Here is a 69,363-nt window from a genome sequence, read left to right as displayed (position 1 = left end):
GTCACGCTTACCTTTGCATACTTCGCATCTGGGTGAAGACTCTCGGTTACAGCTTTAAACCATTCCTCTTCCCGTGGTGTGTCATTGAAAAAGAAGGCTTCTTTACTCAGATCAAGCTCCTGGAAACTGTGTTAAAGGAAGGAACCCATGGATGCATGCACTTGTTTATAACTCTTCAGCCCTTTCCTCTAGGAAAAAACTAGATCCATTTATACTCACTAAATTTATAACTGAAAACTCCAATTCAGTTATGCTGATGTTAAATGTAAAGCTAAATTACAGTCAGTACTAAACTGAATGGCTTTAAAGATTTTGTAACACCGCACTGCCAGAGAGTCCAAACCCCACCAGAGGAACAGCCCAGCCAGGCTCTGGAGATGTGCCACAGAGGACAGCAGTGCAAACATTCCTCAGCTGCAGCATCCTGGCTGGACACCCCTATGCAGCAGAGCCACCAGCCACCCACAGCCAGGCTGGGACACTCACCCCACACAGTAAACATCCGGAGGTTCAGCCTCACACCTCAGCCAAGGCTGAAGGCTTTCTCTGGGGGACTGGCCGTTCACATTGTATGTCCCAACAAAAAACCTGCAAAGAAATTCACTAAATCCCAGAGCTGCAAATTGTAGAGTTGATGGGAACACCACTATTATTCATCCATGTACTTCACACTACATCTAACTATTTAGGAGTAATGTGTTTCCAGCGGGGAATTAGAAAAATGTGGCAAAGTTTAAATCCCTAAAATTATTTAGTTATAGCAGCATCTTTACAGACATGTTTTACATAAGGATTCACATTTTTACTTATAGTAGATATAAAAAAAATACTAGAGCTGTGCATTAGCAGTTTGAAATTCATAGAATAACACACATAAAAGGATTTAAAGCACAGTAAAGTCTTGGTCCTAATTATATATTTCACCCAAGCTCTTATGAGCTTATTGGAACAACTGCATGGATAAGTAGTGAACAGAAGAAGTGAGAGAAAGGCATTAATTAAATTCTTCTCTGCTAATGTCCAAACAAGGAAAGAAAGCTGTTCTGAAAAGCATGGATCATACTTTTATATAACATTTCCTATTTGCAGGGATACCAGATGAAATGATGGACATGAGTTATATTTGACAGCTTATGCTAACTTACTCCCTGCAAAAAGAAGTTCTTCTCAGGATTGATCATTACCTGAAGTTCTGGATGTATGTGTAGGAATCCTCCCTTTGTACAAGCTGAGATTTAATAATAGTATCTCTCAGTCCAAACATTGGCTCCGAGAAGGTGGGAGCCTTGTTTGAAGCCATGACGCTGGAGGACCACACCATCGCAGCTGCCACTTCAGGTCTTAGTTTGCTTTGCCTGCAAACGAAAGCAAAACTCTATGATGAAACTCAGGATATTCACACACCCTAAGCAGTTTATTTCTGCCACTGAAGACTTGATTCACATGTATCTGTCCGTTTCACTAAAGATAACCAACTTCTGGGGTAAGCAAACAAGACTGAAATGAGCATTTCTCAGAGTGGTTCAGATCTCAAGATAAAACCAGTTTAACTAACTGAAATAACAAAGGGTTTTCACTACCCCAGCACAGCCTGTTGATTCACAGCAGGCCTTACACCTGGATGTTGGTAGAAAACCTGTACATACTTCCTGCTTACCAGAGCAAGGAGATTCAAATCTCCCACTGCCTCTGCCCAGCCCTTCTGACCTCAGCAGAAGAATGAAAAACTGTTTGTTTAAAAACAAAAAAAACTCTGTCTGAAAACCTCCTCACTCTGCCTAGAAAAAGGGGAAACACAGCATGGATGGTTTTATTTAGTATCTCATGGCTCTGCAAACTGCTTTTATAACAGTAATAATGCCACAGCTTGGGAGTTCCCACAAGCAAGTAGATGGTATAAATTTAAGATCAGCAACCTGCACACCAGTGCCAAGGACAGCAGAGAGAGACTTATGTAGCAGAGTCCAAAAAGTCCTGGGAACTGGAAAATGAAACTGTAGCATTTTAAGAGTGTATCTATGAGGCAGGATGGCCCTAAGCCAAAGCTCTCTGAAATCAAAATAAACAATGCTAGCGGGTCCTGTCTCACTGAACTGAAAAAATATGCCCAAATAGGGGACTGGCAGGATTGTCTCCTAGAGACTGTGCTGAAATTCCCACTAAAGTTTTGACAGTATGCTGATGCTGACCTTTGCTCTCTCCTAACTAGAACAAGCAGATTGTCTTCTCAAGAAGTCATCAACTTCTGCTCTAGTTCCCATCATGTCCGGGGACTGCAACTGACACAGCCACCAGCAGATGGAAAGAGATAACACAGCCACAGGGTTGCTCCAGCACTGGTGGTGCACAGACCTCAGACGGCACCAAAGACCAACTTCCCCACTCTGTTTCCAGCCAAAAACAAAGCCCTTTTTCTTCCTCTAGACAGCAAAGCATCAACAATCCGCACACCTCGGTTCATTCCATCCATACACAATCACCCAGAAGTACCCAGAACTTTAGTAGTATGTATATTTACTGTCAATAATCATAGATCCTCTGCGGGGAGGCACAGCTAAACCAGGAAGGAAACATCGCCACCATCTCTCCTCCTCACTAGACCTTCCACAAAGAGCCCATGTGCACAACTCTCCCCTCAACTGCTTCACCAAACCCAGACAAGAAGCGAGGGATACACCCTACCTATGAGCACTCGTCTGGCTGCAGTCGTGCCTCTGACCAACACCCAGCTTCTTTCCGTTCTGTTTGATGCCTTCAGAGCCAACCAATTCTGGAAAAAAACATAAAGTTTCATAATAAACACAAAGTGTTCTTTAATTCCTCAACACACTTATGCAAACACTGGCATAAATCTGTGAGCAGAATATAATTTAGGTTTGTGTAAAGAAGTGCCCTGCAGTCTCTCTTTCAGTTATCTGATAGATGTAGGTTCTTTTGACAGAACCATTCTGTGATGATGCAGCTTCCCCTCTAGAGATGTGTGACCACAGAGAGCAACAGAACTGCTGGGTGCTGCCTGCAGGTTCCTGGCTCATCTTTCAGCTAAGCCAAACCAGACTAAGCAGCACAAAATCCAGGGCTTTATCCTGGGAATACAAAAATTGTATCCTAATAACACATTTTTCCTTTCTGAAGCAAGATAGAAGGTCCAAATAAAAGAAAAAAAAAAAAAAAAAAAAAGCCCAAACCACAGCCTAAACCCCACACACACTATTAAAAGGTTTTCTATCTATCTGCAAACACAAAGCAGAACTGTCTTCCCTCTCAAGAGTAGTACAGAGTCACCATACGAATCCACTGTGTCTCAGCAGAAACAAATGCCTTGATGCAAACTTCACATTACTAAAAAAATAACACAGCAGCTGCCATGCAAATATAACTAAACACTAGTGTGACACTACACACTTCAAATTACATTAACAAAATTTGCCCAGTCTTTCATGATTTTGTATCAGTTACAACATCCTACTCCTACAGCTGCCAAAATAACGGTTAAAAAAAAAAAAAAAAAAAAAGAAAGAGGATTCTGAGTGGAAGTCTGTGTTTAAGATGTACAAAACCAGCAATCTCAAGATTGTGCTACTTAGCACATAAATCTAACAATGATACAGAAATTGTTGTTAAGATGATACGGTTCTAGTCATTCAGCTGAGCTTCTCCTTCAGTGAGCACAATCCAGAAACACTGAAGTGTTACTGCTGTCATAGTACATTCTCCAGGACAAGAGCACAAACCAGAAACAGAACTTGAAGTACTTCACCCAAGCACTGGGAACATAAACAAGCTGACCAGAAACGGCCTTATTCTCAGCTTGGAAAACCTCTTCTGCCCAAGAGCCTTCTGAGAATAAATACTGTAAGAGGATTTGTCAGAGGTTGCCTGCAGCAGCACACATACCTCAGCCCTCGCTACGGACCACACAGCTGAGGTCAGGCAGGGTGGACGGGGAGCACACAGGGCTCGGACACACTGCAACGCATGGTTCCACCGAGCTGGGCAGAGCCCCCAGTTCCTTCCACGGGCATTAAGCACATAATCGGTGCTGCTGGAGCCTCTGCATGTTCTGATAACAACCATGCGATCCTAACAGTGACAAGAACCAACTTGACCTTTCACTTTAACAGACAACTGCTACTTTCTATTGGGAAGGGAGCAGAGGCTCAGACTTTATCACCTGCACAGGACAATGACACTGGCCAGCATGCAGGAGGTGTCACTGCCAGAATGGCAAGACCTTTGTGCCTACTTGGTGCTGCTGACCTGGCTGCTGTGGGATGCAAAGATCACAGTCATTCACACTTTTGCTTTCTAACCTCACTAGTGGAAATCAGTTTTAGGTAGGGCTCTCCTAAGAAAGAGATTACCCCTGGAAAATGACCGTTTCCATCAGACAGATTTGTACTTTGATACAGACTGCTCCAGTCGGAGGGAACTCTATGTTAGCAATCTGAAGTGGAATATTTTAGCAAGATGGTGACCTTATTCAATAATTGAACTGGGCACAGAAATGCAGAGCTGTGTGCACAGATTATAGACCAGCAAAGCCTGAATTAGACAGGATTTACAGTTAAAAGAGGTTTAAGCAGTTATAAAGATGTTCTTGTTAGAAACGTGCAGTGACGCTGTAGTACTGTTCTATGCTAGGAAAATGCATTGTATCTTCTGGAGAACGTAAGACCCATGTTTAGTACTTAAAAGGGAGAATTAAATCAGCTTTGCCATTAGTTACATCAGCCTCAGCCAATTCACTCTTTCCTTAATGAAAGTATAAGCAACATTCCATGTGGGACCCCACTACTCAGGGCCAGAGGAAACGAAATTTGTTCTTTTCAGGGTTCCACATGAAGTAACACTGCAGTTGTGACTGTGACTGCCCAGATAGGGTTTTAGATAACAGTTCGAACTAAAATTGTGAACATCAAAGTAAAGCACATTTAAATCCCTTTATAGATGCTCTCACTCGTTAACCAGGCTTAACTCACAGAAAATCTAATGAACTTACATCACTCCATAGCAAACGGTAGCATTTACACAGTATTTCAATATGCTTTGATTTGCATGAGAAGGTTGCTAACTCCACATGTGTGTTCATTTAAGGACAGAATGACTTACAGCTAGTCCTGGAAAACTGCAGGCAAAACCCCATTCTATATCAATTTATGTTTCAAAATACTCTAAGTGATGGCAGGGGGCATTTTCTTCTGCTAACACAAAAGGGAGGAGAGAAAGGAGAAAAAAAAAAAAAAAAAGAAATTGTCTGACCCAAAACCAACACAACGAAGCCATGAAAAGGTGACTGCCAAGACTCAAAGGCACAATTCGATACGACAACCTCCCAAGAAGCTTACCATTCAGTAAGTGCTACTGTGCTCCAGATACAGCAGAAACACACCAACAAAGGAGCCAGGCTGTGTTTCATTCAGCATGTTTTTCCTCCTAAACACGTGCATATACCCAAGTCTCTCCCAGTCAGTTCTAAGCAACAAGATAAAGCCTCATGTTGGAGGGATATTCCCAGATCCACTCCTCAGCCCAACCCGTGCTGCTGCTGCCTAAGTTACAAAGTTCATCCCTTCTCCTCTCTGTTTTGTGTTGGGTTTTTTTCTAATATGCTACTGATAAACACAGAACTCCAAGGAAGGCAGGAATGCCAGCAATACCACACTGCACCCTCACGGATTAACAGAAGCCCAGGCGGTATGAGGGTGGATGAACAAGAAACGATCCAATTCAGGGTTTGAACCCTATACTGACTTCCAAGAATGGCTCTACCTCTCTGCATCTTCTCATTCGTGCACTGGCACGGAGGGAAACGGCGACGAGCACCAGGAGCAGCGAGGATGAGGCACATGCAGCGGGAGATGGGGCTGACACCGCGCCCGGAGCCCGCAGCCTGCCCCGCAGAGCCCGGTACCGGCCGAGGGCTGGCAGCGGAGCCAGTGCCACGGCACCGGCCAGCGCGGTCGCGGGAGCCAGGGAGGCCCCGCAGGAAGCGCCCGGGACACGGGGCTCGGGACAGGGCGATGCTGGCAGCTCCGCTCCCGCAGTTCCCGCACGGCTCGGCTCACTCCCGCCGCCCGCGGAGGGGACTCCGAAGGGAGCCGCGCCCGGCGCTGCCCCGACGGCCCGCGCTGTTTGCCTGAACCCGCTCCCGCCCCCGAAGCTGCTCCGGACATGGTGCAAGGCGCCGGGAGCCACAGGCGGGCGGGCAGCCCGGCCCCTCTGCCCCAGCAGCCAAGCGCCGGGGTCAGCTCTGGGCTTCAGCTGCCTCTGGGCAGGCGCCGGGCTCCTACACCCGCCCTGCTGCCGCTGCCCCCGCCCGTTCCCGGTCCGGTTTCATCCCGCAGCGGCCCACGCACTCACCTCGGCGGAGCCACCCGCCCTCGGACATCGCCACAGCCCCGCGCTGCTGAACAGCCCCGCCCACACCGGGACACGCCCCGTGCGTGACACGCCCCCCGCCCCCCCCCCCCCCCCCCCGGGACACGCCCCGTGCGTGACCCCGCCCGCGCCGCCATCCCGCACCTGGGCCGGGGCCGCCGCGGAGCTCCCGCAGGAACGTTCGTGTGTGGGAGCCGAAGGGCAGCTGCACCGTGAGGCGATCGTCCGCGGAGCTGATCCGGACCGTCACGTCGGCGCCTGCGGACAGCGGGAGCAAAGAGCCCTCGTCTGGTGCGGAGGGGCTGGCCGGGCCCAGCCGTGCCCCTGCACCGCGGCACACCCACAGAGTTCTGCTGTAAGCTCCCCACGCCTTCTTACCGTGGTCCTTTTCCGCGTTTTGCTTAAGAATGCAGTTTAAAAATACAAAAGTCAGCACTTAGAATAATTCTTATTCTGCCCATTTGGTTGCAGTAATTAATCTTCCAGTAGCAGTTTAAAAACATTTGGAAAAACCGTTCCTTTGGTTGAACTGGTCTGAGGATACTTGTTAGCAAACAGCACGGCAAGCTCCCGAGCAGCAGCAAGACAAGATCCCCCGGTTCCCAGCCCTACCCAGAATGCCCCCATGCCTGCCCCACTGGGTGCAGGACCCAATGCCTGTGAAAGGCACCAAGGCACAGGTGGAACTCACCAAGGACCTGAAGGTCACTGTCCAGTACGACTGCAAAAGCAAAACAAAGCTCAGTTACAAGGCTGGGCAGCAGGTTTACAGACGGTGATGGTGGTCTGAGGTCAGCCAGCTCCAGCAGTTCCTCAAACCCCAAATACTTCTTGGATGAAGGGAGCCAGGCCAGGGGAAAAGGCCATGGCTGGTGCCTAGAAAGACACTGGGTGCTCTGGGCTGCAGAGCAATTATCTACTGGGGCCCTTCCAGGTACATCATGTGACACACAAGTGCAACCAGGGATTACAAGTAGAATAAAAAATGCAGAGGACAAATAGAATCCCAAATTTCAACACGCAGAACAACAAAATGTAGACACCAAAGCCCTTCGTCTCACTCTTAGGAGATGGCCTCTAAGCTACCAAAACATGTCAGCACCTTCTTCCACTGCAAACTCTTCTGTGATGGGGATAATCTTCTCCAGCCACACATCCTCAGCTGTTATGGCCATCCGCCGGTGAGTGTACACGTGGATCCTGCAAACATGGAGAAGGCAGAGCCAATGACTCCTGGATTGGGACAGCTCTGCAGGCAGAGAGACCCCAACCGTGCCAGCAGCAAAGCCTCACGCAGACCCAAAAGTCATTTATTGATAATGTGACTACCCATCTGCTTACCCACCATTCAAATGAAAACAGATTTATGTTACTGCCAAAATGCACCAGACCAGAACCTCCTGCAGGGCCTGGGCTTTTCTCACTAACATCCATAATGTACAGTAGGAAAAATGCCCAGGCACTGCACCTTCAAACCACTGCCCTACGAGTTTCCATGCAGTTTCCAAGGCCTGCAGGAGACCTGCAGAGCTCTTGGCTCTTCTGCAGGTATTACAGAATCATGGAACAGTTCTGGTTGGAAAAGACCTTTAAGATGATCAACTCTCACCGTTAACCCAGCACTGCCAAGGCCACTGCTAACCCATGTCCCTCAGCACCACATCGACACGTCTTTTAAATCCCTCCAGGGACAGTGACCCCATCACTTCCCTGGCAGCCCGTTCCCTCCTCCCAGCCACCCCCGGTGGCCCCCCGGATCCCAGCACCTACGCGCGCTGCCCGCGGCTCTCCACCAGCCCCAGCAGCCGGGTCTCCCGGCTCTCCCCGCCGGCTAGGACACCCTGCACCGCCTGGGCCGAGGGTCAAGGAAGGGCGGGGACAGACGGGACCCCCAGGGCCGCCCCCCCGCAGGCGACTGCACCATCACGGCCGAGACAAAGGATACGATCCGGCAGGTCGCCCCCGCCGCCAGGCTCTCCTGGATGGCGACCGACTGGTCCATCCTCCGCACCGGCACCGAGGCCACCCCGGCCCGGCCGCTCAGCGCGGCTGTCGCGACGCGTCGTGCCGGGCCTGCGGCTGCCCCCGCCCGGGGTCGTTCCCGTTCCCGCTGCCGGCCCCGCCCGCTCCCCCCAGCCCGGCCCGCCGCGGCTCTCCCGGGTCCAGCCCCGCGGCACGGCTGCCTCAGCCCTTCGCCCCGTGCGGCGCCGGACGCGGAATGACGCGGCGGGGCTGGGCCGGGAGAGCCGCCGCTGCGTGCACTGGGAATAACGGGAACGGTCTCCGCGGGCGGGATCGGGCCCGCGGCGATGGGCAGCGGCGGGGACAGCCCGGACAGCGGGTCCGGAGGGGATTCCCCAACGACCGGATCCGGCGCATCTGGGGGGGCACGATCTCGGGGGGGCAGCTCTGGGCCGCGGCCGGTCCTGCCGCCCGCTCCCGGAGGGAAGGGAAAGGGGCAGGCTCTGGGATTAGCAGGTTAATTTCCTGGTGAAACCAGGAGATGGTCTTGTGCTCAGCAGCAACTCGAATTAAATTTTTGTTGAATTTCCAGAAGCCCCAGCCAGCACCAGACAACTTTTAAGCTGCCAGTTTATTATGCAAATTAATCACTACCGCGTGTGTAAGCAGGGCTGGAAAATGTCACCAGACATTGTCTTTTGCATAGTAGAGCAAGGAGTCTGACCTAAATCAGCTCTTCGCACAGATGTAGGTGCAATAGCCAAGATCTAGAGACTGGGAAAACCCAGCAGCCTCTGTTACCATAACCATTCTGCTCTCGACCCTTCCGCTCCCTTCCCTGCGCTCCAGGAGCTGCACGGGACAAATGGGAGACTGCAAAGAGGAACCAAAAGTCTGATAAAGCCACTGTAAACCCTAAACCTCTATTACAAGAAATGTGGTGCTGGATGGTATTTTTGAGATACAAAAGCCCTGGGTTTTCTCTTGGTTTTGCTCACTGGAGATACACTGACATTGTGGCCTAAAACAAATTAAAAATATGGCCTAAACCTGTGCTGTGGTTTCCATGCAGCAGAGCAGCAGGCTGGCCGAGGCTGCCCTGTACTGGGGAAGGGGCAGCCAGGCTTCTTCATCCAGTCCCACACCCACTGCCCAGGGCTGGGAAGCAAAGCCCTTCTGCCACTGCTGCCCTCCAGCAGCACCTGGGCTCTCTCCCCTCCCCACCAGCTGCGTTCAGAACACCCCACCACTGACACACCGACTTCTAAAGAAAATAATGCAAAATTATAAAGAGACAACAGTGCCAGAGGCAGCAGAGATTGTGTTTGCAGGACAGGCAGCATGTTGACACGTGAATTTTGCTCAACAAGTTACACACCAGCTCCCTGTGACACAGTGACGTGCTGAGAGAGCATGAGGGGTGGTTCACATTACAGATTCATGCTCACATCTCTGCTCTACCTTTAGCAGTAGAGAATCACAGATGTGATACAGGATCATTGAAATCATGAGACACTCTTGGATTAATCCCATTTTGCTGCCTAAGAATTGGAGATGAAACATTAGTGTTACTCATCTTACCTACCAAGGCGAGATAGTTCAATACCAGAGCAGTTTTAAACTAACAAGTAAGAGGGTGCTCACAAAGGCTGTGCTGCAAGCAGATTATTAACTAGAGCAGACCCTGTGCCTTCAGTCAAGGCAGAATTTTCTGGTTTTTAAACAGGCAACACTCTCGTTTCTACTTCCAAGATCACTCATTCCAGCACCTGCGGTCCCAGGAGCAAAGAGGCAGACAGTGCAGCAGCTCTCCAAAACCGTAATTAGCTCAGGAGTCTGACAGGCTTACAGGTTTTTGGGAAGGCAGGGAAGAATACATGTTTGTAACTTTCTCAGTGCATAGATGAAGTGCTTCTCCTTTGGATACATTGTGGGAGTCTTGATTACAAGTATTTAAAATTCTCTGAAATTTAAAACACCGAACAGGAGCCAGGACTTGCCAGCCCTGGGATGGTGCAGGGTTTAGAGTGGAGCTCAAGGATGGCAGGTTGGGGTCATCAGCAGCTCAAAGAAAGGAGCAGGACCCCTGGGCAGGGTGCCCCAGCAGGCACCTGCAGCCTCTTCCTGAAGCAGAGTGTGCAGGAACATTGTGCTGCAGGACAAGACTGGATGGGGCCCGGAGCAATGGAGGCTGCAGCCTGTCAGGAACTCGCAGCAGCTGCCTACTGTGCTCCATTCAGAGTTCTGGGGTCACCTGATTGGCAGGGGGCACCTGCATAGGGGGGACAGCAGCCACCTGCCACTGGGCCACCTTGTTCCCGGGACAGGGAGGTATCAGAGGGTGTGCAATAGCAGCCTGGGCTGAAGTCAGAGAGTGACAGGGATCCTAACAAGTGCTGCCAGGCACCCAGGTGGCTGATTACTCCCAGAAGGAAGCTGAGACCCTGTAGGTCAGCAGCAGGACCACCCCATAAGCCATGAGCTTCAAGAGTGGGGCCAGAGTCACCTGCCCAGCACTATTGATGTGGACTTTGCCATCCAGCTTCAGACAGCTGGCTTTGGGGGAAGCTGGGCAGCACTCCTGGTAACAGGCAGCCTTCACCCCACTGGCACAGACAGGTTTGGCAGACTTGCAGGCTCTGCTACACCCCGCCACGTAATTCAAGCCAGTCTTCTTCATCTGGAAGGAGGAAAGAGACATTAGCTGGGGGGGTGCTGCCAAGCCTTTAGTATTGACGTTGCAGGGAAGCACCAAGGCACATCCCAGCTCATGAGCTGTCCTACTTTTTAGCCTCAAGGCTGTACCTCGCAGAAGTCTTGCCCAACAATGCATCTAGCAACAGTCTTCTTGCCTTTGAAGCATCCATCCCCATGACAGGAGAACGCTGCACACACTTTCCCCTACAAGAGATAACCAGAGGAGACACTGTGTATTCATCATTCCAGAAATGGGCAGGAACTGAACATCACACAGCCCTTCTTTCCTGAGGACTCCTTTCTCTGGAGCTCAGACATCACAGTGGCCGCAGCCCTGTCTGCCCAGCGGGTACCTACGTTTCGGGGTGGGGCCCGGGTGGTGGTGGTGGTGGTGGTCATAGGCAGCATGGTGGTGTGTGGCAGGTAACCTGCAGACATGAGGAGCCCTGTGAGCTGTGCTCAGCACACACACGGGACAGATACACCAGCAGGACTCACGCTGCGGCTGGAGCTGTTGGGCCACCCCTTTCGCCCCCCCCAGGGCAGAGCTGTGGCAATGCAGCCATGGCCAGCCTCCTGCAATGGGGTTGTGCCCATCCGCCTCCCTCATGTGCAGCAGGATGAGCCTCAGCCCGCAGTTACCGTAGGAGCTGGCGTTGAGCTGCAAGCAGAGCGAGGAGTTGCAACAGTCCAGGGCGCAGGGCCGGGCGCCCCGCCCGCTACGGGTCCCGCACAGCTCGGTGCCACAGGCGCTGCTGCATCGGGCTGTGTAGTTGGTGCTGGAGAAACGGTAGAGCTGCAATAGCAGAGCCAAAAGAAAAAAATTGCTGCGATTGTGAAGCGATGCCATTACGGAAGAGCAAAAATAACTGACAGACTGCAATAGAAAACAGAACGTTGACACAGCCTTTAAACAGAGTACTGTGGATTCCAGACAAAAAGACAGGGAGAACAGACTTCCCCTGTCACAGCCCCCCTCTGCCTTGATCCCAGCGAGCTCCGTACCTCGCAGTAAGTCTCATTATGGCAGATCACTGTGTTGTTGGTATGGGCTTCATCCTGGTAACACCTCTCCCCGGAGCACTGAAAGCTCTGGCAGGTGAGCTGGAGGGAGAACACACCAGGGTTTCACCGTGCAGTAAAGCCTCCTCGCATGCCACCATGGTGCTGTGCCTAACCACAGCCTTGTTGTCAGGAGGGACTGTCCCTGTGCAGCCACCCTCCATGCCCGAGAGGCTCCCAGCTCCCCTCCACCCCTGGAGATGCTCTCATGGGACTCCTGGATCCTGATACCAACCAGTCAGACTGTAACAGCACAGCCAACAGCCCTCTTTCCTTACCGGTGTTTCTTCTTTACTGTTCACAGAGGTGTTAGTGGTGACCACTGAGGAGGCGTTGGCAACCACTGAAGGGGTGCTGCTGGCCACAGAAGCTGTGCTGGTGGCTACCGAGGAGTTGCTGACAGCCACCAAGGCAGCATTGGTGGCCACTGAGGTGGTGCTGATAGCTACTGAGGAGGCATTGGTAGCCACTGAGGTGGTGCGGGCAGCCACTGAGGTGGTGCTGATAGCTACTGAGGAGGCATTGGTAGCCACTGAGGTGGTGCGGGCGGCCACTGAGGTGGTGCTGATAGCTACTGAGGAGGCATTGGTAGCCACTGAGGTGGTGCGGGCGGCCACTGAGGTGGTGCTGATAGCTACTGAGGAGGCATTGGTAGCCACTGAGGTGGTGCTGGCAGCCACAAAGGTGGTGTGGGCGGCCACTGAAGTGGTGTGGGCGGCCACCAAGGAGGCATTCGAGGTCAATGAAGCAGTGTGGACAGCCACTGAAGTGGTGTGGGGAGCCACTGAGGGGGTCTTGGTGACAGTGTTGTGGTCTGGAAGACACAAAGTTATCACTCAGTGAAGGAAACACCAACCTCACACTCAACAAGCCCTGCATCCCCTCTGGAGCCTCTTGCATGGTCCAAAGGCACCTGCAGAAAGCATCAGTCACACTGTGTTTGGGACATGTATAGCAGTAAGTGACAAAATGTCCCAAGCAAGGTCTGTTTGCAGCCAGAGACCAGGCAGCCCAGCAGGTCAGAGACAACAGACTACTGCAGCAGCACTGCAGGCAGATGTTACAACAGCTTCTCCCTCCCCTTCCAGCCACACTGCCTGCAAAGAACAGGCTTTTCTGGGGTCAGACCCTTGAAGAAATGTTCTTCAATGCAACTCCATTTTACAGAACACAGCCGGGGGGGCAGTACAGGGACAAAGTCCTTGTTGCTCCACGCTACCTTTGTCCCACTCCCCACAGGTTTCCCTCAGGGCCCAGAGCTCACCTGCTGTGGCACGAGAGTCCTGGACGCAGAGATACACAGCCAGGATGCAGAGCAGCAGGCCTGGAACGGAGAGGGACAACTGAGACCATCATGCCTGCTGCCTGCTTTAACCACAGCCTGAAGAGCCTCCCCAGCAGCACAGGCAGCTGCTGGGGACTCACGCTGGCCACAGGGGATCAGCCTTGCTGCAGAAAGACCACCCCACCCTCCACCTGCCACCTCTTGCCCCAGGGAGCCTCTGGCACAGCCTCCAACAGCTGGAGCAGGGACAGACATCGTGGGCACACCAGGATGGAAGCTGGTCTCCATGCTGTAGCAGAGCCCCGATACCTTGAAAGGGGGGGATGAGCCATCGGTAAACTGCCATCTTCACACGCCAGCAACTTCGCCCGGGATCTGGCAGGAGACACAATCAGCACTGGGCAGCAGGAGGGGACAGTGCAGCAGCCACTGCACAGTCACAGCAGCACCTGCTCCCCGTGCCTACCCGGAGCACGGCTTGTGACAACGTGGCAGAAAGAACATCAGGACAAGTTACATAAACCAGACTTTTCCTGTTGAGATTTTTTTAAAAGGAACTTGTCTCCTAAGAAATTCTACAGCCTTCATTCTGGACACCATGGGACACCAGAGGAATCAGGTTGTTCAGCACTCTGGTCCCTGTAATGGCAGGACATGTATTTCAGACAGAAATAAATGCCTGTCAGTAACAACCTCCACCAAGACCACCTCTGAAAACTGCCCTCCAGCCACTCTCAACAGGCTCTCAACCGAGAAATCATCTCAGATATAAATAATAAAATGCATCAGCATGGGTCAGCCGCCGGTGGGCGCTGGGAGCGGACACCCTGGTGCGGGGCTGTGCTCCAGCAGCCGCCTGGGGCCGCAGCACGGAGCTGCGCAGGAGCGGTACTCAGCCCCAGGGCGCCAACAGCCGCTCCCCTAGAGAATCTCCACAGCTCCTTGGGCTGCCGCTGAGGGGACCCAGGGCTGGTGCAGAGCCCCTCAGGAGTGGCAAGTGCCGTTGGTGTGGAAACCTCCACCAGTGCTGGCAGGCAGCACACAGAGCTGCAGGCAGCTGCCAGGTGCACGCAGGCAGGGCAGTTACAGGTAACACTTGCTTCCCATGGCACCCAGCTCCTAGGAGTCTCTCTGCCTTCATTCAAAATCTTCATCTGTTCAGCTAAGGAAACAGTGGAGACACGACTCTAAATAGGCTCCATGGCCACCCACCCCTCCTGTCTTACGATTTAGGCCCAGTTCGCATTTCCCGAGGACCTGGAATGACTGAAGTTTGAGTAGAGACCTCAGTGGTAGAGACCTCAGTGGTAGAGACCACCAAGACACTCCACACGGAGTCACTCACCTTCAAAACCAGGGCAGCCACCACCCAGGCCAGGCTTAGACAACTTTTCTGAGCAGGGTGCTCCAGCCCAGCTCCAGGGTAGGCGAGGAGCAAATGCTCACCTGACATGGCCTCATCCCAAGAACAACGTTCCCCCAGGGCAGGGAAAGGAAGGACCCACAGCACTTACTCACCCTGTCCCTGTCCAGTCTGCTCCCTGGAGCCCCAGCAAGAGCTCAGCCGCTGCTGGCAGTGAGTGGATGAATGGATGCCTCCGAGCACCAGCCCCAGGCTGTACCGGCCCCACTGCCCCGCACCAGCAACCAGCCCAGCCCTGCCAACCAGCGGCTGCACAGGCACCACCCAAGGGACGTGCTTGTCACCTGCTGCTCCACTGCTCTGGGAGCTACAAACAGCCCCACACAGCAACGACAGAAAGAGGGTTTATGGAGGCTGGAGATGTCACACAAGCCAACTCTGAACCAACACAAAGCCCTACTGAGGGACTGGAGGGGGCAGGACTACCACAGGGCTGGAGAAACTGCCCCAAACTGCCCCCACAGCCCAGCCTACACCAAGTTCCAGTACTAATTCCCTGAAAAAATATCCCAGTGGCTAAATCTCCACAGGGAGGCAGACCTGAGGTAAAAGCAGCAATGCAAGCCAAATAAATTTGTTTTGCAAAAGAGGCCAAAGAAAACAATATGCTCACAGCAAAATATAATATAGGACCTTTACTTCTTACTGTTCATGTCTGCTTTACAGGAAATCAATCCTCATCAGAAAAACTTCCATCAGAATCAGAGAAATGGATGTTTAAAAGTCATCTAGAAATGGCACTTGGCAATATGGCTTAGTGCTGGACTTGGTAGAGTATGGTTTATGGTTGGACTCAATGATCTTAAAGGTCTTTTCCAACCTAAGTGATTCTATTAAAAAGCAAATTGTTCCTGACAACTCCAACTGCATAAAAAGCACTTTTAAACTACTGTAATAAAATCTCTTCCTTCCAGCATATGAAATGAGACAAATTTTGCAACACTTCCTAAATTAAAACCAGTTTATTTTTCAAGGATTTTTTCTTTTATAGAAAGTAATGTCACAAGTCTGCTTACAAGGGGCTTACTAGAAAGGGATTCTATGAAGTATCACTAAAATCTACATTCATGCACATAGAAAATCCAGAAACTGAAGAAGAGCCGGAGCTGCTGACACATCTCCACTTGCTTTTCAGATGAGAAATGCTTCACATGGGAAAAGCTACAGCAGACCTTGACGTTTCAAGTCTTCATAGGTCTTTTTGTTCACCACGTTTCCACTAGAATCTTCGTATTCCTCCTAGAATGGAATTAACACTTGAGGTTACCTGGACACAGCCTGACTCAGGCTGTCCTACAGCATTTGAACCAAGAACCTCCCTACATGAAGGCCCACAGTGGATCTAGCATGGGCTCTGGGAGAGGAGCTCACCCCAAATCAGTATAATGACAAGCTGTACTACAGGCTGTTTCCCACAGTGCCCTGCATACTCTTGAAAGTTTTGGTTTGAGACAGAAGTTTAAGAAAAGGCACCAGTGTAAGTGAACATACTAGGCACAACAGTTCCTTTTTCCCCTCACAAAACAAGGGTCGTGCTGGTACTGTGAAGTGGTGCATTAAACCATCCTCACACAAAGGACTGAGTCTGTCCTACCAGAACTACCTCCCAGTCACGCACAAAAATTGCCTTCCACACATCACAGCTAACAGGAGCTCGGCACGCAGGGCACTCTCAGGGATTCTTTTGACAGAGCCCGAGTTCACACCAGATAAACAGGGGGTTCCCACGTACACAGGACAAGAGTTGTCCAGTGTCTTTGGTAACATCTCACCTCTGTATCGGGCTGCCATCTCTCTGAAGCCTTCTGTTGTTTCAGCTTTGCCCACACTGTGAATACAAAATCATACAGTGTCTGACACCATTTCTCTTGAGATGCTATTTTTTAATCCAGTAAAATACACACGAGCTTTTTTTCTTTCTTTCTTTTAAAATGCTACCACCAGCAGTCCAGGGTTGTCTCTAGTTTCCATCACAAATGTATCATTCCCCTGTACAGTTTACTAAAAGGCACATAAACGGAAGTGAACAAGGTTTTATAGTGATTACTCAGGATGAGACACAGAAGACAAAGGTCCAGAACCAGCACTTAAGGGATACAGCTGCAAAGGTGGCAACAGCTTGTTTGGGAAACCAAGAATTTTTTTTGTTTGTTTCTTCTAGGCAAGAATCAATTTACCTCCAGGAACCATAACCTGTATCTGCTATCCTAACAGGACAGATTTAAGAAACAAGCTCTGCCTGAGGTAGCCCTCTCAGAACACCAGCACAGATTATCCACATTACCATCACTGTACATCCCAAGTATGGAGGTTTTTAAAAATCTGTCTATGGCCCCTATTATTTCTGAAGGTTTTTATGGCTTCCCCATGAAGATGCTGATGAACGTGAATTAAGAGTTACCTGGGATGATGTAGCCATACTCTGCCTAAAGAAATGGCAGCCCCTTCCATTTACCTGAGACCTCATACACAAAGCACCCCAGACAAAACAGCTGGCCACAAATGAACACTTTGCTGGCAATCCCAGCAAGCACCTACTCCTGCAGGTATCCAACAAAAAAAGCCACCACCATCCTTGTAAGAGCTGGGAGGGACCAAAGCAGGATCATCCCACATGCACGGTGTTTCTTGCCCTCTTTTCCCTAAACTAGTTCCTGGTCACAGGGTAAGACACATTTTCAGCAAGTGTTAATATAAGTGCTCTTATGCCCCATGTTCCTTCTTCTGCCATCACTACTTACATGAGACTGCATCCTCAATCTGTGTGACATTGGCAAAATGTGCTGTGTTGGGAATGCCCAGGCACCTCATCCCGTGCGCATGGCGCCACTCCTGGGGAGAAGAGGCGAGAGGTCAGAGTATGAGAGGGAATGCTGCTCCATCTGCCATGCCAAGAGCCACAACAGCTGAGCAGGGTGAAACAAATACTACCAAAACACACATCTGACAGTCCTAAAAATCTCTATGAAAGATCTTTTCTGTATTTTAGAAGTAACATTACACTGGCAATACAGCCAGACCTGGATCTTGGAATTAGTGTTCAGACAAGAAGGGACCATGTGGACACTTGCAGAAGAGATCTGAGTGTGCTCGGCCCAATCTGCAGCTCCAACTGCAGGGCCCAACAGCACCAGCCCAGACACGTCTCGGAGGTGGAAAAGGTGCCTCCCGGCACCCCAGTGAGTTATCAGTCACTTATAAAAACCATCCCCTCTCAGCACAGATGTTCTTGCAGCAGGGCAGGACTCACCGCGAAGTGCCGCTGGAAAGCCTTGGGCCCTCGGTAGGTGTAGTTACCACAGATCTCACAGTTGTAGTTGATGTTCAAGCCATGTAGTTTATACAACCAGTACGGGATAGGCTGAGGAGAGAAGAGAAATGACAGTCAGACTGAATGCCAAGGCACGTTCAAAGAGAAGAGCAGTGCAGAGTCAGCAGCATCGCCCAGTCTTCCAGACCTGGCAGTCTCCCTTACCTTGCCATCCCAACCAAGAGGCAGATTTTTAGGATTATAAATAATTTCATTTTCTTCATCTTCACTCTCACTCTCACTGATCTGCTCTTCCTCCTCCTCCTCCCTCTCTTCCCCTGTCCGTGCCTGCTTACGCTGCACATTCTCATGGGTGAGGTGTCTCTGTTCCTGGAGATGAGGAGAGAGAAGGGATTGTTCACACCACATGTCAGCAACAAAACCTGGGCAGGGTGAAACACTTCCCCAGGGCATGGCAGGAGGAGTGGAAGACCAGCACAGAATAGAGAATTCTCATTTTACTGAGCCAAACAACTTAATTTCCTTCTTCCAAATAATTAAATACTTGTACCTCCATTGGCACTTCCAAGATGACAAGCAACAGAACAGCCAACCTGCTAAAAGCAACTGTCCTAAACTGAAGCAAGGACTTGAGGCAAGTGTCGAGGCAGAACACGTAAAGTCTGGCAATACTCCTGTGACTGAGGCATGGAACAGGAATTATCTACACGGACACGTGCCCAGAATCATAGAATGTCTCGGGTTGGAAGGCACCTCTAAAGGTCAGCTAGTCCAACCCCCCTACAATATGCAAGGATGTTTCACACTAGAACAGACTGCTCAGAGCCCCATCAAGCCTGACCTTGAATGTCTCCAGGGATGGGGCCTCCACCACTTCTCTAGGCAACCTGTTCCAGTGCTCCACCACCCTCTTATTAAAGAACATTTTCCTAATGTCCGACCTAAATCTATCCTTCTCTACTTAAAACCATTACCCTTTGTCCTATCATTACATGCAGAAGAGAAGGGAACAAAACAAACCAAACCAAAAAAAAAACCCAACCAACCAAAAAAAAACCCCCCCACACAAAAAATTTAAAAAAAGACAAGACAGGCTTCCCCAAGGGAACAAGCAGCCTCTGTATCTGGGCCTGCTCACAAAAGGCTGCCAAATAATTAGCTAACGAAAATATAAATGTAATCCACAATATTCTACTTACTGACAGAAAAAAGCTATTTGCTAACATGCACTTCAAACCATGATGACCCTGGACACAAAAATAAGTCTTCTAGGCATGCTGGGTAAAGATGTGGATGACCTTTCTGTCACTATTTGGCAGCTCTGAAATTAAAAGCTCGAAGTACAAAATAAAATCCTTACCCCAAGAACTTCCACATACTCGTAAATCTGAGCTTCTAGGAATGCAAGATCTTTATTTCGTTCAGTGTCTCTGGAAACAGATAATTATCAAGTACGTTGTTTTAATAATCATATGTAATGCATTATTATTTAATTATAAATTATATAATTATAACTTAAGTAATTAATCTCAATAAACATTAATTAAGTGTATTCCAGAACTGCAAACACCACGTGTACCCTGAACAACTCAAGACACATTTGCCTGCTGTACAGCAAGGGAACAGGACACAGCACTCAATAACTTCTAAAAACCAAACTGCACACAGACCATCCAGCTCATGGACCTCCTGTTTGGGCCAGGACCATTTGGTCCAAGCCTAAAAGCTTCCAATACTCCAAGGACCTCCCCGTCACAACTGTACAAGAGTGATGTCTATAGAACGCTTCTCATCCAAGTGAATGCCACCAAACTGAGAATGACCTTCAGGAACTCACCTTTTGCTTCCTTTTGTCTTGGGATTCTTAGCAAACAAGGAAGGATCAAGTGCTTCCAGCGATTTACCTTTAGTGCTAAAAAGTCTCTGAGCACGCTCTTCCAGAGTCCTGTGGAGAAGCAGGGCGAAAAAGAGTCCAAACCACAGTCTTACATTTTCTGAGAACAATTTGAATTCACGGAACAAAATTATAAATTTAGCTTTTAAGAGATCACGAGATCTCCCATTATCTTTGTCTTCATCCCTTAAGCCAAACTCTTCTATCCAAGGACACTTTTCAGACCAGTAGATCACAGTGTCCTGCGATTGGTTCTCAATGTTTTGTCTATTAAACATAATTGAAAGTAATTCTTGTACAATAGCAATGACGAAACAGGTATAAGGGATTGCAAGAGAGGAAGACATAAAAAACTGAAAAGGAACTGTACGACTCCATCTTACCCGCCACATTTTAGCCCCAGGGCCAGTAAAGCTGATTTTAATCTGTCCAGTCCCAGAGAGGCCAATTCCTGTTCAATTAAATCAGAGTAAGAGAAAAGCTATAAACCAAATACAATATGGATGTATGTTCATTTTAACTCAGTAAAAAAAAAAATAAACCAAACAATGAACAATATTCAAGAAAGGACTGTCTGTCCTGCAAAATGAGGAATGTGGCAATATAATCAGATCATTCCAGTTTCATCCCCCTAACAGAAGGAATAAGGTCATCAGCATAATCCAGGTTATCCAGAGAGCACAGAGCCAGAGGCAAAAGTGCAGCAAGTGAAATTATGAAAAGAAATGAGATGAGTAAGCTTCCACCTGCTCAAAATTTAGCACTAAGTGCAGAGCACTGAAAACCTACCTCCCAAGAGGAAAAGGCAGAGAGGTCCAGGTGAGCTCCAGCGTGAGTGAGGGCACTGCTGGTCTCTTTCTACCAAGAGAAACAACAGATCTGTGACACCTGCAGTGCAACATTCCCACCCCAGAACAGCAGTTCATCTCACAGGAAAAAATTCTGTCACTAACTGAGCAAAGGAACCAGAGAAAAGATAAAAAATAAGTCAACCTTGAAAAGGTTAATTTCAAACCAGGAACACTGATATTCAAACTCAAGCCAGTGTTAAACAACATCTCTGTGCTGCACACCTGCACCCCTTGCTCAGTAATGACTGAACCCCCCATTCAAGGAAACTCTGAGCAGCATGGCACCATTCACAGGGATGCAGGGGCAGCATAGCACCATCCATACAGATCCAGGGGCAGCACAGCACCGTCCACATGGATCCACGGCTGCTCACCGGCCAGCCAGGGAATGTTCCATTCTCCCACTTCTTCTCAAACTCAGTCTGAATTTTCCCAAAAAGTTCATTCTGGTCCAGTAAGGGTTTCACTCGGTCTGTGTACTCCTGCAGGTACTCCAGAAGCATTTCAAGGTACCTGGCACAGCAATCACAAGCGCAGGTAATTAACATATTTCCCTAGTCACTTCTTTGAAGAGTAATGACCCTCTGGTACTCCAAGGGGAAGTCATCAAGATTGTGAATTTTCAACCCACAATTTCCAGGTGCAGCAGTGACTAAGATAATGTCAGGTTCCACATGTGAACTGTGCCACATGCCTACTCAAGGCTCAGACACAGGACTAAACTACTACAGCTCAGGGATCCCCATTTATGTGAGTTAAATCTGGCTATGAGCTGCACTGTCAGCAGCTGCAGACTTAAGCAGTGAACTCCTTCTTGTCACCCATCACCAAGGAAGCAGGGAGGCACAGGCTCACCTCTTGTATTCAGCATTTTTTCTCTCCTTGGGAATATCGAAGAGTTGGTCAAATGTGGACAAGTAAGTGATGTAATCCAGTTTCTAACAATATAAAAGTTTGAATCAGAATTCATACACATGCAGCCAAATTATCCAGCTTCCAGTTACCAGAAGAAAAGCACCAGAAGAGGCCTAGGGCTCTCTCTGAGCCAACACATTGCCCTGGGCACCCATCAGTCACTGGCAGCAGAAAAGAGGAGTTTTTACAGGGCACCACTACAGGTTGGAGAGATCCCAACTGAGGGGAACAGGAGTCACAAAGCAGCATCCAAAATTCAGATGCTGCCGAGCTGTACGTGCAACAAAGTGACTTTGAGATAGCTGTCTGGAAATAAACTGATGTCAAGAAAAAACCCAACCAACAGATAACCATGATCCAATCAAAGCCCCCGGGCCTCAGGCACTGGAGCTGCACAGACACACAGGCTCTCTCACCTCTGAGGATTTCAGGTTGATGTACTTGAGATAACAATCATGCAGATCCAGGTATCGTCCATACCCCTCCTCATCTGTGAACTCCACCAGGTCTGCAGGGAAGATCACAAAGAGCTTTATCATGGGCTTCAACTTCCCCACTTGTTACCTGTGTGCTTCAGAACGCTAGAAGGACTGGGGGCTCATTTATGCTTAGAGAAGAAGTCTGCAATGCAGGTGGGATGCTCGTTGACCAGACCCTGACTGCTCTGTGCAAGCAGGCCAGGACACCCCTCCAGAGGAGGTCAAGGAACTCCCTAAATAACACCTCTCCAGCAAGCATTTTATTTTCACTTACACTGGCCTGAGAGAAAAACTATAAACTTACTTTGAGCTTCTTCACTCGGGTTGTCTCTGGCCTTCAACAGTTCCTCAAACTCCACTGACATGGGAACACAGATCTTCAAGAAAAGAAAGGAGTTACAGAAAAAACTACCGCTTCAGCCAACATCCCAGAATAATGAATAGAAACCCACAACGAAGAACAGAAACCCACAATCTATTGCAAACAATAGAGCTGCTAACTGTAAAGGTACCCAAAGCACTTCTTCACCATCACTTCTGCACGAGGAAAGCCAGCCAGACTTCAGACAGCAAGTGAGAGGTGAGATCAACACCTGGTCCACCTCAGAACATTCCTGAGCTGACATGGAGCAAGCAGAGGGCATGGCTGGCATCTCGCATCTTCTCCTATTCCCATCACCCTCACAGGAGCTCATGCTCTGCTCCTGAACCACTGCCTGACCTCAAAAAGCTTCTTTTCTCAAGGGTCATTTTAGTGTACTTAACATTTATATATTCAGTCAATTAAACTGGAAAAAAAAAGTGTATTTATTGTAGGGATGAGGCCCAACAGATCACAAATCACCTGTTCCTGTGAAAGAGAGAACGACGTACCTCGTTTGGGTGCTTCCGGTGAAATTCTTTTATTTGTTTCAGCCTGTTGTAGAATTCTGCAAATTCGTTTGGCCCCGAAATAGCACTGAGCTCCTCCTTCCGTAGGCTGAGTTGGTGAAAAATGACAGAACACAAGAAGGAAGGAAGACACGTGGACACTGATACACTCGTTTCAAGGTCTAGTGCTGCATTCTGATCACACAAAACTCAAGTAAGGCTGGGTAAGGCTCTGGTCAGGTCCTGCCAAGCACAGTCTGCACTCACAGAACCTCCACAGCAGCTCACAGCCTCCCCCGAGACTCAAGCCGTGAAAATAACATGTGTGCACCCAGTATGCACATATCCAATGTGCAGTCTGGGTCCTGCTTGGGCAGGTTTACTGCCCACACCGTGATTCCTGCCCTCAGCTACCCGTGTGACTCCTCGTGTATTTATAAGGGATTCAGAGGACCCCCATCATCTGCCTCAGCCCCCGCAGACACTCAGCTGCACCCCCTGGGCAAGTGTCTGTCCCAGCACTTACCCGTCCTTGTCGTCGTACAAGTCTCTCAAGTTGCCGCTCACTTCCATGTACCTCTAAAAAACAAAATAAAGCCCCAAATGCCACAGGAGACGTTACCGGGAAACAGACCCGCCCGCTCCCGGAGGAGGCCTGGACGACCCCGCGCTGCTCCGGGACGGCCGGCGGAGCCCACCCCGGCCGCTGCCCGCCCTCCCGCGGTCCCGCTGCACTCACGTCCTGCATAGCCCGCGTCCGGTGGTCCGAGTTTATTTGGTCACGGAGCTACGGGGAGAGGAGTGGGGTTAAAACGGGCCCGGGCGCAGGTCCCAGCGGCCGCGCCCCCTCCCCGCGGCCCCGGACGTACTGTGGACTTCTTGGTGAGCATCTCCTTCACCATCACGTCCATGAGACGTTCCCGCTCCTCATGGTACCGCCGCTGCTGCTCCAGGATGGTCTCCATCCTCCCGCACCCTACCGGAAGCCGCCGCTCTCCTTTTCCGGTCCCGCTGGTGCTTCGCCGGAAGGTTCCGGCCCAGCCTGTGTCCCGCCGGAAGGTTCCGGCCCGGAGCGGCGCTCGGGGCGGGACGAAGCGGGGGCGGCCCCGGGGCCGGGGGAGAGGGTTAGACCAGGAGCCGCCGCCACTTCCGGCGCCCGGTGCCGCCCGAGCTGCCCGCTGGGGAGCCGCGGTGGCCCTCACGGCCCTGCTGTCCCCCAGCAGCAGTGGCGAAGCAGGGCTCGGGCCGAAGCCCGCCTCAGAGAAGACCCTGGCATTTCTGTGGCCTCGACTCCGCTGTGCCTCAGCTGCGAGTGGCTACGTAGTCGTTCTGTTGCCAAGGAGAGACAGATAATTGCACAAGTGCCAGAAAAGCAACAAGAAAACCAAGGTGCCGACAGCATGACCTGGACAGAATCTGGGCACTGGACCCTACAGGGGGTTTGCAAAGCTCCTTGGCAGCCCTTTTTCCACCATTTGCACCAGTGCTGGCTTTGACAGGCTTGACGTCCTGCTCTGGCACACCATGGGCCCCTCGCTGCTGAGGGGCAAGCTGGCCCGGACCCCAGCCCCATCTGGGTGAATGGACATGAGCTGTGCCTGCAGCCCATCGGTGCAGCACCTGGCGGGTTCTGCCTCCGGGAGCCCAGCTGGTGGCTGCCTTCCAACCCCCTGGGCCGGCCCATAGCTCTGCCTAGTGTTGGCCATATTTGGTGGCACAGACTGCCCTGAGATGTTGGCGTTGGATTTGGGCTTAGGACTGACCCCAGTCCTGGAGGCACAATGACCTTTCTCAAGGAGTAAAAGCAAAGTGGAGAAGGCAACATTAAAAGCAGGAGACAAGTGTGAAGTTATTCCCACCTCAGTCCGCAGCAGCCCCAGGGCAATCTTGAGGGCTGGGAAGGGGCTGGGCTGGTGGTATCCAGAGGTGGAAGAGAAGGGAATGGAGGAGGGGAAAGCTAATAGATATCCCAAGGTCCTGTTCCAAACACTGCTATCACGGCTGCTTTAGGCAGTATTGTGTGCACAAATGTGAGCATCTCTCAGAAACTCAGCACAGGCTTCAACACAGCTGCTAAAGTCCTCCTGACCATGGAGAACTGCTCCAAAATCACTTATGGCCCGTGTGCAAGCACAGAGCCTGCAGCCACCTCCCTTCCTGCAGCCACAGTCCAGCAGCCAGGCACCACGCTGCCCTTGGAAATACATGTTCGTCTGTGGCAGCACAAACACAGCACGGAGAGAGAAACAGGAAGAAGTACTCAGAAAATGTCATGGCTTTAATTACCCTTATCAAAATTATGGAGAGCTTGCTCAAGTAAACATTCCCCCTTCATGTTCCAGGGCCCATCTGGAAGCAGGAGGCAGCCTGCATGCAGCATCAGGGCTCAGGACACGCCTTTTGAGGAGCGCTGCTCCAGCCCACACAGCTTGCCGAGAGCTGAGACAGAGGTAAGCAGTGAGGGAGCTGCCTCCACCTCAGCTGCCTGCCACAGCCCTCAAGCCCCAGGAGGACAGACGGGGGCTCACAGGGTGGGTGCTTTGCCCAGGGACAGTCGTTACCCACAGCATACAGCTGGGAAAGTCCCCTCTGGCTGCTGGGCTTGAGGCAAGGGCCAAAGGCATGGAGGGGATGCCCTGGGCGGGCACCCCGCTGTCCCTGTCTGCTCTTCTCATCTGCAGAGCTCCTGACCCATGGCTACACCCACTTGGCTGTGAGCCCCACAGCCCTGGGTGGGGGGAGAACACCCTCCTGTCTCACACAGGTGGGACGCCAGTGATGGGCAGACCCAGCTGGCTCCGGCAGCCTCACACAGCCATGAATCAGAGCCTGAACTGGAACAGACCTGAGAGAAACAAACATGTAGGATCTGGTCTGCAGCCCTCGCTCTGCCTCTCATGGGTCATAGCTGTTGCCCTTGGTACCTGGGAAGCACAGGCTTTTGTTGCCTGACAGGCTTTCAGCAACATGACTGCACTTGAGTGACATGATCCTGGTGGAAGTCCTCCCACAGAAACCGTGGTGCAACCTTCCACCTTTACTTGGATTTTAATTGCCATCTTCAGATCCACCCTAAATGCCAAGGAGAGATCATGCCAGTGCTTTGCCCCCAGTTTGCCAAATACAAAGCTATAATTAAATTTTAACTCACAAATAAATTATTCATATTTTTCAACCATGCATGATAAATTACTTTAAGCCAAAAGCAACAACAGCAAAAAATGGGTTTAATTATGGCAGATAAACATGATCCTGCCCTGGGAACAGACAATTGATTGAGTGATACTGAAGGTAAGAATATTGTCTTTAATTACTCTACTGCACTACAGGCTGCCCCAAAGTACGTCATTTCTCCCTCATGAATGCCTGTCTAAAAATAAAAACAGAGATAAGATTCTGAACTTAGTGTTCCTCCATTTCCCTTTGCATGAAACTCCATCCCTGGAAAGAGAAGGAGTTGAAATCTAGCAATGTCCCATCCAGTACATGGCCTCTTTATTTTGGGCTGCTGGCATTAGGAGGGGTCGAGGTAGGACAAGACCGCCCCCTGTGTGGCCTCCCGTCTCCTCACCCCACCCGGGAGAAGGGTTGCTCTGGTGGGAGACGGTCGCTCTGTGAGGTTCTGTCCTGTCCTGGGGCAGCAGTGCAGCCCCTGCAGGCCCTCAGTGGTGCAATAGCAGCCTTTGGCCAGAGACATCACACAGTTTTCCTGGGAGGAAAGGTTGGATGATGGGAGCAAACCTACTTGAGCTGAACTACTGCTTCTTCCCCACCTCCCCAGGACCTTCCCTAGGCGCTGCCCTAGCAGGGTGGGGACAAAGGGACAACAAAAAATACCTGAGGGAACATTCACAGGATGCCTGCAGGGTTCAGCCTGGCTGTAACCACATCGGACACCAGGTCTTCCACCAGCCTGGGTTCTGCAGCCCTTGTTCTGGAGATCTGCCTGTCACCAGACCTAAGCCTCCAGCTTTATCCAGCAGGCAGCTGGAATCAGCCCTTCCCTGCTGCCCAGGTGCGCGCACACAGCAGCAGGCAGAGCTCACTGCCCAGCCGTGCAGCTCCTGTCAGCTCATCACCAGCACACTTTGGCCTCACCAGCTGTACCAGACACACCAGCTGCTCAGCTCTCCCTCGTGGAAACTCTGGCTGGAAAGAGTTTCCCCTGGGAAGTGGAGCTGCAGCCGGGAGCAGCCATGACTGGCTCCAGGGAAGGAAGCAGATGGCCAGCACCACTGCAGGGCCAGTGGCAAGCAGCCTGGCCACCGCTGAGCCGATCTGGTGCCCTGTGCTGAGACACAACTGGTGAGGACCATCTCATCCCTGTCCTTTTTCCTGTCCTCACACCCATCTCCACCCCTGCTCCAACCCTTGAAGCTGCTCCAGGCCCACAGCAGGATCCTGATCCCATGCCAGCACTCACCCCAACCCAGAGTCAGCACCCCCTCGGGGACATGACAGTGGGGCTGGGCTCTACAGCTCCTCAGGCTGGGGCACGGGCAGCGCGGCAGGGCACCACAGCTCAGGCACATTCAGTTAATGCCAGGGCTGTATCTATGCCCCACTGCCAACCAAGGCTTCCAGGAGTTTCTGGGCTCCCACCGTGCTGCAGCCCCAGCCCTGCCCTCCCCCACGCAGTGTTCGCCTATGCTTAATAATATTTTCACGACTGTTTTAGCCCCACGCTCTGGGAATCTCGGGGGATGTTTGTGCATGACATCACCCTCCCCCTCCCGTAAATCAGGCACTGGGCCATGCGTAGCCATGACCCATTCATGACAGGGATAAAATCCAGATGTTCCAATGCTACGTGCAACTGGGTAATTTCCTTTTTTGGCTAAAAACGTGAGGCTCTTGAGGCTGCCTGAAAGAGGAGCCCGGGGGCCCTTTGTACAGAAACCTTTTGTGGTTAATCCCTGGCGCTGCAGAAACAAGGGCTCAGCTGGGAGTCTCTGGCTGGAACCGCTCACTCACCCTTTGAAGCCGAGCAGCAGCAAAACCGGAGCCTGGCGCAGGTCACAAGGCAGCAAGGCAACCAAAGACGTACTTTACTAACCCCATTAGCTGCCAGAGCAGGAGCCTTTGAGGAGCCTGGGACGTGGCCGCGCAGAGCCAGCCAGTGCCGTGTCCCAGGAGGGCTGTGCCCGTCCTGCCGTAGCAGCGTCCACAGGAGCCAATCCCACCCGCATGGGGAACGGAACGGGGTGCTGGGGCAGGCAAGCCCAGAGGAGGTCGTGGCAGCTGTTAGCAAACGTAAAGGAATCTGTGAAAAACAGTTTCAGATGTGAGGGGAATGAATGGCTCCCCGGCTGGTAACAGTGAGTAACGAGCATGCACCGCTCCGGGAAATGCTGCCAGCAAGAGACCACCGTTACCCCGACTGGAGAACAGCAGCCCTCCTCCCAAGAGCCAGGGAGCACGTGCCACAGAGGGAGGAAACTTGTCCGCACAGCGGGACACGATGCGGTGCCGCCGCCATTCGGACCCGCTCCCGCGGCAGCGCAGCCTCCCAGCTGCTGCCGAGCCCGGCCCGACGGCCAGGCCGGGGGCATCGCGCCGCGTAGCACCGGCACCGGCCGAGTCCTGCTCAGGCCCGTCCTGCAGAGCAGCCTGTCCAGACAGACAGCACGCACAGACAGACAGGCAGTCCCGGCACCAGGAACCCGCTGCAGCCCCACAGCAGGAGCAGGGAGCTGCTCGTCCTCTGCCACAGACCGCGGGACTGGTACAGCCGCTGCTGGTCTGTGGTTTGGGGAGGGGGAGGCGTGAGCCGTCTCCAGTACGGGGTAGGAGCGAGGCCAGAACTACACCACCAACTCAGACAGCGTCTGCCCTGAGCCTGCTGCTCCAGAAACACATGAGAGCAAGTGTCACTAAAATGGTTTATTATGCAAAGCCATAGGAAATACAGAAGAGGCTGGGGTTTATAGGACACTTATTTCTAGAGACTGCTCCAAGCTCCTCAGAACGGCAAACGCACAAACCCTTCCAAATGAGGGTTCAACAAGGATCTGCATACAGACTTAATAACACTTCAACATGCATAACATTTTCTGTTCCTAAGTGAAGCCTGGGGGATGGGGGGGACTAACCCCTTCATCCTGCTGTTGGTTACAAAATGATAGATATTCATGACAAGAGAGTACAAAAGGAAAAAAACAAACCACAAGTAGATGGTTTCAGAAAAGCACATGGCTGCCTAAGCAGGAAAGCAGGATCAGCATAAGTGGCCCAGCAAGAGAGAAGCAAAAGGGATGTAGAGACAAGGCAGTCACAAGCATCCCATTGCAGGGGGGCCTAGGGCCAGCTCAGCCATCAGGCAAAGACTTCCGTGAGTTTGAGATGGCTCAAGATGTCCTATTTTGCAAAGTTAGGGCCAATGCAGTGACATGGGATATGCAAAGCCCCTCCTCAGAGCAGCCCAGGTGCCACCACCTTTGCCTTGCTTCTTGTTTGGGACACGTTGAGAGACGTGTGGCTGGGGAAGCCACCACGCTCTGCCAGCCAGGGCCAAGGGGACACTAAGCCCTGGCAGGAGCAGGCTGTGGATACCCCAGATGTCTCCCTGCCCCCTCAGATGACCCTGTTCTGGAGTCCTGCACTGCCACAGACCCTCTCCTCCAGCTGCAGCCGGCAGGCAATGCTCCCCTCCCAAAATTAAGTGAGAGTCTTCAGTGTTACCTGTGAAGCTGAGGGCTGGGCTCAGTCCCATAGCTCCCCGTGAGAGAGATGGAATAAAGCTGTTGGTGCTCTCAGTCTCCAGCACAGCCTTTACCAGGCTCAGCCAGGCACATCTCAGGGGACCACCAGTGGGCCAGTATCCACCAGCTCCAGTTTGGACACCACAGAGGCAGCCATGGGAGATCACAACCGAGATGGATAGGAACAGGGCAGGGAGGTGGTGGGGACAGAATGCCCTGTACCTGTGATTTGAGCTCCTCATCCACATCTGAATGAGCACCTCCACAGAGATGTGAAGAGCTAAGGGTGTGGCCCTCAAACGGTGAGGTGGCTACAGAAATCCAGAGGTGAATCACAGATGTCAGGACACATGCTTTTCTCCCAGTCACACTCCAGCCTGGTGTCCCCCAAACCTCCCAAATGGGGCAGAGAGCCCTTCATGACTGGGTTACCACAGGCCAGCTGCACATGTGGATCAACTATGTGGCAAAGCCATCTGCTACGCAGGCCAGCATGGCCAAGCTGCATGGACCAGGAGCTGCTGCCTCATATCACACGGAGCAAGGGAAGCATATGGGGAAAAGAGAAAAGTCAGCACTCTGCCAGGGAGCAAACACATGCTGCCAGCGTGCAGATCCAGCAGCCCAACACTGAAACTGCTGCTGTCCTTTACTCAGCTGGGGCCCTGGGCTCAGCTTGTGCCTGGTCAGACAGGAAGCAAAAGGAAAGAGTAAATAATGGGGGATCTTGAAGCTCCTTTTTCAACTTTATTTAGCTTTGACTCTGCACAGAGCCATAGCATAGCATACTCTAGCCTTCAGGGAGAGGCACAGGAACCCCCTGAACACACCGTGGTTCAGTGTCAGCCCCCATCTCCTGCGCCTTGTGTGCCCTGCCCCTGAAATGTTGTTGGGGTTTCTGGCACAAAGACCCTGAAGTATAGAGGAAGCCCCTGCCCCACGGTGCCCTCAGAGGCTCATAGGTCACTGCTGCAGTCACGGCACAGGATCTCATCGTTGTCAGGGATGAAGCCTTTCCCGACCAGCGAGGTATTGCAGCGGGCGCAGTTAAAGCAATTATGGTGCCAGTGACGGTCCTCAAAGGAGACATATTTACCACCACCAAAGCCTACAGGAGGGACAGAGTGCAGTGTTAGAATCCCCAGGGAAACTGGAACAAGATTCCCGTGTAGACCCAGTCTTGGCCTGTTCATCTGCACGTCTGGTCTTCACATGCAGTGCTGCACTGTGGCACCCAAACAACCTCAGCATCAAATACATCTGAAACACAAATCACCACTCTGGGGGGGGGGAAGAGGACCAGAATTATTTCACACCAGATTTTGCAGGGTTTAGATGTTCAGACCAGAATAATTATTTTCTCCCCAGAGAGGAGCAGGGAGCCAAGATAAATCATCACAGTTAAGTGAGGTGACTGTCAGGAGCTCCTGGCAGCCTCACCTGGAGCAGCTTCTTCCAAGGACAGTACTAATAAAATTCTGGGAAGAAACATCCTGCCACCAGCCCAGGCCCGGGCTCCTGTAGAGGCTCCATGGGCAGCTTCCTTCCTCTACAGGCAATGGTTGGAATTGTGGACTGTGACAAACTGATAAGGACCAGACGGGAAGCAGAGTGCCCAGGAACAGCCCTGTCCTCAGCCAGAGTCATCCCCTGTGAGTCACCAGCTGATTCATAGCTTTGCTGCCTTCCCAACAGCAAGAGACAAAATTGCAAAGGGAAAGGTCAAGTGGGGGAGGACAGGAAGGAGGCTAGTCCTTCTCAGGGGCTTCTGCAGAAGAGGACCCCCTGCTTCCCCTGTCTTAAGACAGGTACAGCAGGTCCAGACTCCCTGCAACAGCTGCTGCTCCAGCTATGGCTGAAAGCCTCTGGCTTTTCCTGTCTGTGAGCAATCCTTCTGCAGGATACAGCAACCAGTCTCAAACTAGGCAACCCGGAAACAGGACATCCTGCTGTGAGGGGTCAGATCCCATAACCAGGGCTGCCCTACTCACCTGTGATGGGCTTTGTACAGGCGCTGCACTTCTTGGCATAGAGATTCCCAAAGCACTTGATGCAGTATGGGTTGTCATCCTGGGAGGTGAACTGCTGGCCAGCCAGGGGGGTCTTGCAGCCTGTGCAGACGAAACACTCCTTGTGCCACGGCTCATCCCGGTAAGTCACACCTCCCTTGGTCAGGGTCTGTGGGCAGAGAGTGCAGGATGGTGACACAGTGGCATGAGGACACGGGCCGCAATGCTGACCTGCAGCCAGCCCAGTGGGGCCCAGACCAGAGTGGGGAACGTGTCCCCGGATTGGAGAACTCGGGGGCTTTGGGCCATTGGGCCAGACATACCTTTTTGCAACGTGTGCATCGAGGAGCGAACTTGGTCTCATAACAGGGGACGCAGTAATAATCCTTCTGGTCTGGGATGAAGGATCGTGACCCAATGGGCTGCTGGCAGCTGCTGCATATGAAGCAATGCTCATGCCAGGTCTGCCCATTGTACTCCAGTTTACGGGACCCTGAAGAGAGAGCCGGTCACAGTGACAGAGGGAGCAGCACATGCACACACAGGGTACATGGGAGGCTGTGCAGGTCAAACTGTGGTCCTACATACACAGCTCGGGCCTGCCCTCCCCCAGGACAGCAGGCAGCTGGAGAGGGGAGGCTCCAGGCAAGGGGAGGGCTGCAGGAACATGCCCCAAGCTCCAGCACACATGCTGCAGCAGAGATGCCTGTTGTAACCTACATCTGGAGATGGTGCCAGAATGGCCAAGCAAAGACACTCCCTTGCCTCAAGCCATCTCCAGAGACGCTCACATGCCTTCAGTCATTCCTTCTCTTCTTGTCAGCTCACACCAGAAGATGCCCAGGAAACCCTTTGTTATCTCCTCCCCAGCTCAATTTCTCATGAAAAAGGGGAACAGACAGGGCTTCTTTCGTGGCTGCAACTTGTGATCCCGCTGTCTTGCCAGACAAGCAAAGTGCCTGGTCCACTCTATGCAGTGAGAGTGGGGCAGGAAAGCAGACATTCAGCTCTCCTCCTTGCTGCCCTGGGGTTAGACCCTGCAGCCCTGGCCAACACTGCTGGGACCAGGAACAAACTGCAGGGCTTGAGTTTGTCCTCTCCTACCTGGCATGACTGTCTTCTCACAGGCAACGCACTTGGAGGAGAACTCGCTGCAGTAGCAGTCATTGCAGAGCAGCTCCTCGCCTTGGCAGGTGAACGGCTCATCGGCCAGAGAGCGGTCGCAGCGGAAGCAGCGGAAGCAGTGCTCGTGGTAATGGCGATCCTCATAGTACAGCTCCTGGGGAGGACAGCCAGGATGAGGAGGGGTCCAAGCACCCAGGGACCTGCCCTGTGCACTGTGGGTCCCCCACTCACTCTGCAGTCATGGCCAATCAGCTCTTTGCACTCATCGCAGGTGTTGGCAAAGTGGGCATCATAGCAGGGGATGCAGTATGGGCCATTGTCCATTTGGATGTACTTGCGCCCATACAAGGACTCCTTGCAGTTGTCGCAGTCAAAGCACTCTGTCATGGTGCCAATCTGAGAGCCTCCTTCACCTGCTGAGAGATCAGCAGAGATGCTGGGTCAGTGTCAGCTAACAGTGTCTGAGATGTCCCCACACAGCCCTGACGCCTCCAGAGGACAAGGACCATGAATCTCCCACCAAGCCAGCAAACAGCCACTATCAGCACAAGAACCCTGGGTAAGCAGCAGCTGAGGTCCTCAGAGTCTGCCTCCTTGCTGGGAAGCAAAGTGTAAATTATGACTAAAAGAGAGAAATTTTTTTCAAGAAAAGTTTTGATTTGGCACCACAAACAGGACCATGCAGACACCATGTGGTTGCACATCCACTGTCACACCAGAGAGCCAGCCACCCTGACGCAGCCCTTCAGAGACCCACACTCAGACACCTGCACGGCAAGATTCCTCCCAATGGCCTGCGAGCTGATGCTCTGCATGATGGGGCTGTCAGCATTTCAAATTCTGGAGTTTCTCCAGAACTTTAAAGCAGCTGCTCCACAGGGAAGCAGAAATCAGGGACCCCATGCTGTGCCTAGCTATGAAGCCACATTGCAGCAAACCATTTTGTACGGGTTGCTCCAACTTACAAACACTCTTCAGGGGGAGGGTGGGTGTTTTACAAGCAATAGAGGTGTTGGGGTTTTGCACACAGAAGATCAGACATCTCTTGTTGCTTCTTGTCTCCCTCTCAGACAAGAGGTTTGTGGAACTATCTTGCTTTATTTAGAGCACTAATTTCAGAATAAGAGTATCTTCCTTCTGTTTGGTTTAACCTGGTTATTCCTAAATATGGAGTTTTCCACTTGCAAAATCACACCTATAATACAGGTTGCTGTCAAGTGTAGACAAGCCTATGGAATTACATCTGAGCAGTCAGCTGCAGAGAGCCACACGCTGCAGTTTTCTTTGGGAACCTACCCACTTCAGAAAGAGTGATGATGGCTCAATCTGCTGCTCAGCACTCAATGGGGCAGGGAGCTCCCCACCAGCATCCCTGCCTCCCTCCTCCTTGGGTCCGTCTCCTTTACTGGGAGGAAGCCTCCAGGCAGGAGCCCATCCAGATAGCTCTGACCCAGGGCAGTGAGCTCCCCAGGGCTATTCTTGGTCAAGACACACAGCTCCCAGCTGTTGTCAAGCCTGGTATGCACGGACAGGACTGTCGGTGAATAAATCTAGTGTTCCCACATGGCTACGTGACTAACAGGAGGGAACAAAGTCCCTTTTCAGACACTGTTGCTGCCCAGCTGCTGCCACGGCCATTGCCTGCTCTGCTGACTGCCTTGAGCCCTTGGGCGCACGTGGCTGCAGGCAGTTCCTCAGCGTGCCCTGGCAAGCAGTGTGGGCTTGTGGCCACTGCTGCGCTGAGCCTGCCCAGGGACCAGCCAGCAGCCCCAGACCCACTGCCCCTAGAACCAGAGGCCCAGGCCCAGCCCCGTTCAGTCTGTCACAGGAGATGGGATGGGCACATAGGGCACCAGGGTGGCAGAGGGGAGCCGGATAGGCACCAGGCTGCCGGATGGACCCATTGCCCCAGCCCTTCCCTTTGCCTGGGCTGCCCATGGAGTGGTCCTATTCGGGCAGCAGCTCCTACATGCCCCATGGCTCCTGGCCACTTCTCACCCACCGCCTTCTCCCCTGCTGCCCCACTTGCCTTTGCTTCCTGAGGCCACCTAGGACCTTTCTCTCTGACAAAGAATGAAAATCAAATTAATAACTCTCCTCCTACCAGCCCTGTTGAAGGGAACTTTCCAAGGTGCATCTGTAATAAAGGGCCTCTAATGAGAGCTCCTGCCCTGGGAACTGGGGTTCTGCTGGAGCAAGGAGCTGCCATGTTTGCTTGACAGCCTGTGCTTTATCTCTGTGGTTCTGCAATACAGGGTCAGAGGACATCAGAAAATGTGAGGGAACTAAAAACAACTTGAACAGAGAAGCCCCAGACTTTACTGGCGACACAGACTCAGCCTCCTGAGGCACTGCTGTGCCTGATCCTGACACTGTCCCTCTGAGAGCCCCTGTCCCCAAACTCAAAACAAGACTGCCCTCTGTGGCAGCTGGTTCTCCCAAGCCCACCAGTTGTAAGCACTTGCCAGCAGTGCCAGTGCGTGCCCGTGGTGCCACTTACATGGCAGATGTATGACATGGTGACTGCAGAAGAGGAAGCAAAAACCATATAAACCCTCTGAAAATGATACACCCAGGAAGACCACTCAGGAAGCCATGCTTGCCTCCACTTTGAGGAGTTTCTCCCCAGTCTCTGTCTCACATGTGGCATGAGCTGAGCTCCTGCTTCCCAGGTTGTGTGTCCAGGTGGGCCAGCAGACACACAGACTGCCAGCAGAGCAGATCCCAAGGGCTGCCCAGGATCAGAATCTGTGCTGTGTTTTCCACAGAAAAAAGAACAGGCCCAGGAAGTTTACTCAGAGTTATTTGTATTAGATAAGGTATCTGTTCTCTTTGTTCGGGTCTCGAACGCAGTGCTGGGCAGGGATGTCAATGCCCTCAGCAACACCAAAGCAAACTCTGCATCCTCACTCCTGAGGACATGGCACTGCTGGAGACCAAGTTCATGGAGAAGGGAAAGGTGGGACAAAAGAAACAGAGTAAAATAAATAGTACAAAGCCCCACAATTCTTACTGTGATTGTAATGAGGAAGCTGGAAATTGTCCCAATTCATGAAGAAAAGAGGTGGAGTTTTAAAATGCATTAAAAAACCCTTTAATTGAGGCTCAAATTCAGGCACAATACAAGCAGTCACTATGCATGTTAATTAGAATGTGCTCATACTTTGCAGTCTGCACCACCCTGCAAACAACAGCCATGTGCTAGGCTGATGTAATGTCTTCAAATACTAACCAAGGTGTTGCCCTACAATGATGGGATTCCAGCTGCAAAGAGAGTGTTTGCTTGCCCAGTACCAACTGCCTACCCTTTCCCTTTGACAGATATAGCTGTGCTCATGAAGGAAAGGAAGTTCAGTTCCTCTCCTGTGCCCATGAACAAACAGCTTTGGGAACAAGAGCTCCTCTCACAAACAACATTTAAAGTGCTCCAGGATGCAAATCTGATCAGTCTGGAACAGAGCTCAGAATAGCTTCACATATGAGAAAGGTCAGGAATTTGTCAAGGACGCACCACAGGGTCCACTTTCTAATTAGAGAGTAACATGCACCTAACACCACCCCAGTGTCATTGTCCACAGCAATGCAGCAAATGGCTTAGCAACAGCCCCAGGAGATTATTACATTAATTTTAGTGTCCGTAAGCTGGGCACCTATTATGCAACGAAGGCAGTACAGACTGTCCAGGGCCAGGCTTGATGCTGCACGCAATCTCTTCAGAGTTTAACCAGCCTTTTGAGTTGATCCCTGTGGCAATGAGCTCCTTCAGCAAGAAGGCTCATGTATTTGTTGAACCCATAACCTTCTGTAACTTCACACCAGTTTCTTGTTTGTTGTCAGGTCACAACCAGCTGCTCCATGAAGTGGTCCTAGAGTAACCCATAAAGCTGTTCCAAGGGAAACAATCTTTCCAGGACACAGGAGCAGACCTGCCTTTGACTGTCTGTCAGGTTCCCCCTCTTCTCACCTTCCCTGGGCTGCTCTAAGCACAGCTCACCCAGCTGCAGTTCACACCTAAACAGAGGAGAGAGAACAACCTCCCTGGGGCAGGCGAGTGTTCCCCATTTAAGGATGAAACTGTCCCAGGACAAGGTCTTGGAAGATGGTCCTCAACACACTCCAAGGTCAGAAGAGAAGAATGCTTTGTGTTCCTGTTGGCTTTCCAGAACCATTATGGGTCCTGGACTCTGTGAAATTGTTTCTGCCTGCTGTCAACCCTAAAAGGGAAACCAGCTGCTTACTCTGAGGAGCAGCTCCAGCCCCTCCATTAGGCTGGAAAAGTTTTCAGTCCATATTTCCTGATGCTGCCTCTGCAGACCCACTCAGGGTCACCACACAGCCCAGCTGGAGGCCAGCTCCTGAGGTGGGGGGTTCCTCTGCACCTCCTCACGCTGCTGCCTCTGTCTGTAGTCTCTTGCTCTGTTTTCAAACCCATAAGCACGGCTGTAGACTGGGTGCAGTTGAACAACACTCTCCATCTGCTGTTAAAGATCCTGCTTTTGGGTGAGAGGCTGCAGGCATCTTGCCAGAAAGGTGCCAAGAGTTTCACTAGGTAAGGCAGCCAGAGCCCTGCCTGCACGGAGCACCTTCCAGAGCATCGTTGCATCAAGCCTTCACCTGCCTGCTCACAGCACCAGTGACTCATTTCCTGCCCTCGGGTCTTGCCTCTGAAAGCTTGGAAATCCCAAGTATGAAGGGCTGCTCAAGGGGCCCTAGGATGGTGAGGAACCAAGTCCTCACAGAGACCATCAGTGCAGCCACGGACCTCACCTGGCAGCTCCCCCATCACCAGCACAATGGGACGACAATGCAGGTCATTTCTCCAACACACAGGGAAAATTTGTTTCTTACAGTCAGCCTCAGAAGAGAAGTCAGGAGTCAAATGAATCAGTTGGGTGTAAGGCTACCTGGCCCCTAACTGCACCATGGGGATGCTGCACTTACACACGTGCATATACTGAGCTCTGCTCAGCAAGCTGCACCACGGTCCTGTCCCCAAGCACGGGCAAACCAACCTCCTGTAACAGATTTAGCAAAATGGCTAGCCTAGTTATAAGGAAACACCTTGCATTTCAAATGGAATAAGCACCGTCAGAATCACCCTTGCTGAAAAGGCCCACAGCTTTGAGAGGAAGGAGTAGCAGAAACTGTTAAAGTACCTGAGAAGTCCCAAGGTAGACCTAGATTGCTGCACAATTTTAATGGTCTTAGAATAGCAAATGAAAGGTTTCCTAGTGTTCAGAAGAGATGTCTGAGGTGCCCTCCATCCAAAGAACAGAACCACATCACATGGACTCCTGACAGCTCTGCATATAGATTAAGATAAGTGCCAGAAGTACAACTGTCTCATAAATGTGTGCTCTTACTCTTAAACAAAGGAAATCTCACCCAGTGTCAGCCTGCCCACTTTCACATTTCCTTGTAACATCAGCAACACTGATTCTGGGAAGAAAAATGACCACTGCTGCCTGGTCTAAGTACCTGCTGACTTCTGCCAGACGAGACATACTCAAAAGACATGGAAAGCAGCAACGATGGTTTAAAGTTTAATTTAAATTTTTGGCCAGGTCTCCCAGAAAGGCCAACAAACCTTGGAGTGACCATACACAGAGTCAGCTAACTGCACGTGGAAATATTTTTTGCCTTGATGTGCTTACAGACCTTCCAATAGGCACGGCTGGTTCCACAAGAAGTCTCAAAACCCCTAGGCCATGAGCTGTTGTGCCTGCAGACCAGGGATGGGGCTGCTGAGAAGTTAAGTATCCTAAGGAACTCCAAAACTCTGCTCTGGTTCCAGAACATCAGTAAGTTTGTAGACTTTTTTCCTCTAGTACTAAATTCCTCATTCTTTCTCCTAAGATAAGGAAACATAAACCAAAACTCTTCCTGTGTGAAGGGAAAACCTGCTGTTAACATCAGGCTCTCACAAGGCAGCATCCCCATACAAGGTAACAAGACAAAGCTCTGAGCCAGTATTTATGCATACTGGGACTTGTGTCCCTTCTTTACCCTTTACAGAAAAAATATCTTTATAATGAGGCTACAGTTGCAGGAGAATCCAATTTTCCATGCTAGAATGGAAAACCAAGCGGGTTTGCTGATCTGACATTCAAACTGTGATTTCTTGTGGCTGAGACCCTGCCAGTCTGAGAGAGAGAAAAGCCTGGCCCAAGCTCACACTGCAGGTACCTTCCCCTGCCATGTGCAAGACTGACCATGCAGGAGCCTGCGGCAGCAGTGGCCTGCACCCAGCAAGTCTGCTGCTGAAGCTCATGTGGGGCTTAGGGCATCGGCTGCAGACATGGCCAGGGTGACCATAATAGGAAGAAAGATGCTGGAGCCAAGTTTCAGGGAGTGTGACTGATCACAGGAGCTTCGGTGTGACCAGTGGAGTGGGAATCACTCTCCAGGGCAACGGCTGTTCCTACCAACTCTAAAAAGGAGCAAGTGCACAGCTGCTTTCTGCTCTCCTGCTGCCTCCTCCTCTCAAGCATGTTAGATCATCCCATTTCTGACAGGATGTGCTCCCGCTCAGTTACGGTACCAGTGGTACCAAAAACATCGGGGTGCACACAATCTTCAGGCTTTCCTCATTTGTGACAGCTCATGGTCACAACACCAGCCCAGCAGCACCTCAGGCCGCTGCAGAGGCCGCACAGCACCATCAGATCACACTAAATCCCCATCATGGGAACGTACATGATTCCCATCAGCTTGTGGTGTCTCAGCCTCAACAGCCCTGGCAAAAACTCGATCAGCCAGTGGGTGCTTGACAAAAGACATAATGACAGTCTGCCAGTGTCAAATCTACAAATTCCCCTAGTTTTCCTCTTCCAACTAGAAAGTTAAGCAAGAATGAAGAACTTGTTCCTTGTGCAGGGCTGAATAAGCCTTTTAGACATACTGAGGAGACTGTACATCAACCATCATCCTACTGGCAACAAACAGTAATGCAAGAACACAAAATAAACACTAGTCATCAACCATATAAAACAAATTACCCGGCAGTGGTCAGCCCCCAGGCCCCAGGCTTCACACCTGGTCTAGGCAGAAGTGAAATGCCTGTTGCCTAGAAGTGGTATCATTTATATGTGATCCTTCTTGGCCCATGTCAGTACAAAGTGATGGACAAGAAAAGGTCATGGGAAGGGATGGTAACTGGATGAGGTTTTATCAAGAAAGTAATGAAGAGAGTATATATAAATGTACATGGTACTACAGAGGGGTGGATAAGGTGCTTTGTGTCACCTGCCTGTTGCAGCATACTCGTTCTGTGCACTACAGCCTCGCAGTACCACATAGTGTTGCAATTAAAACCACACACAAGGAGTAGGGCCCTGCAGGAGGTCAGGGTCCTCCAGAAACAAACAACTGTCCCTGAAGATCAAGTGGGAAAATGCATCCATGCGCCAAACTCAAAAGACAGAACTTGGCTCCACAGAGCCTTGGATGTTCAAAACTTTCCAAACACAGAAACCCAGCGAGATCTGTATAATGCCCTGGCTACTACAGAAAGAAAAAGGGAGTTCAAAAGAATAAGTGTGAGAATTATAATCTAGGATTGAAAGTTTAATTTTGGACTGAATTGATTTATGCCCATATAACCCAGCAAGCTGGGTTATATGGGCATATAAAAGCTTAATTGCTTATGCAACTGCACAAATCCAGGACCCCAGCAATCATGTTTTCAAAACCTCTTTGCCCCATGAACTAGAGGTTATATCCAGTACAGTAGAATTCAAACATGAAGGCATGACAGGAAATTACTAACTGCACACTAAGGCAAATTTACCTTCATCTCAGATCTGCTCAGCACACAAGAATCTTACAATTCAAATAAACATCACAGCCTATACGAAGAAAAAATAATCTGACTGCTCTAGTTGCTAGTTCTTGGGGTTTGTGCATCTTAGTACAGACATGACTGCAAAGTAATGGAATTCCGCTCTATTTACCTCAAGTTCTCCTACAGTTCTAGCCCTATGATGTAGCTTTCACTTTTCCTTCCCTTAGAAGCAGCTGTTTTTTAAATTGAGGATGAAGCTATTCATATTGCTGAGCTGATACATAGGTTTTTTTGCAAACCGTGAACAAAAGGTACTTACGATATTATATGTCTATTTTGCACACAAAGGCAAATAAGGGGCTGCTCCAAACTTGCCTCTGAACTGGCTGCAGGGAACAAATGCAGCCACTGCACATTCTGTGCTCAGCTGCAGAAGAGCAAACCTGTGTGATCTGAGACCAATCCCTCACTAACTGCCTTCTCCAGAAAGCCTGGAAGCTCTTTTGCTGAATAACGCTCTGCTCCATTTCAGGGTTTTTTTAACAAATAAAGCAACTTTGACTTACAGTAGCAGGAAAAGACACATAAACCAGACAAGTTTTATTTAATGTATGCTTGTTACTTAAAGGGCAAAGTGATTTTTTAAATAAGATTTGGGAAAAATATTCCCTTTTTCAATTTTATTCTTTGTCTCCCAAACATGAGCATTTGTAGTTATTCTCTTGCATATGAGCAGATTTACTGACAGAGAAAGGTAACCTGCAGTGCAACCCCAGCAGGTTTGTGCCTGTCAGGGCTCTCTACCCATCTGCAGCGTGGTTAAGAGAAGGCCAGGATGGTGGCACAGGCGACATGGCAGTGACACTCATGTGTCACACAGCTCTTCCCAGCAGCCTCCCTGTCACCGTCGCGACCACCAGATGTAGGCTCTCCCCTGAGCTGGGTGTTTGCATGGGACACAAGGACAGTCTCCATCTAGAGAACTTTTTACAGCTGCTGGTGTCCCTTGCAAGCAAAGGCAACTACAGCTCTGTAGCTCACAGTATGTGAGGGGGAAGGACTGAATCCTGGCAAGGACAAATTGTCTCAGGTTACCATCCCAAGAACTGCTTGCCTGTGATCCGAAACAAAACTAAGATAATTTGTTGCCTGGGAGATGCTGTATGGGCCAGCTGCAACCCTCTGGAAAAAAGGTAGCGCTCTGCAAGGACAAGAAAGTCCAGAACAGGGACAGAGAGGGCATCATTGTGAGAGAATGATAGCCCCTTCTTTCAACCACTGCCTTGCCAACAGGGGTGAAACTAGTTTCCTTCCTTGGCTGAAGGTTTCTCTGCTAGGTGATCTGGTCATCAGGTGTCATTTACTTTTACTATACAGAGCTGGTTATCTTCAAATTAGTCTCCTTGTTAAAACATTTCTCACTGGCACCTTTAAAATTATTCTTAAATACTGCACATTTTAAATAATAGCCATCAGTTGTAATTTCAACATTTTACATAAGATGTCTAAGAAATAACTCCTTGCAAGCACTAAAAAATTTGCAAGATGCAACATGCTTCCCAGTGTCTGCCATGCTTTGCTGCCAGACTTGGCAACAGAGTCCCTGGTGGTACCATGGAAGGGAAAACTGCTGCCACCTCCAAAAGACTAGGTGGAAACAGCTATTTTAAGGGGTATAAATGCTCATGAAACTTATGGATGCCTTTACATCACACAGCCACATGTTGAGCTTGTAGCCTCCGTGCCCCTGCCTGCTGAATGTGTGCTGCTCCCACTCCAGCAGCACTTCAGCCCTGCTGCAGCATCGTGCTGGCTGCACCTCGGGACTCAGAGAGGAAAACAGCTCCTTTGCAGAAAAAAAATCCCACATAAACAGGAAAGAAATAACAATATTAGAGAGCCAGGTCTGTGGCTCATTTACAGTACCTCATTCTCTCACTCAAATCTGAGATTTACAAGGAAACCTACAAGAAACAGATTTGTCAGCAATTAAAAAGGAACCAAAAGGTCATAATTTTAACTAAGGGAGACTCCTCTCATGACGACTTTCGGGTAAAGAAGAGTTGATGTTTTGGCCCCTGGAGCAGCAGATGTGAAGCAATGCCCCATTTCTTTGCTGCAGGGAAGATGCTCCACACCCATTCACTACAGCAACCTGCTCCCTGATTAGACTGAAAGATCTTCCAAAGCTGTTTGCACGCTCAGGCAGCTTGAGGACTGTGGGTTCCACTGCAACAAGACACCTGCAACACCCCAATAACCCTCCTTCTGCTCTAATGGACCACAGCAAAAACACTCTGTTCACAGACTATTTGTCCTGAATTGGCAAACCCCTGGAAACAACTCTGTTACCTTGCACTGCCAAAAGCAACGGACCAGCGTCAAACCCCAGAACCAGCACAGGGAGAGGGTGGCTCTGCCCAGGGCTCGCCCACCCTGCAGACAGGCAGAGCAGGTGCCACCAGCAAGAGACTCTCACTAGTAAATCATCACTTTGCCAGCATAACACTCAAGTGCTTGCCCAGAAACAAAAGCAGTCACATCATAAGCCAAATGGTGACATCAGTACAGGGATTGCATTTCCTACAGGGGTTTAAATGTCATTACTTGTGACTGAAAATTGGACACTTACAATTCAAGTTACTCTAAATTTTCTTAAGACTTCCAATTTTGTGTGGATATATTTCCCTTCCAAATCCTTTCTATTTCTCAATGTCACAACAATAGGAAACAAACAAACAAACAAAAACAAACCACAAAAAAACCCAGGCAAAACTAACAAAGTGAAAAGCTTCTGAATCCCATTACTAGCCTGATTTACCAAGTCAGGTGCTAATGAGGTGAGCAGCAGAAATGGTTGATTTCCACTGGGAAGGGTCAGTGTTATTCAAACAGCATTATCAACTTGGGGCCCAGTTATTAAAAAATCTCTAGATTGTTCTCTTCCACTCTTACTCAATATTCTGCTTTGTGTTGTCTTCTAAAGTAAAAACTTGAAGCTATCAAGGATCTGAAGGCACTTACCTCAGCATTCCTTAGTTGAGTCATTGTTTCAGAGCATGAAGCATGATACAGTCTGTGCATATGGTCCAACACCTCCACCAACCTGAAGTGCATTTGTGATTTTCCATGCAGCTTTTCAGGCTCTCCAAAACAACACATCCAGAACATCTACACAAGCACAGCGGGCCAGATTTAATCTTCCTAAGAGTTACACATCCTTGCATAGGGTTGAGAACTACTAGAAATAAAACTTCTCTTGGCCGCGTTACATGCAACACAGTGTACTTTTTGCTTTTAATCACTCTTCAGTGAGTACCACTACATATTCCAGAACCCTCTGAGTTATGCATTACAGCACCTTCCTTGATATATGGTGTTCACCGAGTTAAAGGTAGCCACTGATATGCCTTAAAATGTAAGCATTGACTTTTCTATTTGAAGATTTCCAGGTGCTGAGAAAAGAGGCATATGAGAATAACTAATCCTCATTCAAGGACACAAACTAAAGATTAGTTTCTCTACTTGGAAAGTGCTTTGGCTCCCTGAACCTCTACTGCAAGTAACACAATATATATGATGATCCAGTGCCAGACCATAAATGCAAGAGCACTCAAGTTTCCACAGATCAGACATCCCATAGGATTGTTGCTTCCTCGATTCCCTGACAGCTGTCACCAGCAAAAGCATTATTTACATTTATAATACCTGCAGGGCAGGGTTAGTTTATCTCTGTCCTGGGATTTGCACCTCAGAAGGTTTTGGCACAAGGCAAGCCCGGTAGAACTAAAAATGGAACTAAGACCCAAGTCTCTGCCCATCTTTCTTCTCCTGAGATGTAGCACATATCCCTGTCAGCCTGGAAACTGTGACACCCACTAATGCGTGTCATAAACCTACGCACAAACAGATTCCACAAACTGAACTCTGGGAGAAGCAGGGGGAAAGGAAGAGAAGGGAGAGAAGGACATGATCTTTAAGGTCCTTTCCAACCCAGACCATGCTATGACAGACACAGGACTGTGCAGACACAAAGTACAGTTAATCCAGACTCTCAGTCTTTTGGCCTTGCTGGTCGCTCCTACTATTTGAACTTTGGGCTTTAAAAGTGAGCACGCTAAGCTGGAAGAAGGCCCCGGGGTGGTGCAGCACCAAGAGCTTCCCCCCAGTTCAAACTGTGTTAGTTCTTAAGAATACAAAAAGCAATGTTTTCCCTAAATGTGGGCAGCAGAGTTCCAAAGTGAAGTTGGAAGCCTGGCCAAAGTCAGAAGCTCAGGCTGGGTCATCGGATCACAAAGCAGTCCTTGCACTGGGGGACAGCTCAGGAGCCACTGGGTTTTGTTGCTGTTCTTTCTTCGCCATCACCACATCCTAGGCAATATCTAGGAATACTACCATCAGATGTGGACGCCAAATGGGAATTTTTGTCTTTACAGTTGGACATGATCATCTTCAAGGTCTTTTCCAACCTAAATAGTTCTGTGATTCTGCCTTCAGCCACAATGAAGTTAGAACAATACTATAAAATGTCTGAAAAGTCTATTTATTTTGCTTCATTAGAAGAGCCTTAAAAAACAGACTTTTTTTTCCCAGGCAGTACTGAGTTAGCAGACACACTGTTCTAGCAGAAATACGGCATCATCTGCAGCCACAAATAATTGAAGTACAACTGAAATTACCTGACCTCTGATACTCACATGAGGGAAATCCTATGGGCTTGGAACAGTCAAGAAATAAAGTCGCTTTCCAGTTGCAGGAGCAAAATGTGTCCAGAATGGGCTCTAAACTGGTAAGATGCACTTGAAAATCAACTGCTAGTTTTTCTTACAATTTGCACTTTATATTAAAATTCTCCCAAAGACCTCAGGAGGCAGAGCTGAGCCTGGAAAGGATTTTTATGGTTACACTGTAAGCCCACAGAAAGCAGGGATCTAGAACGGAAACAGTTCATTACAGCTGAAATACTGATCCCAGGTTCTGCCTGAAACAGCTGGGATTATTTCTCCAGTTAAGCAAATTCCCGTTACTGAAACCCACTCTGATTTTTTAAGAAATTTGGAGAAGATGCTGAGTAGTCAGTATTATTCACAGATAACAAGATCAGAACCATATTAACTGATGAGATTCTAAGTGAACAAATAAAATTTGGGTAAACAAACTCAAAATCTCAAGGCCATATTTACATTCCAGGGTAATAGTTAAATATTTAGTATCTTGCATTTCCAGTATTCTTGGTTTTTCTATGCACCAAAATATTTAGTCATGTAAAAACATCTGTAGCAGCTGGAAGACATTAATTTGGCCCACTAAGATTAATTAGTTTAAAAATACATACAGTGTTTGTTTTCTTTCCAAAAAGCTAACCCTGCTGCTTTCAGCTCTATCAGGGTTCTTAGTGAATGATGCTCATGCAACATTCTCAGCAAGAGGAATCTGATGCCAGCTTCACAAGTGCATACAAATATCTGCTCAGTAAAACAAGACTTCTATTTAGGTTAATACTCTTCTGTACTAACTCAAGTCATTATTCACAGTATATGAACACCAGCTTGCAAGCAGTTCAGCTCCTACTTTTATTTTCTCCTATGCTCCCAAATTCCCAGTGCTGAAATCTACTTCTAAAAATTACTGATTAAAAGAAATTTCTCTTCATAACTGGGATTCAGATACCTGTGTTACAGAATTACAAAATGTAAGCCTCCATGCATGTCTGTTCTCTCCATGAAGTTCTGCAGCTTTTTAAAAATCAAGTCAACAAGAGGCACAGCTGAGATTGTAAAATAAAAGTTGAATCTGGCTTAGTCTCCATAGGGATCACTTATCTGGCCAAAAGTTGGCAAAGGGATATTTATTGGTGAGGCATTTTTCTTTTGCTGGAATGCACTGAGATTTTAGCAAAGTTTCTGCAGAGTATGCAACAGTATCCAGCATTTGCTCAGCTTATGAGTTAAATCATTGCAGCTCTCTGATGACATGAAGATTATGGGTGTAGGAAAAGGGAACACTCAAGAAGGGAACTTTCAGCAGTCACCACCAAACTGCGGTTAAAAAAGACACCAATGACTCCATTCAGCTCCCAAACCTCAGACAGTTTCCATTTTCTCAATAACAAAGCATTTTTGTGGAATGAGGTAACAGCCTCCATCTGCCAGGTCTGACTCTCCACTGAGATTTCTCAAGAGCGTGGCTGAGGAGGCTGCAGGAGGCAGCTGTCCCGTATGCCTGGAGAGAACAGACAAAGCTGCAAGGGGACAGACATGGAGAGTAACTTCTTTGGGACTGTCACATCAACTCTCCTGGGAGCTTGGATCACAAGTAGCCTCCAGTGAGCTCCAACTGGTGCACAGGTGGAGTGTGCCAATGGCCAAGGAAAGAGTGAGACTTTTCACTATGGATGGACTGGAACAAGCAGGAGGGAGCAGAAGACAAGTGGGTGCTCAACAATCCATCACAGATGTGTCTGGAGCAGAGAGCAGTGGGTTTAGAAGTGAACACATTGCAAGATGCACAGTGCAAACAGAAACACGGACATCCTGCTCCCCGGAGGACAGCACAGCCATGGGACTGCCTGCTCAGGCTGGGACATACCCTTCCACACCTGACACACCTGAGATACAGCCTCTTTTACAGCCCAGCAACAGAGGTTGGGAGGGATCTGGGGTTTGTTCTTGTTTTTGTATTTGGCAGCCTGTATCTTGGCATCTCAATTCAGGGGTGCTGTGCACCTCTCCATCCGTTTGTTTGATTTCAGGCAAAGTCAGGTCAGTTCCTCTGAAAAGCAGCCATTCATTTAGATTCAGATCAAGATTCTGCCACCTGTCAGGACCTCTACACCTGAATCTCATCCCTGCCCCTGTAAGCAGCCACTTGTTAGTCAGCTCCCTCACAATCCTGAGAATCTCAGCTCCAGGTTCAACACATCTCAACCGCCTGCCCTGCCAAAGGAAAGAGAACAGCGCAACTCCAGGCTCATTCATGCAAATAAAGGTAAAAACCTTGGAACAGCATGGAGAGATGATGCCAGCGGAAAAGAGCTCAGAGGAAAAGGTGGCTACAGAGCATGTGGTATCAGGAAAGGATCTTCAGAGTGCACATGAGTCTTATGATCTACTTTTTGTCCCTGCATATATAAATCTTTAAAAAGCAATGCAGGAAATTTTACAGGACACGGCAGCAGCTGGTGCAAACGGACAACCTGTGACTCAGGCAGGTCAGAACATACAGGATCCAAAACTTAGCTACTGCTTTGGTGAACAGTGCAGTCAAGAGCAGTTATTCACACTGTTTGGAGCTCTCATTCTGCCTGTGTGACAGAAGATATTTGAATACACATTTTAAGTCATATTTCAGAGGGATTAGAAAACATATCCAGAAAATCCATTCTGATTGCATTATTGTAGTCTGGTGGATCAGTTTTTATATTTACAAGGATAACAACAAAGATTCCCAAGCAGAGACTGCCCCAGAGCCATTTTGCACAAATTTAATTAAGATTTGCAGCCTCCAGATCTATGATACTACTGCAGTACAAAGGAAGAATCAATTAAGATAGAAATATAAGTGTAGATAGGCTCATTTAACATTCAGCAGAGCATCAGCTTTACACATTTTTGCTATTCTGAGACAAAACTCTGTAGCCATAGCCTTAGCAAAAGCAAATACATTTAATCCTGGTGCTATTTAGTCCCAGGTAGATGCTGAAATCTGTGCACTAATCTGTTAGTTAGGCACTAACAACAAACAAACTCATAAAAACACATGGAGCAACTGAAACTCATCTCACCTGCAACCCAAATTGAGCAATGTGCTAATTAGGAGAGAAATTTCACTTCCAGAGATGCCTATTCTCTATCAGTCTTCATTTCTGCAGATCAAACACAGCCCCCCAGACGTGCACTGATGCAAACCAAGGAGGAGCTTTTTAATATCAGAAGATGGGGGAATGCTCCCACCACTGCTGCTGGTTTCCTGAATGGCCTTATGCAACTTCCCACCTCTACATCTACTTGTCCCACCTAAAGAAAAAGGCAATTTTTCTGTTGATTTTGTGAAGGCCTTTGCGCTTCTGTAGCACTTTCTCCTGAAGTTTGGAAAATGTTAATATTGATCTCCTCACTCTCTAGCTTCATACTGCATCCCCAGCTGGATACCTGGAGAACACAGCTGGCAAGCGGCATAGCTTCTCTCCCAACCAGGACAAAACATTTCCCAAGCCAGTTTTCTTCCTCTGAAGAACACTGCTGTCAAATCTCAAACCCCCACACTGCTAATACTAGCCTCTGTGCAAGGTCAGCCAAAGAGGACTTCCATCAGCAATGAGCTCTGCTAAAGAAGGCTCCCTGGAGATTATAAGAATAGTACAGTCAAGCCCAGATGGCAACAATGTGCAGAGCAGGTTTCCAGCAAACACAGTGCCTGGGCAGAAGACTATGCAAGCTAAAGTCCACCCTGATTTCTGCCATCTGCTAGCTCAGTGCTGAAGTCCAGGCTGAGGCTTTTGGGAAAGGTAAAGAGAGTCTTACATGCTTCTCAAGATACTGCTTTTGTTCTCACTATTTGCTTCTCAAATACTTTGTTAAGAGATACTAATCTCTCTCTAAAGCAGTTATTTGGAGCCAAGAGTTTAGATGTTATTGCAAAACATACACTTAGAAGAGACTGGAAATGATGTTGGCAGTGTTACAGAGGGGATCACTGCACAGCTTTGGGTCAAAACAAAACAAAAAAAACACAAAACTAAGCTAGTAAGCAATTCCCATGAGATAGTTTAGGAGAGCCAGCAAAAGCTTCTTCTAGAAAGAAAACAATACTGTGAGAATGAAGCTAACAAGAACTGGCTCTTGGAAAAATAAAATGGCCAGTAATGAGCCAGAGTTTTGCCAATAGCACATATCCAAGAGAATCTTTCTGGGAAACCGACCCAAGCCATTACGCTGGAAAGCCCTGAGGGACTAGGGACCTTGAGGCTAAAAGCTGCCAAATTGCTTCATCAGTTAAGGTTGGTCCCAATGTTTTCTACTGTGTAAGAATAATTTGTTTCAGCCTACAGGTCTCTACAGAGCAATGGGTAAATTTAGGCTGCTTCCTCTGGGAAGGGTAACAGAGTGCTCGACAAAGCTCTGCCCAGCAGGAGGTTTTGAGAAGGTTTCCCACCATCACCCTTCAGCCCAACATCCAGCTTTGCTTTACTCCCCATGACCCCTCGTGCTCCTCGGTACACACCAGGCACAGCTGGACGATTACCTGGTGGGATAATCAGCCCAGCTATTTTGGCCAACACTCCACCAGCAAGCAGTTGCCACAAAACTGTGATTACTCTGCCTTCAGAAAATCTTCTGGAGACTCATTCACTCAAAATGGATGCAGTTAAGAGCAGTTATTCTGATGTATCTTGTCTTCCAGAATGATAAGGAGGAGACCTTGCTCTGTCTCTCTGTTTCAGAGAGATGAGTAAATACAGCAGGAAATAGGTAGACTGCATGCAGAGTGACAAGGCTTTTGTTTGCAGTCTTCTCTTTAATTTTAATTACAGATACCCATAGCTACAGGAGTGTACAGAGAACACAGAAGACAATTAATGTGATCTCTAACTGTGCTTCTGCACTGGCAGGGAAAAATCCTACACTGGCAGGGGATGTCAAGGTGCTGTCTAATGGCTTTCCTCCTCTTTCAACTCCTGATTCATGTTGCCATCTTCCTTGCAACTGACCTAAATAACATGTTCAGACAGCACTGAAAGTATTTCCTCCTCATACTTCAATAGTAGCAAGATCTCCACATCTGGAAGGTTATTTCTCAGGAAAGTCACACCACAGGTGGCTTAGGAGCGTCCTTCCTGAGAAAGGAAGAGAAGCAGCACCCAGCCTTGTCTCATTTCATCAGTAAGGCTTCCTGGCTGCCAGAGAACAAAGGTTGCCCAGGAGCAGTGCAAACACATGCTCCGTCTGTACCCAAGCACCAGCTAATCTGAACAACGTGGGCAGAGTGTTGGGTTACCTCACTTCCAGGTGTGCTGTCAGCATGAGCCATGACTGGCTTGGGATGAAAGAGGAGAAACTGTTCCTAGATCTGGACTTGTCTGCCTCGTTTATGGTAATTATTGCCTAGCAGCCTTTAATCCTGTAATCACAGAATCACAGAATTGTCAAGACTTGGAAGGGACCCTTAGAGATCATCCAGTCCAATTTCCCTGCTAAAGCAGGATTCCCTAGAGCACATTATCCAGGACTGCATCCAGGGGAGTTCTGAATACTTTCAGAGAAGGGGACTCCACAGCCTCCCTGGGCAGCCTGTTCCAGTGCTTTGTCACCTTCCAGCCTGTGCCTGTTGCCCCTCGTCCTGTCACTGGGAACTACTGAGAAGAGTCTGGCATTAATAAGGTCTCCTCTCACCCTCCTCTTCTCCAAGCTAAACAGTCCCAACTCTCTCAGCCTTTCCCCATAAGGGAGGTGCTCCAGGCCCCCAATCATCTTTGTTGCCCTTGCTGCCTGCTTGCAATGGCATATCATACTCCCAGTCCTCAGTTTCTCTATACCTTTTGATCTCCACTTGCCATTGCACTGCAGAGGAGGCGGGAGGACAGAGTGCAGGACTGCACGATGGAGCTGGAGCCCAGGGCATGCCAAGGCCAGGACAAGGAGGAAAGCCACTGCAAAAGGGTTCTCCAGCTATTCACTTCAGCCTCTTTTGTAACATAACACAATATCCAACAGCACTGCATCACAGGAGTACAGGAACAGTCCAATCCCTGTCACTCCATCATGGCTTAATACACAGAAAGGTTTGTGATCCTCTCCCAATCTCATTATTTCCTTTACGTTTAGGCACTCCTGATAGCCACGTTGATATCTGACCTCCTTACAGCCCCCTGCAGACCACTGATCTCAATGTTATCTTACAGCAACGGCCTTCAGAGGCTGTTTACTGAGTAAATGAAGAAGTAAAAAGTCAATTGAAAACACATTTCTTGCCAAGAAGGAAATGGACTGTGGGGAAATACAGGAAAGTATTCCAAAGCTGCATGGCTGCCACAGCACTTCCAGCTCTCAAGTGAGGAAATGCACACCTGGAGTTTGCACACTGGCAGGACCTAGATCCTCAGCAGCCTGACAGATCCCTTTCTTATTCAAAAGATACACATAAATGCCGTTCAAATAATACAACAGAAAGGAAGTTATACTTGATCTGTACCACCTCTTTTTCAGGTAATATAGCTTCAGAATTAGAGCAGAAGAGATGCAAGCACAACTCACACGTCTTTGTGCTACAGCATGCCTGTGTAGTCCACAACAGCTAGTCTGTATCTCTTATCTCTAATTTTTTTTTATTAGCTCATGTTTACTTTGGCTGCACATCCAAGAGTCATTTAAACAGGGTGAGAGAGGAAAATCTTGGACTCTCAACAATGGCCAAGCAGTTTAATCTGCCACTGGGGACAATGACTTGACTCCTATTGGTGTTTAGTACTGACAGGGTCAAGTGTAACATGTGCTGAAGGAAGCACTAGGAAAGCAGATCCGTGGCTGTTCCAACAACAGAGAATTTCCTTGAGCTATTCAGAGGTCCCTTTCCCCCTTGTGTGTAGAGAAAACAGCTCCAGCTGTCCAGGCACCTGCATTGGCTTCTCCACTCACTGGATTTATGACATTGGAGGCTGCTAAGAGCTCCAGGTTAGATACAGCACATTCCTCCGGCTTCCAGCTCCGACATTCAAAACTAAGTTGGGAAGCACTGAAGATTATGTTCTTGGCATCAGCCGCCAGGTTGGTGCTGGAAGATAATTTGTATTCCCGAACAGAACTGGCACTGGGTAGGTTGGACACAAACAGCAACAAACTTTAATCCAGCAATGAGACAAACCAGAAGGGTGTAGGGTTGAGAAATTCAAAATACTTTACATAAAATAATTCTGTGACTTGCAAGTCTAGGACAATCTACTGTAATATATTCAGAGGCAACAATAAAATACAAAAATTTATGAGTTAGTGTCAATGGTCAGATGACCATAAGCCAAATAAAGCCAAAGCGAGACTGCATTAAGAACAAGAACATAAATTTCAGGATTTTTATTCCATTGCTATTTGGATTCTGTGTTAACACATTTCTAAATAACTCTTGATTAACTATTAACAGAGCTCTAATGGAGATGTCTTTCCAGTTGCTCACAGAGTAATATACTCTCAGTGGGCTCCTGTTGAGGGAGGGCTGAACCATTTGCTAAAACTGTCCTCCATTTAGCAAATATCAACAGACACAAAGTGAGTCACTCAGCAGAGGCAACTCTGCTAGGATGAAATACAGGAAGGTGGAAACCATACAGCATTCTTCAATTTCCCCTTTCCTTTCACAATCAGACCCTTGATATTTTCTTCAACAGGAAAACTGACACTCCCCCTCCCTGTAAACTGCTGACAATTGTATTTTACACCTGGCAAAACTAGAGCAAAATGGAAGGAAGAGAAGAAACAAAGACCAAGGACTTTTCTCAGCAACTATATCTTCACAGAATGGAGTGTTTTTCTTTCCAGCTGTAGCTAAAGACCACTTCTGCACGAAGTCTATAAAGTACACATCAGCCTTCATGGGACATGCCACCTCCTCTGCTGAACAGGTGGTTGCAGCAGCTCCACAGAGAGAAGCCACAGCAGCGAGGCTGGTAGTGGGACCCGGGTCCCCCTGAAACCAACACAGCACAGGCAGTGAACCCCTTTGCCCACAAACTCTCAGCCCTCACACTCGAGTCTCCTAGCCTTCAGAAGCAATCCCAAACTCTTAGTAGGAGTCTTAAGATTAAATAATACTGGCAAAGCATCTCTGCCTCCCAACAATTGGTCTTTCCCCTTTCCTAGGTGCAGCTGGTGTCTATTGTTATAGCGGTTTGTTTTTTTTTTAAACAGAGTAAAATATTTACATTTATTTTCATGACATCACCAGACAAAACACTGTCAAGTTCTCTCTGAATTTTCCAGCTTGGCCATCAAAATTGCACCTATTTCAGCAGAAATAGTCCAAGTCCTCTAAGGAGTGAGGTGCAGCAGCTTGTGCTCTGGAGTCGAATACTGAGCAGAACTACAAACATCACTCACAACACTTCTTGCCAGACCCAGGTGGGTGCTCCAGGGTGGGCACAGGCAATCCAGGCACAGCTGATGTTACCCAGGGATACCAATACTAAACACCAGAGAAGAAATGCTTTCCTTACTTGAACAGTTACAAGAAAATATGAAGCTGTTTATCTAGTTAAGAAGTTTGGCTTTTATTCAGACCAGACAGACAGACTATGGAAAAATTTCTCACACAAAAGGTGAGGCAGAGGCAAAAAGGTTTACATCTGCGTCTCTCTCCTGAGGCTACTGCTGCAATTAGGGTTTTTCAAGCATGACCTATTGCAAGCTGCAGACAGTGAAAATCCCACAGACATGAACAAGGACCCCAGTGGGACACCACGAAAATCTTGTGTATCACTGCTGTGACTACCATAAAAGTCCTTTTCCAGGGAGAGGGGGTGGGAATCACTTGAGCATTAAGATGAATAAATTTATTCCATTTTCCTGCTGGCATTTCAGAAAACAGCAGGCCGTGTAACAGCATCATCTCAGCTGCAATTAGGAACACAGTAGAAAGCATTTTACCTCACAAAGCAACCAAAACAGCAAGTCCTAGCTGTGAACAGAACCAATTGCTTCGTAAGTTGGAGCACTGGGAGTTTCAGTAACCTGCCCAGAGGGAAGTTTTTCCTGACTCCATCAGTTAAGGGTTCACTTCTGTCTTAAAGCTGCTGGATCCAAAATCCAGAAATCTACCGACCAGTGAACACTGCCTACAGCCACCCGAAGCTGGTAACCTACTGAAAAACACATATGCAATCAGGGCAACCACACAGGCCAGGAAAGAGGCTCCCGCCTTCCTTACCCATGATGGTTTCGGAGAGCTGAGCCCTCCAGCTTGCTGGCTGTCCTGGGACAGCAGGGCTGTGTCAGAGTCCACTCAAAACCCAGCTGCAGCATAAACAGGAAGCAGAGCTGACAGCAGACGTGCTGCAGATGGCTTCAAACCCTGCACAGAGGACAGCAGTGACCCACCATCCTCCGGAAGACCAAGAAACCAGCCTCATCTTCACCACACTAGTGACTTCTCAGCTCTCCAGATGCTGTTCTGCAGGAAGGGAAGATGTGTGGACTTTCCCCCCAAGAGGCACCTCAAAAACATCCAACATGGACAGACAGTAGTGCTGCAGAAGCTGAGACCATGGAACTGTTCACAGGGCTTCTTGATAGGGAATTCTGGATGTTTCCAAACACCAGCCTCCTGTTGGTGTGTCCCTGCCACTCCCCTGGTACAGGTTTAAGGAGTTCTTATTCCAAAACACTTTTTGCTATAGAGCATCCACTATAATTAGTGCCCTCAACTATCACCACAGCCTGTATTTTTGTCTCCTATATATGCTATGCCAACAGCCTTGAAAGTATGTAAAATTACAGATCTAGCTGGGTAAGAATTAAACTAATGCTCATGACTCCATGCCTCTAAGGAAGCGACCAGCTAGAGAAGGAGGCAACCATGCAGCCCCCATCCTAGGAAAAGGAAAGAAAATGAAACAAAAATAGGACAAGATAAGTGTCAGACTTCCCCTTTCCTGCTGTGCTGCTGATGGCCTAACTTTCAGGAGGTTAAACCATATTGTGCCAAAGCAAATTCAGGGAATGAAGCAGCTTCAACACCGTTGTGAACACCCAAAAAATACTGGTCATGCCAAAGGCAGATATTTAAATACAAGAGACTCCTAAGGAAATACCCAAGAAAACACTTCTCAAAAATTAACAGTACAGGAATATTTGACAATCACACATTCATAGCAGCTAGAAGAGCCACAGATTTCTAACGCTTGGTAGAGGAATCAGAGAGGTAGAAGAAATCTCACCATAATCTTCCCTTACTGTTCATGAGGATACTGTGTTCATCAGACCTTTGGTCTGGTCTAGGGCAGCCTTCCCTGTGTCCCTGTAACAGGTCTTCCACTTTGGGAAGATTTCTTTATGATTTTCAAAATGGGGAAACAATGAATGCATTGAATCCAAATTAAGTTTAGAAACCTCAGTATCAAAACCTGCACTGTGAAGATAAGCAACCACCATCATACATCACCCTCTGAGCCAGTGCAGTGTAATTCCTACTAACATGCTTCACCCAGGCTAACTATTGAGTATATCCAACATTTCCATGACTTCTCATGAAAGAGTTGAAGCGATTAATGTAACCACAAATACAAAATAGCAACAGAATGGGAAACCTAAAAAGAAAACATTACCCATAAGAAAACATGTAACACCCTGAAACAAAACTGTGCTCAGTAATATAACATTTGGAGAAGATGCTTAAGTATTTTTAATATCAAGATTCAAACTGTGACTTTGGAGTCTTTGTTTAACACTCACACAACACACACAAAAAAAAAATCAAGGCTTTGAGCAGACATTCCCCACACCTACTCTTGGGATTCTCTGGAAACAGCAACCATTGAGGCTGTGATGAAAATTTCTCTGTATTAGATTTGAGCACATTCGGTTAAGTGTACTTCCGAGTTTATTGGGTGGGTAAAGTTTCAGGGCTTTCTTAATAAAACACAGTTTAAGCAAAGCAACTTTACAGGCTGGGAAAGAGACACGACCGAAAGCTTTTCTTTCTTTTTGTCTGTCTTTCTTTTTCTTCTTTTATAAAACGGTGCAGGCTGTGCTGCCGGGGGCAAAGCGGGGCGGAGCTCCCCGAGCCAGTTACACCCCGGCTAACGGCAGGGAACCCCGCCGGGTCCCACCAGGACGTCCTATCCCGGACACCGCTGGAGGGACCCCCGCCCTCCGTGGGGGGTCCTCCTGGGGCCATGCCCGCCCCGACCCGCCCCGGGCTGCACAGCCAAAGTGGCCGGCACCGGCTGCCCCCGCCAGCCCGAACCCCCGTCGCCCGCCCATCCCGTCCCGACCCACCTGGTCGGCGTCTCGGAGCCCGGCCCCGCTGATGCTGCCCCGGCGGCGGGCACCGCGCTGCTCCCGGCCCCGCGACGCGGAGCCCGGCCCTACCCGGGGCGGGGCGACGGGCTGGGCTGGGGGAGGCCGCCCAGTGCCCGCCCCGCACAAGCGCTCCGGAAGGTGGGAGGGGGTCCGACCGCCGGTGGGTGCCGGTTCCCGAGTCCGCGGGCTACACCCCGTGGCGCCGCAGAACCCCCTCCCAAGGCAGACCCCGTCGCTAACCCCTTCACCTCCCCGCCGGCCCCCCCGGGGCCGCCCGCGTCTCCGGTACTCAGCTGGTCGAGGCGTGAGGCTGTTCGCTGGCCGGGGGAGCGGCGGCTCCGGGCGAGCTGCCGGTGGCGGCTCTTCTGCCTCCGAACGGGCAGCGGAGGAACGCCCAGAGCCCGGTCCCCGTCCCCGCCGCGCAGGACAGACCCAGTGTCGGCGCCGCGGACACCCGCGGATCTACCCCCCGCCGCCTGCCCTGCGGCTCCCCCTCCCGGCGGCACCGGCCTCGCTCTCCTCCCTCCCCCGCCGAAACGCGTGGGGAGCTCGGGGAGCCCTGCCCGTACCGGCAACCGGGGCTGCGGCTCAGACCCCAGCCCCAGAGAGAGCAGACGAGCCCCGCACAGAGCGAGCGGCGGCGGGACCCGTCCTAGAGCGCAACACGACCGGCCCTGGCCCCGCTGCCGCCCGTCCCGCCCGGACCTGGCGGACTGGCCGAGCCCCGCGCGCCGGGGAAGGGCGAGGCCCGGCGGGTGGGAGGAGGGGAGCGCACCGGCCCCCGCTGTCGCCATGGAGACGGCGCCACCGCCCGGCGAGCCTCGCGCGCGACCTCTGACCCTAAGACCCCGCCCCTTTCCGCCTCGTGCGCAGCGCCCGGCGTTTCGCAGCGCGGGGCCCGGCGGGGCCGCACCGGGAGGGGCCGGGCGGGATCGGACGGGGCGGTAGCGGGTGGCGGCACCGCGGGGCGGGACCGGACCGGGCAGAGCAGAGTTACCGGCACCGCGGGAGGCCCGAGTCAGGCGCGGAGCCCGCCGACCGCCGCCATGTCGGCCGCCTTCAGGAAAGCCGCCAAGTCAGGGCAGCGTCCGCACCGCGAGCGGGCACAGGTCAGTGGGCTGGGCCGGGCCCCTCGCCCCGGGCCGCGCCGTAGGGCCGCGGCCCCGGCCCGCGCTGACGCGCCTTTCCCCACAGCCCGCCGCACGGAAGAAGCTGGGCCTGCTGGAGAAGAAGAAGGATTACCGGCTCCGCGCCCAGTGAGTGGGGTGGGAGCGGGACCCGGGTCCGAGCGGCAATCGCGGGGTTCAGTGCTCCGGGCGGTCTCTGCACCGCGGGATCACGGGCGGCGGTTAAACACCCCTGTGGATCGGTGGGAGGGAGAAGGAAGGTGGAGGACAGAGCGTCACAATATCCTTATTCTTGTGATCAATGCAAACCAGATCAGCGTTATCTTCCAACCTTAATGGCTGATTCTGGATAAGATCTGAGAGTCCTGAGCAGCTCAGTAAGCTTTGCAGAGCACGTTTTCATTTCTCCTCTAACACTGGCTGTCGTACACGGTTGTCATACACTTCATTTCCAGCTTTGTTAAGAAATTAACTGTAAAGCTAAAGCCAGCTGTTGCTGTCCAGCCCTGTATGTGCAGCCTGTTGCAAAGTTCTGAGCATCACTGAAGGACTCAGCATCTCATCAGGGAGTGTGAACATGGAGAAAACAATTAACTGCTGGTTTGGTTTTTATTTGTTTTGTGTTGTGGTTTTTTCCCCCCCCCCCCAGTGACTATCACAAGAAACAAAATGCCCTCAGAGCACTTCAAAAGAAAGCTCTGGACAAGAATCCTGATGAGTTCTACTTTAAAATGATACACGCTGAACTCAAGGTAAGAATCAAAATTGCCTTCAAGCAGGGTTATGTTACTCTGAGTAACTTTTTTTTTTTTTCCTACCTTGTTTTATTTTTAATTTATGAATTAGTAAATACACTAGCAGATTTGGTTTGGTGCCTGTAGAAGGCTTCAAAGAAAATGAGGTGCAAAGGACAAAAAGGTTATTTTGCCTTTATCATTAGGTAGACTCTAGGTAGAGTGGTGTCTGTCCATCAGTGCTGTGTTCTGTCTGGTTTTAGGATGGAGTTCATATCATAAAGCAGCAGAAGGAAGAAGTGACTCCTGAACAGGTGAAGCTGATGAGGACACAGGATATCAAGTATGTGGAAATGAAAAGGGTGGCAGAAGCCAAGGTAATACTTCACTTTTTTAGTGCTTCCCAGTTTGCTCAGAATTGTTCTTTTTATTGTGGTTTGGTTTTGGCTACAGTATTTATGTTTAGTGAAATCTGATTTGTGTCATACTGGAATTTATAGATGAAAATGTCAGTGGAGCTCTGACTGTAGAACCTAAAGGTATATCGAATAATAAAAACTCTACTGTGCATTACTATAAAACAGGGCAATTTCTGATGTAAATTCCAGACATACAGGTACTCTTGCTTCTCATTTTTATGAAGAATTGAGGATTATGGTTACTGAAGTGGGTTGTTTGAGTATGGTGGGCAATCAACAGAGATGGGACCCACCTCTGAAAATGGTTTATGCTCTAATGTTGATCCACTTTCCATCACTGCAGAAAAATAAAAGAAAGTCAGCCATGACTTTTCCTTCATACTTCTGCTACTGATTTAATGGTAACCATTCCTACTTGGTCTGACATATTGATAACTTACTGTTTTGAAAATTGATTTGTACATACTTGGCTGCATAATACTGGAAATTACTGTTAACCTCTGCTGGAAAATGTTGTGAAGACATGGCATAAATATAGACCAGATATATTTTCAAAGATTAAACAGAAGAGTGTTCAGATGCTCAAGAAACAAACACGAATTTAGTCGAGGAAGACATTCTTTACCTCTTTATGGATGTTTGCAGAACAGATAAGCTTTTCTTTCCCGTAGAAAATCGAGCGGCTGAAGTCGGAGCTCCATCTCCTGGATGCGGAGGGGAAGAGCCCCAATAAGCACGTGTTTTTTTTTGATACAAAAAAAGAAGGTAAGATTTTAAATGGGTTTTATCATCAAACTTGTTCTGTGATGTTTTACTGTCAGCTTTTTGAAATACTATGGTGCTTTCTTTATGCTGTTAACATGAAATAAGAAATTTTTTTCAGGAGTAATAATTCAAGTGCTCTAGGAATCTCTTGATTACCAGATAAGACCTCAGTTCTGCTGGAGCTTCTGTCACTGGCTGTGCTTAAGCTACATGTTTGGAAGGTTTGCTGAGCATTAATCTAAGAAGTGCATGAGTTTATTCCTAAATTTCTTTATAGTTCAGGAGTTTGATATCGCAACTCACCTGGATACTGTTCCAGAGCTCGTTGGCAGAGTGTACAACCGACCAACCATCGCAACGCTGCAGAGAGAGACACTGAGAGGAGCTACAGACCCTGCCCACTTAAAGGTACTTTGTGCTGCCCTTATTTGTATTATGGTTTTCTTAATGTTTTACAGCTTTTATCTAATAAGCTCTAAAGAGGATTCATTGGACTGTTGTGGAGGAGAACAAAGTTGTTCTTTTTTCTTAGAATTTTTATCGGTGACACACAAGTGGATGTCACTTCCTGGCTTTCCTAATTTAAGGTGTTTCAGGACCCTTCAGGATGAATTGCTTAAACAGTCAACTTTGATTCTGATCTTTTAATATCACAGCAATTTGGTCCTAGAAGTAGCTACACTTGGCTTTAACACTGTAAATACCTCTTAATTAGTTTAGAGATACATCGAGCAGTTCTATAAGCTTGAGTTGGTGTAAGGTAAAAATAAAGTTGTTTAAAATTGTTGATTGGTAAATTTGTAACCCGTTGTTTTCTGAATCAGATGTCAGATAATAAGTACCCGGTGGTCCTTTTTTCTTGCCAGCTTTCTCAGTTTGACTTGTCAGTAAAGCAGCTGAACAAGTTGTAGACTGACAAGTTTTCTCCTCTAAATGTCTGAGTCATATTTTAAGCATGTTAGGATCTGTTCTCCTTAATTTAATTAGTTAAATCACACCTGCAGTAATAACATTTTTGTGCTGGGAAAGCCATCCACTCAGTAGGTAAACATGACTAAACAAGTTGCATTTTGGGAGGCCTCTCTGCAATTTCTAAGCACTTCAGAAATTGGTCTCTGGTATTTATTTTATTATTATATTTACCCCTCTAGATAAACTGAGTTTTCATTACAGGATTAAATGTTATCTTGTACTCAACATTGAAATTCACAGGATTTAGGAAAATGAAATTCCAGCCACTTACACAGCAACTATCTAGGTTAGGAGTTTGGTTTTGCATGCTTGTATTTAGGAGATTAAAACAAGCATAAAGAAATAAACCCTAACTAGAAAATCTCTAGTATGAGAATCAAGATACTGAAACTGTTCTCTGGGATCTAGCCACAGAACTGAAGCAGTGTTCTTTATTGATGATGATTTAAGAATGTAAAACATTTTTGAGGTCCAAGTGCCTCAGAATAGGTCAGCTATGGGCCATAGAACATTGTTCCTCTGTCTTAAAGATGCCTTTTTTTTCCTCTCCAGAAATTAGCTCAGCAAAGGAAGAATCAGTATGACCTGCTGAAACAGCGCATTGAAAGAGAAAAGGCCATGTTTGTTGTTGCACAGAAAATTCAGACACGTAAAGATCTTTTGGTGAGGGATTTAGTTCTGGCTCTTTGAATCTGTTTTGTTTAAGTCATTAGGTCTAGTTTTGTATGTATTCATTTCTTTTCTAAGGTGGAAAGAGCAAACAGAAGTAGAATTCCCACCTAAACTGGAAAGTGACCATTTTTCACTAATGTCTTGTCAGTCCCAGATGGGGACTTTCTTCTTATACAAGAGTGGGTTCTTTTTTCTTTTACATGCCAACAAATATTTTTTTCTCAATTTTTTTTTTTCAGGACAAAATTCATAAAGTAAAGGTGAAGAAGGAGACAACAAGTGGTCCAGCTATTTACAAATTTAAATTTCAGCGGAAACGTTAACCATTCCTTTAAATAATTGTTACCATCTTTGCTTAGAAAGAAAGAGGATTCTCCTTATGAAGAAGGACTGATACCCTGTATCAGTTTGTTTTTTCACTGCATCCTAGCACTTTGTTAAAATAAATTACTGTGGGCCTGTGATAGCCATAAATAGATTTTATGTAATTAATTGATTAATAAAGCAGAGGGTTTGTTCTCTTGGTATTTACAATGGGAAGCCACAAGAGGTGCCTGAATGTCCTTGTAATATGCACCATGAACAATCCTTGAAAAGTCAAGGTCAGAATGAAGAGACTGGGAGATGTGTTGCACAGCACATGGACAGGAAAGCTGCTCTAGGATTGGACGTGGCACTTCCAAAACCATAAGAGATTTCAGATCAGCTTGTTTAGCAATCTCTTCAAGCAGGTTAAAGTTGAATTGTCATCTTTCTAACCACTCCCCCCTCCGTCTTTAATTTTCCCATTCTGCTTTATCTACACAAAATATTTAACTTTAAAGCATGAGAGTTAAAGGCAACGCTAAAGGCACACGGGTAAATTCAGGCACTGTGCTAGCCAGACTGTTCTGAAGGGGTGCTGGCAGCAGAAACTCTTGCTTCCAGTGTATGGAAAGAAGAAAAACCTTACCTTTCTGAATTATTTCTGTACCTGAGAAGCTGTTTGCGCCTTTTTTCTTTCTCCTGTCTGATGGTTAGAGTCCATACCGTGCTCAATTTCCAGTGTGCTTTCCAAGTGTGATCAGGGGTGATACTGAAATTCACATAGAGGGAGAGACAACAGGGGAGCCAACTGTGGGACAAAAGTTTGTCCTCTCTGTTTATGTTATGTTTGTTGCAGCCTTGGTAGTTGGAAGGGGGTTGCAGCTGAGAACAATAAGACACATCCTGGAGTGTCCTGGAGCAGTTTGGGCATGTTGGGAGAACCTGGGCGTAAACATTCCATCTCTTATCTGTCTCACACGTACTGTATCTGCCAATAAGCAGCACATGCCCATGCAAGATAAAGAAGAAAAGAGATGCTCTTCTCAAGGCTTCCCACCTTGGGAGTTTTCCTGGCTTCTCTTAGATGAAAAGCTGCTTTTACACATGCAAAAATGCAGGTTCAGACCTTGTTTCTGCAATTGCGAAAGATCCCAAGGGGGGGCAGCAGCGGCCCGCGGCAGGGACGGGGATGGGACAACACCCAGCAATGTTCGGAGTAAATCCTGCAAGACTTCTTGCTGGATGGACCGTGACCACAAAAGCCCAAATCCAGTCAGCTGTGGGGTGGTTTATCATCTTGTGGCCACAAGAGACTGAAAGCAGGTGCCAGCTCTCGTGCACAAACATGTTCTAGGATTTGGTGGGTGCTGATCACTGACCACACCTCAGCAGACGGGGCTGGCTCACACCTACAGCCCCACAGAGCTCTCAACAGCTACCTGCAAAAAAACCTGCACCGTCTCCAAGAACGAAACCAAAATTATTTTATCTTACCAACATCCATCGTTGTGTTTCACAGTATTGCTGTGGCTCAGTGTCCAGAGGAACATTCAGACAGTTGGCACCAGTCAAACACTTGGTGCCAGGACCTGGCTCCCTGCAGCACAGATGTATGGGAAATGGGCTGCCTGCTGGAAGAGAGAATCCATTTTGATTTACCTTGGCAGACAAACCTACACAGTTTTGAAAGTGTGGGGAGCAAAAATGGTGCCCAGGATCTGTTTGGAGTTTTCTCAGGAAGAACCCCATTTCACATCTTGAAAGAGAGACTGGACAGGAACTATCTGAACTCAAATATTTAAGAAAGGACATAATTTGTGAGCAGGGTTATAGGTTGCTGTGGCAGCAGACAGTTCTGGTGCAGGGCAGTGTCCCTGTGGGTCAGTCACCTAACAGCTCCCTCCCAGGCACATTCCAAACAGCCAAACCCTTCCCTTCAGCTCATCCCTTGGACCAGGCTCTTGGTTTGACGCCCAAAGCCCTTACTTTACTTACCCTAAAGCAGTGAAATCTTTCTGCAAGGGCCTGGGAAGGATCAGTATCTTGTAACTGAACAAAACACCCAGACCACTTGACTGCACTGTGAGATTTGAAAGGAGATGTTAGTGGGATTGGCCATCCTCTAGCTGGACCCTTGTGGGGAAAGACAGAGAAACAGCCCACAGCTATTGCTACTTGGTATAATTGTAGTATCAAAGCCTGAACCAACAGGTTCTTTAGCAAGAAGATTCCCTGCAGCTTGCAAGATACAGATATTAAAATACCCCACAGATTCACAGCTCAGATTTCAGGTGACTCGGAATAATATTGTGCCATATAATAAATTAATGTAATTCCGTGTTTGAGCTGAAGAACTCAATTGGTAACAACTGTCTATAAAATAGCAGGCTACATTAAAGTGCTTGCAGGATTATCTCTAGGCAACTGCAACAATATACTGCTAGAAGGAGAACCATCACCAGCCCTTGGGCTTCATGGGTTGTTTCCTGCAGGCCCCATTTTCCAAGCCTGAACCAGACTGGAGACCAGCACAGTGGGATCTCTCACCCCATCCCTGGAGCACAGCTACAAAGCCAGAAGCCAACATGCCAGGGGATGGTCTGGAGCCCCCATGGGCAGCTGAAGGGACATGAAAAACCCCAGAGCCCTCCTCGCTGCTCTTTCAGCAGGGAGGGTGTGATCCCACCACCCCACTGCCCATGTCATACCACGCGGTGCTCACCGTGCACCTGGCAGTTGGACAGCCTGGACAGAGTCCCAGCAGCTCCCACTCCCATCCGGGCACTGCTGTCCCAGTTCTCCAGCAGGATGGTGGTCCAGCCCTGGGATCAATGGTGTTTCTGGCTGGCAGCACTGGTGGCCCTGGCTCTGACTGTTACTGAGACTCTGCTGTCCTTACAGCCAGGTTCAGCTGAGGTGACTTGCCCAAGGGCACCAAGGAGAAAGGGTGGTGGAATTTCTCCACTCAAGCCCAAGCAGTTTCACAGCAGGGAGTTGAAAGAACAGGATGTAAATCAGGAATGACTAATTGCAGCTCAACATGGCTGCCCTAAACCTCTCTTCCACAGCTCCTTGGCCACCCAGAGCTTCCCCCCTAGCTAGGAGCAGCATAGGGGCTGCTAAGAGCCAGGAACAGGCTGGGCACAGGGAATCAGCCCCATTCCCAATGCCACACGCTTGGACACAACCTCCCGTTTCCCTCCAAACAAGATGTCCATGCCCAAACTCAATTACAGAAGGTTTCAAATAAATACCTGCTGCTGCCTCTGTTGGGAAAAGCCAGGCAGCAGAGCAGCCCAAGTGCTGTGCAAGGTGAAAGCAGGAAGTATTTGCTTTGCCATCTCTACAGCTATATACCCAAAGCTTTTAGTACCTTGAGAGAAGCAAGGTGAGCAGCATTGCTCTGGGTGGATAGGAGACCATTATTTAGTGAGAACATATTCCCAGGACGTCCCTGGCCTGGCAGACCTAAAGACTGAAATAGTAAGTTAGTGCATATAATCACTTACTGAAGCACAAGCCCTGATGCACCTTTCTAGGGAAGCTCTAATTTATTATGCATTGTCATTAGCTGCAGCAAGGCCTTCATTAGAGCTAGAGTTAAGGTCTGTTTTGGCTGCCTCATCAGCATCAGTGAACTGCGTCCCTACGAGGTTTGATACAATTTAATTAACCTAATTAAAAGCTCTGATTGCAGAGATGATTGGGGTAGAGCCAGCAGCAACTGCATATTTATAACGAGCTGGAAGGTGTGGGACTGGAGCCAAATGATATGCATCTCTAATGAGCTGGTGCTATTGAAGTGTGGATTTGGAACACTAACATTTATTTTTGGCAACAATGGCCAGTTTATCTTCATGATAGCAATGATCAGGGCTTGATTGTACATAGCAGGGAGCTCAGCACTGTACTCCCTGGGCTTCTCCAGCTCAGTGGCAGCCCCACACCAGCACCCCAGAGCCTAGCTACTCCCCACTGATCCCCCAGCACAGCATCCAGACCTCAGCATGCACCAACCCCCACACCCACCTACCAGAGACAGCACACAGCACCTGTGAACCCTCACTGTGTGGTAGCAGCCCAGACCAGCCCCATGGAAGGTGCCAGCAGCTTTCTCCCCAGCCACCTCCTTCACCAGCCTTCCCACCCCTGTCTTCTCTGACTCACAGTCAGACTGGACTCCTAGAACAAAGAACCTACCTCCAATACTCCTCCAGGCACCAAATACCCCATGCTCTAATCTTCATTTGAGCACCAGCACTGAAAACAAAGAGCAGCACAAAATGGAGACACACCTCTTGCAGCCACATCGGGGGCTTTAAGGCTTCTGCTGCCTGTGCTGATTGGGCTGAGCCGGAGGCTGGCTAAGCAGCAGCACCTGGCTCTGGCCCACCTTCCACAGCTGTCAGCCCCTCACAGCTGGGTCAGGTGCCAGCAGCCCAGGGCAGCACCTGTGGCTCTGCTTGATGGAGAGATGGCCATGACCTTTCTCTCTCTATGTTTAAAGGCTACAAACCTTACTCAAACCTGAGGCAAGATGTGGCACCAGCTCTCATCCCCTGGGACCCACAGGGATGTCCTGGCACAGGGCCTGGAGCTCTGCCCATGCCAGCCCTGCTGTGGCTGGCACTTGCAGCCCCACCAGAGCAGGGGGTCCTGGGTGCTCCCGGGGGCCGTGGGGCTGCAGGCAGGCAGGGCACAGCCGCAGTTGCCTGGTGCTAGGCTGTGGGCAGGAATGGGGTGTCCTGGGTATCCAAGGTACAGCAGCAAGTCTGCTGAGCCACTTGGAACATTTGATCCACGCTAATTATGCTGAAAAAAGCCCTTCTGACAATGAGTATGAAATGGATGTGTAGATAATACTCATCTCTGAGTGCCATTAATCTTTAAAACTGGAACAATAAGTGAAAACACTGCAGGGCATATGAAGCAAGGTGTGATTCACATCTGCTCCTCCATGGCTGCCGCCTGATTTATTGGCACAAGGCAACTTTCCTACATGGTTTCAACAGAGCTACATTACATAACCCATGAACTGTTTTGCTTGCCTTTATCAACCAAAGTATCTCCTTGTTTTTTTTTAATACTCTACTGTCCCTCTTCCCTGGTACAACTCAGGAGCACAGAAGACAAGTCCCCCAGACCCACAGCTCTCTCCCAGAGCAGGGCTCCATTCTCAGCACAGACATTCACCCTCTAAGCTAGAGTTTTCCAGGTCCTCTGTCACCATGACATACTACATCTATCTTCACATTTGATGCTTTTCATTGTCAAATGGCTCTTTCTGGGATTCACTTTCTTTTATTTAAATTGTGGATTTGCTGAAGTGACCTTTTAGCTGACTCAGAGGAGAGGTGGTCAGCTGCTTCCCAGTGGAGTCCCAGAAAGATTGCTGACCTGTGGCTTTGAACGAGTTCAAAGCATTGCTTCCCATTTGGCCATACCCCTTTAGTAGAGCCTTTAATTGGATATTTCTGTCACACTCCTGAAAAGACATCACTGGAGACATTTCCCCTAAAAGAATTTTTAATATTTACACTAACTTTGTGAACAGATAATATATTCCACCCTTTTTCAGCTTTTCAAAAGCACATGCTCCTTTTTGCAGCACAGCTGGAGGAAGTGGTGGCTGCTGCGTGCAGGCTGCCTTGGAAGGCCAGAAGGACAAACAGCTCTGGGGGGGGATGCAGACTGCTCTGAACCACACTCGCTTGCCTGCCTACAGCTCACGGCACCATCCGGCAGCTCCTGTGGCAGCCACAGACCTGGAGGGGCCCTGCTGAGTCCTACAACTCCTGCTGCCAAAGACAGACAGTCCTTAAAACCTTCCTCCCAGTACTGACGAAGCCCAAAGCCGATCAGCTTGTTACTTGGAAGACAATCCAAAAGAAAAACAAAATGCTTCTAAAAACTGTCCCATAGATTGCCAAGCATCTTATAAAGCCTGGCCATGGGCTTAACTTTATCAAAATCATACAGACAATTTTGTCAAAATAATTCTAAACCAGGAAGGCAGCAAGCAGCTTACAACCCAGAAGTGTCATAGATGTACTTGCAAATGTTTGGGAATAATTTTGTTGATTCTAGACTGCAAGTCCAGGAGGGAATGTCAGATCCTGTGCTCTGATCGCCTGCATGCTGCTTCTCACTCAGAGAGCCAAGACTGGGTCCAGCAGCTCAGGCTGAGCTTTGGTGTTTCAGTCCCAAGGAAGCTGAGCCACAGCAGCCTCAGGCAGGAGGTTCACCCCTGCTCAGGGCTTCAGTGATGGCAGAGAAATGCTGAAGGGAAATAAGCCTGGATGCTCCTGAGAGCAAAATTGTGACCCCAGGGGCAGTGGAAGGCAAGACCTCTACAGTCCTCGGCATTTGCACTGGGATATAAACTTCTTCCTCACTTCAAACCTGGAGAACATACAAACCACAGATGTATGTGAGCAGAGTATAGTCAGAAATGGCGACAAAGGTTTCAGACTCCACAGCATGCCCGCTGCCTGGCTCCACGTAGTGTGAAAGGCCTCTGAGTAAGGTGCAACATCCTGCCCCAACCAAATACATCAGGCCAACTGCAACTGTTCACTGGGGCAAAAATCTTTCTTCGCCTTTGGAGATGACAAGACACAGCCCCAAGGCAGAAATTTGATTATAAGCCTGTATAAGCTGCGAGCACAATGTGTCTGCTGAGGGCGATGGAAACCTCCCCATTCCCCTCTGACTCTGCAAAGGTGGTGGACAACCAGGGATCTCTGGCCAGCTGAGACAGCTTCCAGCCCAGCCTGCCCACTGCATCTCTCCCAGAAGCAGGTGTCAGACCTGTTTCAGGAGGATCCAAGGAAGGTTCCTGGAGCACAGGGCATGTGATGAGGGCTGGGGAAGCGAGGGGCAGGGGCTGCCTGCAGGGTGAAGCCAGGCTGGGGGGCTGGCCTGAGGTGGCCCCTTAGGTGGGCCAGTGAGGACAAAAGCAATGAGGCACACAGCTGCACAGAGGGTCACATTTTTTCAGTCCGTGTTGCCCTAACAAACAAATGTCCTGGGATGCAGACAATAATGTTTTTATGAAACTCTAAATTCTAAACTCAAATGCTCTTTGTAGTGAACTAATAGCCAACACGTGGCCCTTCATTTCATGCTGAACTTTTGTGGTCCTGCAGGGAAAAAAAAAGGCCCTGGTTAGCATTTACACTGAGCACTTTGTTCTCACAGATTTGTAGAGCAAAGAGAATAATGTATTGAGACTCTCAGCCCGTGCCAGTTTGGCTTAATTTGTCCTTCTGAACTTGCCCTGAGAGATAATGTTTCCTTCTAATCTGCTGCCGTCCACCTACAGCAGGGACCCAGTGAATAATTCTCCCAAACAAGCCTTTATTCTTAAGACTCTATCTGGCCCAAACCCTTTCTCCCCCTTACAGAGTACTTGTTGTGTTCATTACATGGTAATAGCCCAAGCTGTATTCCAGCCCACACTTGCCATGGCCACACAAATGAAGTTCAGGCTGCACTGCTTTCAGGATAATGCTGCTCATTTGGCATTATTTGAAAGAATGTGCCATGCTCACTTTGCCAGCCTGTCTGCGTCACATCACAAGTCAGTTACAGTGGCTTTGCAAGAAACCAGCACATCCTCCAAAGAGCTAAGGCTTTTTTTCCATGCATGACAAT

At 49.1% G+C, this 69,363-nt stretch overlaps 4 protein-coding genes across 16 annotated transcripts in view; 1 reads left to right on the top strand and 3 right to left on the bottom strand.

Annotated features, from left to right (window-relative positions):
- INPP5B (inositol polyphosphate-5-phosphatase B) overlaps positions 1 to 8,447 on the bottom strand; it is a 17,941-nt gene extending 9,494 nt beyond the window's left edge. The window contains exons 1-9 of one of the 4 annotated variants that reach the window (XM_051638109.1): positions 8,327 to 8,447; positions 8,152 to 8,231; positions 7,484 to 7,581; positions 7,073 to 7,102; positions 6,526 to 6,639; positions 2,683 to 2,770; positions 1,185 to 1,355; positions 487 to 588; positions 12 to 126 (exon numbers count right to left, since the gene is read on the bottom strand). In XM_051638109.1, the coding sequence (XP_051494069.1) occupies positions 12 to 126; positions 487 to 588; positions 1,185 to 1,355; positions 2,683 to 2,770; positions 6,526 to 6,639; positions 7,073 to 7,102; positions 7,484 to 7,581; positions 8,152 to 8,231; positions 8,327 to 8,383 (855 nt within the window). In that variant the 5' untranslated portion in view covers positions 8,384 to 8,447. The other 3 variants (XM_051638111.1, XM_051638110.1, XM_051638112.1) reach the window with 3 other exon arrangements.
- Positions 8,448 to 15,757: 7,310 nt separating this feature from the next.
- On the bottom strand, positions 15,758 to 24,055 carry SF3A3 (splicing factor 3a subunit 3). Its single transcript, XM_051638182.1, has 17 exons — positions 23,960 to 24,055; positions 23,830 to 23,877; positions 23,617 to 23,669; positions 23,094 to 23,199; positions 22,525 to 22,597; positions 22,158 to 22,249; positions 21,682 to 21,764; positions 21,201 to 21,339; positions 20,765 to 20,833; positions 20,359 to 20,426; positions 19,919 to 20,026; positions 19,442 to 19,511; positions 18,286 to 18,450; positions 18,061 to 18,171; positions 17,552 to 17,642; positions 16,583 to 16,638; positions 15,758 to 16,049 (listed from the first exon to the last, which is right to left on the bottom strand). Exons 1-17 carry the CDS (start codon positions 24,053 to 24,055, stop codon positions 15,972 to 15,974), a joined length of 1,506 nt encoding a protein of 501 aa, XP_051494142.1. The 3' UTR covers positions 15,758 to 15,971.
- A 4,903-nt stretch (positions 24,056 to 28,958) lies between these two features.
- Positions 28,959 to 57,436, bottom strand: FHL3 (four and a half LIM domains 3). 10 transcript variants are annotated; one of them, XM_051637947.1, is made up of 6 exons: positions 57,418 to 57,436; positions 33,157 to 33,338; positions 32,905 to 33,079; positions 32,124 to 32,293; positions 31,783 to 31,969; positions 28,959 to 30,899 (listed from the first exon to the last, which is right to left on the bottom strand). In XM_051637947.1, exons 2-6 carry the CDS (start codon positions 33,310 to 33,312, stop codon positions 30,748 to 30,750), a joined length of 840 nt encoding a protein of 279 aa, XP_051493907.1. In that variant the 5' UTR covers positions 33,313 to 33,338; positions 57,418 to 57,436; the 3' UTR covers positions 28,959 to 30,747. The 10 variants fall into 10 exon arrangements, with proteins under 10 accessions (XP_051493907.1, XP_051493910.1, XP_051493908.1 ...); XM_051637950.1 differs by lacking the exon at positions 57,418 to 57,436 and adding an exon at positions 57,007 to 57,107; XM_051637948.1 differs by lacking the exon at positions 57,418 to 57,436 and adding an exon at positions 56,689 to 56,819 and having other exon boundaries at positions 33,157 to 33,341.
- Positions 57,437 to 57,560: 124 nt separating this feature from the next.
- UTP11 (UTP11 small subunit processome component) lies at positions 57,561 to 61,935 on the top strand. Its single transcript, XM_051637951.1, has 8 exons — positions 57,561 to 57,821; positions 57,907 to 57,968; positions 58,489 to 58,591; positions 58,837 to 58,950; positions 59,664 to 59,757; positions 60,035 to 60,165; positions 61,282 to 61,392; positions 61,641 to 61,935. Exons 1-8 carry the CDS (start codon positions 57,759 to 57,761, stop codon positions 61,722 to 61,724), a joined length of 762 nt encoding a protein of 253 aa, XP_051493911.1. The 5' UTR covers positions 57,561 to 57,758; the 3' UTR covers positions 61,725 to 61,935.
- Positions 61,936 to 69,363: the final 7,428 nt, after the last annotated feature.

Source organism: Apus apus, chromosome 21 (genome assembly GCF_020740795.1).
Source record: "Apus apus isolate bApuApu2 chromosome 21, bApuApu2.pri.cur, whole genome shotgun sequence".
NCBI classification, from domain to species: Eukaryota; Metazoa; Chordata; class Aves; order Apodiformes; family Apodidae; genus Apus; species Apus apus.
Note: the sequence above shows the minus strand (reverse complement) of the source record. Positions and strands in the feature narration are given on the sequence as shown.

Bases quoted from the DNA above. Each gene is read 5' to 3' on its own strand.
- SF3A3 (XM_051638182.1), bottom strand. From the start codon at position 24,055: ATGGAGACCATCCTGGAGCAGCAGCGGCGGTACCATGAGGAGCGGGAA. The intron at 22,598-23,093 runs GTACGTCGTTCT...CTTTTCTTGAAG, and splicing joins ACCGGAAGCACCCAAACGAG to ATCTGTGTTCCCATGTCAGT. The intron at 21,765-22,157 runs GTGAGAGAGCCT...TTATATTGTTAG, and splicing joins TCAACCTGAAATCCTCAGAG to AAACTGGATTACATCACTTA.
- FHL3 (XM_051637940.1), bottom strand. The intron at 33,080-33,156 runs GTGAGTGGGGGA...TGTCCTCCCCAG, and splicing joins TGATTGGCCATGACTGCAGA to GAGCTGTACTATGAGGATCG. The intron at 31,970-32,123 runs GTATGTCTGGCC...CTCTGCCCACAG, and splicing joins GATGCACACGTTGCAAAAAG to ACCCTGACCAAGGGAGGTGT.
- UTP11 (XM_051637951.1), top strand. From the start codon at position 57,759: ATGTCGGCCGCCTTCAGGAAAGCCGCCAAGTCAGGGCAGCGTCCGCAC. The intron at 58,951-59,663 runs GTAATACTTCAC...TCTTTCCCGTAG, and splicing joins AAAGGGTGGCAGAAGCCAAG to AAAATCGAGCGGCTGAAGTC. The intron at 60,166-61,281 runs GTACTTTGTGCT...TTTCCTCTCCAG, and splicing joins CAGACCCTGCCCACTTAAAG to AAATTAGCTCAGCAAAGGAA.